The following is a 50870-nucleotide window of genomic DNA, read 5'->3' as shown; positions in this document are numbered from 1 at the left end:
TGCCTCACCAAGCTGTGCTTGTTCTTTTTATTTAAGCTGGAAAATTAGAATAATTGAGGCTGGAAAAATGTTCACACCTCAAGTGCAGCTGAGCCTCCAGGGTGTCCTAACAAACCCAAGGCTCAGCAGAATTTACAAAGGTTGTCCCAGTGATTCTTGATTCTGCTGGAGAGTCCAAAAATTGGCAACATTTAGGAAATAAATCACAATGAAATGCTGCAAAGAACTGACCACATACACTGTGGATGTCACATAAAATTAAAAGCTTTTTAGTGTTTAAAATAGCATTTACACATAAGCAGCTATATATTAACTATACAGACACTTGGGTTTTAATACAATATCTACAAAAAAGAATTCAATTATGCAACAGACATTTAACAGGAACAGTGCAGTCCATGCTAATAAGAGGTCACTCTTGGAGTAGAACCAGTTCTAGGATAGGTGATAGTCTGGGTTTTCATTATTTAAAATCATGTAACTTTGTTTCTCTACTGTACATAAAATTCTTTACATGTATTTCTAATCACTGATTAGAATTAATAATTTTCAGTCAATCTTATTACAATCCAGTTAAATGCAAAACAAAAACAAAAAATTAAAACAAAAACAAAAACAAAAACAATTACATCAACCCATGAGCTGTCAAGTCTCAGGAGGGGAGAGAACAAAAATCAGAGAGAAAACAAGAATCGTAGCAAAATTCAACATCTGTGCATCATTGCTTGCCATCCAATAAAACCTTTGGATAAAGTTTCCAGGGCACTGATTCCTTGGAAAAGCAGATTCATTAATAGGAGGTAAAAGACACCAGCATACTTTTAAGACTATTTGCCAAAATTTTACTCTTCAAGGCTTAAATACTGGGTGGGGACACTTCCTGTGCAGATGCTGCCTCCTGGGGGGGAGAAAACACCCCAAAGTTTTTCCTGCCCCTTTTCCAGGAGTCCCCAAATATCCCTGCTGCAGGGAGGGGTGAGCACTGAGCTCAGCTGCAGAATAAAAATACATTATTTGAAAAAATAATTGAAGAATTGCTTTAATCCAATTCTTTCGGGCTCCTGCTGAGGGTGCTCCCATGCCCTGCACAGCAAAGCTCTCCCTGGAGCCAAAATCCACCAAAATTCAGCAAAATTCACCTGCAGGCCCTGGTGGATAAGAAATGCTGGAGCCAAAATCCACCAACATTCAGCAAAATTCACCTTCAGGCCCTGGTGGGTAAGAAATGCTGGAGCCCAAATCCATCCAAATTCACCAAAATTCACTTGCAGGCCCTGGTGGGTAAGAAATTTTGGCTCTGCAGCACTCCACCCTCCAAATTTTCTCTTCCCTGGCACAATTCCCACTGTGGGCAGCTCCCCTGGCATGGCTGGCACAGGATCCTGCAGGGAATGCAGCAGGACAGGAAAGACACAAAGGATGGGACTTGGGAAATCTCATTTTTGTTCCCTTGAGGAAACAGATCTGGCAAAGATTCAGACCTGACTTTCAGCCCAGGATGGGGGGAAAAAAAAGATGCAGATTTTTGTGTCACTGTTCAGTATTGCACTGTTCAAGAGGATCCACCTCCTCCAGCCTGAATTTCCTCAGCAAAAAAAATTCCCACATCTGCTGGGGACTCCCAGCCTCGTCCCAGGGTGACCCACGAGCACACACATTTTTTAAAAAAGCCATTTTTTCAACATAGCAGCAAAGACCAGCAAGACACAGAACAGTTTCTGCCAACAGCAAAACCACGAGACAAAAGCCAACCCCCAGCAGGTGTGGAAACTGCAACTCTTGGAAATAAAATATGTCAATTAAATATGGGTGAAAAGCTCAGCCCCGAGCTTTAATCTCTTTTTTTGGAAATATTAAAAGGAGATTTTTTTTTTCCCTCCAGCCCTTTGAGTTTTGCCTTAAAACAGGGCCAGAGAAATAATAACTTATAAAATGCCAGAAAAAAAATCACAACTTATTTAGAAGTAGAACCACTAGTGATTGTCAGTAAAATCACAGACTGCTCAGCAGTGTCTCCTGGAGACAGAGCAGAATTCCATCACTCTTTTACCCTGATTTAAGTGTCAATCTTTCAGAATAATTTACCAAGTCAGGTTTGCATGTGGGAGGAGGAGGGAAGGGACAGAAAAGTCCTGTTGTACAGTCAAGCTTTAGGCAGGGCCTCTTTTGGAGGAGCCACCCATGGGTGGTGATGAAAGCTCTGCTTTCAGAAGCCTTGAGCAGCTTTTTTTGGGGAGGTTTTTGCAAAGGAAATTAATTTAGAAGCCCAGAACTGGGCTGAGTGAGAGTTTCTCGAATTCCTGGCTCCCTGTGGAAAGGGAAATTGAGTCTCCCATTCCCACAAACATCTGGAGTCTCTGACAAAGGGAGGTGGGAAAAGGAAATAAGTGAAAAATCAGAATTAAAAGGACATTTTGAAGCACGACTTTTCAGAATTAAAAGGACATTTTGAAAAGGAAATAAGTGAAAAATCAGAATTAAAAGGACATTTTGAAGAGTCAGTTTTCAGGGTGAAAATTTTGAACATTTTGAAGGGTCAGGTTTTCATTTTCACAAATGAACTGTGTGTACAAAGAGAAAAAGATTGTTTTAAGATGTTCTCTCCTCACATCCACCTTGGATATTTACCCAAAAAGCACAGAACAGACCAAAAAGCAGCTTCTTACCAGTGGAGAAAATGCTTATTTACAGTAAAAACTGATTTTAAAGCACCTGCCCTAAATTCTGCCAGCAGCAGAATCTCACAAAAGAGAATTTAACTGAGGAATGGCCTCATGGTCAAATGCCAGAGTGGCTGCATTAAATGAGCCATATGACAGCATGGCTGTGCTCACCATGCCTCAAAAGAGCTTTTTAAACATCCCTGAAGCTGCCTGAATTTAATTTCTACAGCCTCAGAGCAGAAATAGCCAGAAAATAAATCTTGGGGATATTCAACAGCAGAGCTGCTCAGCAGGAGGAGGAGTCAGGGGGTTCTTTTTGAGAATTTGAAAAAGATTTCTGTGTGGGGAGCTGCAGAGTGAGTTTAACTCAGGGTCAGGGGTACAGATTTATTTTTGAGGAGCTCCAGGGTTAGTCTAACTTGCTGTCAGGGGTAAGGATTTATTTTTGGGGAGCTCCAAGTTGGGCCTAACTTGCTGTCAAGGCTGAAGGATTTCTTTTTGGGGAGCCCCAGGGTAGGTCTCAGTTTCAGGGTAAGGATTTATTTTTGTACCATTTCTGATCTGTTCTCAGATACCCTCACACCTCTCTGCCCACTGTGCTTAGAAATGTTGCCAGGGGGATCAGACATCTCCAGATCTCTGTTTTAACAAAAAAGAGAAAGCTTGTGCTCAGAAAGGAAGGAGGGATCACAAAGAAGATGTCCCATGTCCCAGTGGGAGCCAGGATTTCCCTGCTGGAATGGGATAAACAGCCCCTTCAAAAGGGCAAAGCTGACAGAACTGCAGCAATGTTCCTATTTCTGTGGGAGTAACTCTTCCAATCTGCAAGCAGGTGCACATCCAGAGGGAACAGCCACACCTGGCAGCAGGGATGTGACTGAAATGCCCAGGAACCCAGTGGAGCTGGAAAATCCCTCTTGGGAAATAAGGAAATAACTGAAGGAAATAACTTTTTAAGTTCTGCACAAAGAACACATACAGTAGCAAGACTCCAGCACTCCCTTGATAGAATATCTTTAAAAAAAAACCCTCAAAGAACCCAAGAAAGATTGATTTATACTGCCTAGTCAGCAGAAAGTAGCCACAAGTTTGTTTTCCTCTAGAAATTGGTTGGATCCTGCTCCTTTCCAAGCACTTGTAGGTGCCATGTCTGCTTAGAGCTATGGATGCATCCAAGAACCAGCATTCCAAGGCAGTATCCCAGATACCAGCCAGCAGTCCTTTTATGTTTTGTCCTTGCAAGAGAAAAAGCAGGGTAAAAAAAATAAAAATCAAAGTGCTCCTATGCATTATCAGGAATTTAGAAGTTATGTGAAATAGCAGTCCTCCAATCAGCCCAGAAAGAGACACTAATTCCACTGAAGTAGGTGCCACAATGACCAAAGCTCATTAAGATGTGAACATACACCAGGCGATTCACAATCCAAAATGAGATGGGCAGGGGAGAAAAAACAAACAGAACAAAAAGATGCAGACGGATTTAACAATCCCAGGAGATTTTGTTGCTCATTTTTTGTAGCTTGAGGGGGTGTTTGTATTGTTTTTCTTTTTTTGTTCAGTTTTGTAGATTTTTTTTCTTTTCTGCGACACACTCGCGAACAGGAAGGTGTGACATGCAAGACAGCCAAGCCTCTTCCAACCAAGCATCCCAGAACCACCCCCCCCCCCCAAAAAAAAACCCCAAAACGCAGAGTCTTTTGAAGGCACTTCCTCTCACATGATGTCCACGAAGAACTCGCAAGGGTTGCCCATGGCCTTCTGGAAGGACTGGCGGCTGGCGGTGAGCTCGGGCGGCACGGCGCTCAGCTCACGCACCGGGGGTGCTCCGGGGGGCCCGCTGCTGCCCAGCCCCTTGGAGCCCAGCTTGGGCAGGCTGTACAGGGGGGGCAGCCCTGGGGGACCATAGGAGTGGTGGCTCTGGTGGCTCCTGTCGCTGGCAGAGCGCTGGCTGAGCTGGCTGAGCGGGCGCTCGCGGCGCGTGCCCGGCTCCGACTCGCTGCCGCTGCCCCCGGACTTGCTGCGCTCCTTCTCCCTGCCCGCTGCTCTCCTGCTGGTCTCGCTGGTGCTCCGGTTGGAGCCGCTGCTTTTGCTCCCTAACAGCCCAAAAACAGGAGAGAAAAAGAGCCAGGATGAGCTGGGCTCTGCTGTGAGGCCCACGTGCTGGTGGTGGCTCAGCGATGGGTAGTGCCATGCATGGGGACACACGGACACAGCTGCGAGCTTGCACAGGGAAAGCAGCAGCTGAATTCCAGCTCAAATCCAGTCCAGGAAAGGGAGGGAGCAGAAAAAAGCAAGAATTTGGGGTCTGACTCAAGCAAATGAGGTTTAATTCTAATTGCCTCTGCTTTATTTTGTACCTTTTCCAAAAGAAACCCCTCTGCCTACTCTGTCACCTTTCAATCACTCAGGCTTTAAATCACTCCATCCTTTTAAAATTCTTTTTAAAACTACCTTTTTTGAAAGAAATCCCTTTGCCTACTCTGTTACCCTTCAACCCTTGAGGTTTTGTTGGCTTCAGTGGGGAAGTCCTTTTAAAATTACCTTTTCCGAAAGAAACCCTTTTGCCCTCTCAGTCACCCTTCAATCCCCAAGGTTTTTGACTTCAGTGGGGAGGTCCTTTTAAAATTAATTTTAAAATTACCTTTTCTGAAAGAAACCCCTTTGCCTTCTCTGTCACCCTTAAATCCATGAAGTTTTGTTGGCTTCACTGGGGAGGTCCTTTTAAAATTCCTCACTAAAGCCTTGTGCTGGAGAATTGGAGAATCTCCTGCTTGGAGAATTCCCTAGGAAACAGTTCCTGAGCTGCTCTACCCCAAATCAGTAACACCAGGATATTGTTCCTAAGAGAGGCCACTAAATCACCTTGGAAAACCAAAGGATTGCCACTGAGTATCAGCTGAGTTGATAGTAAAAACAAGCTTTACTAAACTTCCAAAACTGTTTTTTTATAGAAGCTGAAGGTCTTGCTCTGTTCCCATGACAGACAGATTAGGAGACAGTCCCAAGCTAATTATTTTTTTAAAAATCCAGCTAATCAATCAAAGGAATATCCCATTGAATTCCTGCACCTTACTGCGGGATGGACTTCCCAAAAAGGATCCCCAGTCAGCAGAACAAGGGACCAGCTTTTGAGTTTAAATAAGTCACAGAAATGGGAAAAAGAGAATTATTTTAGGCTGCTCCTTCTTGAATTACAGATCACTTTCTGCCCATCACTTTCTGCTGCTCCAGCTGATTGGAGAAATGGGAAACCACACTGGATTTTGGGGGGAAAGGCTGCATTTTCTGCAGAGTGCCAGAGAGATGGAAAACAGACCACAAAACCATTGGATTTTAAGTGAATATTCCAAGCCTGGGTCTCTGCAGTGGTATTTGCTGATTGTTATGATTTAATAGTGCAGATAAATGAGAGAGGGCACAAAACCCCAAATTTAGCACTATTTTAAGAGTGAGCAGGGCAGCCTTGTGCTCCAGCATTCCCAACCCCTGCCTGAGCCACCTGGCCACCAGGATTTTTATTTAAAGATTAAAGGCCACCAATTAATGGGCAGTGCAAGGACACTGGCAGAGAAATCCAGCCCAGAGAGGTGACACCATAATAAATTTGGATTATTTACTTTCTTAAGAGCCTGGGGATGGGGTTTTCCCAGCTGATTCTCTCCCCTCTGAGCTGCTGCAGCACAGTCCCACAGGTTGATATGCCAATGTCACACCACTGTGCACTGAGACAGGTCGAGTGTCCAAAACAATTCAAAATAAAAATAGAATTTCAAATTAGGAAAAAAACCAAACCAAAATACAGTTTAACATTTGGGGTCACGAGAATCTAAAAATGATCATGCTGTGAATTCATCACGGAGGGATTTGAGGCTTACCAATCCCCTAGAGTCAGCCATTCCTCTAGGAATCCTTCAGTCTAATGCTTGCTCAGGACAAAACAAGGGAATAACAGTTACAAAGCAAGAAAACAGCACAGAAATTGGTTTCCACCAGGAAAAGCGTGGAAACCTTTCAGAGCTGAACACCCTGGCACTTTTTGGGAGTGCCACCTTTCCTTTCCTAATCCAGCACCAGGGAGAGAATTCCTACTGCTCACAGAAGCAGCTGCCAAAAAACCACCCCCACTTTCCGTCCAGGGCAGTTTCTAGTTCTAAAGCCTCTGGGAGATTCCTCATGGATATTTCTTATTTTGGTATAAGGTGACATGCAGCTGGTCTAAAATCCCCTGTTATGAAACCCTTTTGTGCCATTTTGTAAAATCTGACTGGCTGTGGTGAATAGGCAGAAGTGACATCCAATTTATTGGATGTTCACTGGAAAAACACAAGGAATCCTCACCCCTTCTTTACTGGCAGCAAAAATTTCCAAAAGCAAAACTCACTCTGGGAGTGGTTTAAAATAAAATAAAAATTAAAAAATAGCATCTCTACAGCAAGAAAAAGACGTGATTTAATTTACTAAGGCTAAAATGAATTTAGGGCAGAAAAGAAGGAGGGCAGGTCTTTAATCCATGCAGAATTCTCTTCCTGTCCCTGTCACACATGCCAGCAGAGACTCTCCTCCCTGGGAGTAGTGTTTTAGCCCTGGAAAGCCATGGCTGGCCATCTCCCACTTACAAAAAATGTGATTTTCCTTTTGTGCTGAGCACTGACCTGCAAGCCAAGAGCACCTTGGTTCTAACCCCTGTCCCAGCAACACAGAAATCGCCTCAATTCCAGCAACACCAACCCCACTGCTGGCAATCCCTGCCTGGGTTAAACCTGGCACTTCCCACAGAGAGCTGAAAGCCAAACCCCCTCCTCCAGAACCACAAACACCTTTAATTCATTGCACAAAATCCATGCAGGGAGCAAAAAAAACCACAAGACAAGCACGGAGAGCACTGAGGACCTCAAGCAGATGGTGGGGAACAATGAGAGCTGTGGGATAAAACACTTTTAGCCCAGCTTACCTTCACTTTGCTGGCTGCCTGCACTGCCACTGCCATAGCTAAAACCAGGATCTTGGTAGGCTGGGGGGAAACAAGGAGGGGGCAGAGGGTACTGGTAGGGATATCCTTGGCCCAAGGGCCAGGGAGCAGCAGGGTGTGGGAGAGGAGCCAGGGTGTCCTGGTCAGAGGCTCCACTGGAACCGTTGTTGAGGTTCAGTGCAGCCAGATCTGGGAAAGAAAAAAGGGGAAAAATTCTTACTCAGCAGGTAAAATGATCACTGTGACTTTATTTATGGAGGTTTTTGAAGTTTAGCAATGCCTTGGAATCAGCCTTCTCACACAGCAGGGAGAGGGGAGGGAAGGGTGAGGACACGGTGGGGACATCCCCCTCTTCCAGTGGGACTGACAGCAGGGAATGTGTGAAAGCTGCCCTAGAACAGGGACTAGACAGAGCTAAAGAATAAAGCAGGGATTTATTAAAAGTTTCTCCTCAATGGATCCACCTTGGGCAGCACAAGAGCCCAGCCAGGGCTGCACCCAAGATGGTCCCAAAATGAACCCAAGATGAACCAAAATGGTCCCAAAATACATGGCCGGGCACGGGGTCTCTCACTTTGATCAGTTCTGCTCCATTTGCATCTTGAAGTGATTTGTCCAATTCCTGCTTTAGCCCATGCAGTCCCACCCTTGTTTTTCTCTCTCCAGCCCACGGTGTTTGTGCTCCTGGGCTGAGATTTGGATCATTTGTCCTTGGTGCCCAGCTGGAGCAGGAATTGTTTTGTCTCCCTGCTCCGTGCACAGAGCTCACCATCCCATAATATGAAGCCCAGACCCACCCACTAAAGCAGCACAGAATGTGAAAAGTAGAAAAGCCAAAACCTGAGGCATCAGCACAGAATCCAGAAAATAAAAAAGCTAAAACCTATGACATCAGTGTGGCACCACCAGAAATAAATCCTGCTGTCCTCAGCGCTTTGCTTGATGAGTTCATCCTCCTCCGGGAGCTCTCCTTGCTACCAGGGAGCACCAGCCACTTGTCACACAATTTCAGGGTAATGTCCCCTGTTCTGGGCCACCCCTGGAGAGGCAGGGATGGAAGGGACCTCTGGAGATCCCCCTGTCCAATTCTGGAGCATGTGACACAGGAATGTCCTGCAGGTGACACAGGAATATGTCCTGCTGGGTTTGGAATATCTCCAGAGAGACTCCGCCTCCTCTGGGCTGTGGAAGTTTCCAGGCAGCCCTGACATGGGAAGAGATGAGAACCTTGACTCCAGGTTTCAGAAGGCTGATTTACCTATTTTATTATATATATTTATGATATATATTATATTAAAAGAAAATGATATATTAAAACTATACTAAAATAATAGAAGAAAGGATTTCATCAGAATGCTTAAAAGGAATAGAAAGGAATGATAATAAAATCCTGTGACTGACCAGACAGTCCAAGACAGCTGGATTGTGATTGGCCATTAATTAAAAACAATCACATGAGACCAATCACAGATGCACCTGTTGCATGCCACAGCAGCAGATAACCATTGTTTACATTTTGTTCCTGAGGCCTCACAGCTTCTCAGGAGAAAAAAATCCTAATAAAAGAATTTTTCAGAAAATATCACGGCTACACTGAACAGCTCCAGAGCTCTGCCACCCTCATGGAAATCCCTCTCTGTGAGGACATACAAGGGGACAATGGACACCCTCAAGGCACAGAAATGACATGGGGCCAGCTCTGTCCTTCCCAGCTGGGGACTTACTGCCACAGAGGTCTCCGAAGACATAGTAGCACTGCTCTGAGAAGGTGATTTTGTTCACAGTGTGCCTGAGGTAGCCATGTTTCAGCATGGAGCTGGCGTATTTCCGTGCCTCCCGGCGGTCCTTGAAGCCCTCCACATGCGTGTAAAGCCAGTCCACCACGTCTGCTCCTGAAATGGGGACAGTAAGGGGAGACACGGGGTCATCTCAGCTACATTGTGCCAGGTGAACCTGAAATGAAATTATCCGAGCCAGCTGGACTCCTACAGTGGGATAACCTCAGCCAAATTGTGCCAGTTGAACACCTAAAATTGGAATTATCTGAGCCAAACTGTGCCAGCTGAACACCTACAGTGAAATCATCTGAACCAAACTGTGCCAGCTGAACCTAAAATCAGATTATCTGACCCAAACTGGGCCAGCTGAACATCTAAAGTGGGATTATCTGAGCCAAATTGTGCCAGCTGAGCCTTAAATGGGGTAATCTGAGCCAAACTGTGCCATTTGAACACCTATATGGCCACGAGTTATTTCCTGCCCATAAACGGAATATAAGAGGTCAAAGACATGAAAAAAAAGCTCATTAAAAGGTAGTTTTTAAATTAAATCAATGGGTTTTTTCCCTCTCAGCATTTCTGGGGTCTGCTTACCTATCACTGCATTGGAGATGGTGATTTTTAACCACATCCTGTCCCGAATTTCAAGGCCTGAGTCTGGCAGCTGCATGACCTTGACAATAGTAGCCATGTCACTCTTCACAGTTAAGGGAGAGTCTTCTAATTCTGAAAGGAAGAGAGGCCACAGGCTGCTGTGAAATGAACTCAGCCTGAAGGAACTTCTCAGCTCCAAGTTTGGATGAAATAAAAATACAGTTTTACCAACAGATGCAAAAAAATAAATAAAATAAAATTGAAAAATAAAATTTAATAAAATAAATACAATACAATAAAATAAAAAATTAATAAAAATTAAAATAAAAATAAAATAAAAGCAAAATAAAAATAAAATAAAATACAAAAACTAAAATAAATAAAAATAATAAAAGAAAAATTAAAATAAATTAAAAGGAAATTAAATAAATAAAAATAATAAAAATTAAAATACATTATAAAATAAAATAAATAAAATAAAAATTAAAATAGAGTTTAAAAAAGAAAATGAAATAAATACAATAAAAATGAAATAAATAAAAGTAATAAAAAAATTAAAAATTTTAAAATAAAATGAAATAAAATAAATACAATAAAATACAGTACAATAAAATAAAAATAAAAATAAAATTAAAATAAAAATATTAAAATGTAATTTTAAAAATAAAATGAAATAAATATAAAAAATAAAAGTAATAAAATCAAAATAAAATAAAATTTTAAAAAGTAAAATAAAGTAAAGTAACGTAAGTAAAATAAAATAAAGACATAAAGATTCCCAAATGCACCCTCATCCACAGAGTGAATTACAGCATTTGCAGCAATTTTGGGCTCAAGGCCACCAGTTTAGATTTTGGGCTCAAAGCCATCAGTTTAGTGACAGAAATTCTGAGTCCCCACATCCTGGCTTCCCAAAGCAGCTGCAGGATCCTCTCTGCATCCAGACAGGCAGGAAAGGAAACCCAAGGGTTTTTGTGATCCATCATTTTCCACTTCAATTTCCCAGGAACTCTGGGGGACAAGTTTTTGGGGTTTGCTCTTTTGGGATTCCCTGTCAGGGGCAGCTCCCATCTCCATGCAGAAAGGGTGACCATGGTCAATCCATGTCCAGTTTTTTATTTAAAGATCTGGAAATTCATGAGGAAAATTAAATTATAAAAGAAATCTTCCCTTCTCAGAAGAAATCAGGTATTTTCTTACAAAAACCCTTCCCAGGGTCCCCTCACAATCCACTCCTCCCAGGATTGCTTTGCCCTCAATTTTTCTTGTGGAACACTTTAAAAAAACTCCCAAATGCCTCCCCAGCCATTCCCAGTTCACATCATTACAGGCAGAACTGGATCCCCAGAGCTTTCACACTTTCCTCATCATTTTTTACAATAAAATAAGAAAAAGGTTGAATTTGTCAAATTCTCTGTCTTGTCCCATTTTCCAGCCCTAGAAAATTCATTTTTATCTCTGTTTGTAGGCCAGACCCTTCTCCAGCAGGAATTCCAGAACCCTCCTCCCCTCCCAGTTCCCCACATCACCCACCTTTCAAAAGCACTTTTGTCCTTTTCCAGCCACCCAAAATTTTGGATAAAAAAGGTACAGCAAACGTGAAACAATGAAAACTGAAAATGTTTCTTTCCATACATGCACTGCCAATATGCATGAAAACATCCCAGACCAGCTCTGCATGCAGCTTCAATACTTACAAACCTCAAATAAACACTAAAACTTTGCTTTTGCTTTAAGTTAGTTTGGTTAGTGGCAAAAAGCAACATGTCTTGGGAAAAAAACTACATTAACAAACTAATATTGGGGAGCAATAAATTCTATTTTCTTGGACACCTGAGATCTGCATATGAACAGAAAATTGGTATTTTTAAAGTTCTGGCTGCTGTACAAATATGGCAAATTCTGAGATGCATCTGAAATGCTCCCATTTTGGGCATAAAAGAAGGCCATATGAATATCAGGGAAGGATTTCCCATAAGAAAGCACTGACATTATTGTTGAAATTTATTAAAAACCAAGTAAATGCAAGAAGACAGCTCTCCCATTCACCTGAGTGGATAAACCTGAACCTATCTTTAAAATCTAACCTCTTGGTTTCATGGATATGGCTGTTTCAGACTGCCAAACCAGGAAACAGGTTGAAATCTAATCATAATTTTACGTAGGATGTTAAATTTACTTTTAGCTTGCTCAATAAATTCTAGGAATATAAAGAAGAACAAAAAAACAATTTAAAAATATAAAAGAAGGCCATGTGAATATCAGGGAAGGATTTCCCAAGGCCAGTAACTGACGTTACTGTTGAAATTTATTAAAAACCAACTAAATGAAAGAAGGGAGTCTCCCATCTACATGAGTAGATGTACTCATGTAGATGGGAGACTTATCAAAAGTATAAAAGAAGGCCATGTGAATATCAGAGAAGGATTTCCCAAGTGAAACGTGAACATTATTGTTGAAATTTATTAAAAACCAACCAAATGTGCACCTGAGTGGAAAAACCTGAACCTACCACTAAAATCCACCAGCAACCACTTTTCCTTGAGACAAAACCCTGACCAAACACCTCCACATCAACCTCCAACCTTCACCAAAAGTTCTCCTGCTTTCCCCAAGTGTGAGAAACCACTCAAGGCCTGGCTGGCGCTGCCACTGTCACCGTGCCCGTGGCCGGGCCCTGGTGGCCCCGAGCAGCCCCCTGCCCTGGGCTGGCCAGGGGGTGACTTACTTTCCGACTCGGGAATTGAGCTTGTTAGTGAGGAGCTGGTAGATGTGGTGATGCTCATGGAGGGGCTCATACCGTAACGGGGGTACGCTCCCGTCATGGCCGTGGTATGAGAGATCCACGCCGCGGGGTCGATTGGCCGCACCGGCTCAGCTGCGAGCAAAAGGGACAGGAAACAGGGTCAAGATTTGCGGGAAACACCAAGATTTTGAGAGATCTGAGGGGTTTTACTGTGTTTTCTTGTGGTTTCTCTGGTTTTCTGAAGGTTCCACATGAGTGAGACCCCACAGATGGTACCACCAAAAAGGGACAGCAAACAGGGTCAGAAGTGCAGCAAACATCAAGATTTTGAAAGATCTGAGGGGTATTATTATGTTTTCTTGTTGTTTCTTTGGCTTTCTGAGGGGTTCGCATGAGTGAGGTACCATAGTTGGCACGACCACAAAGGGACAGAAAATGGGGTCAAGATTTATAGGAAACGCTGAGGTTTTGAGAGATATGAGGGGTTTTATCGTGTTTTCTTGTTGTTCCTTTGGTTTTCTGAGGGGTTTGTGTGAGTGAGGTGCCGTAGTCAGCACCAATCCAAAGGACCAGAAAATGGGGTGAAAACTTTCAGCAAACACCAAGGTTTTGCAAGACCTGAGGGGTTTTATCATGTTTTCTTGCAGTTTCTCTGGTTTCCTTGTTGTTTCCCTCGTTTTCTGAGGGTTTTGTGTGAGTGAGGTGCCATAGTTGGCATGACCACAAGGGTACAGAAAACAGGCTCAAGATTTGCAGGAGCCACCAAAGTTTTGAGAGATCTAAGGGGTTTTCTTTCGGTTACACTAGTTTTCTGAGGGTTTCATATGAGTGAGGTGCCACAGTTGGCACCTCACTCAAGGGTACAGGAAACAGGCTCAAGATTTTCAGGAAACACCAAGATTTTGAAAGATCTGAGGGGTTTTATAATTTTTTCTTGTTGTTTCTCTAGTTTTCTGAGGGGTTCACATGAGTGAGATCCCATAGATTGTACCACAACAAAGGGACAGAAAACGGGGTCAAAACTTGCAGCAAACACCAAGATTTTGAGAGATCTGAGAGGTTTTCTCTTGTTCTCTTGTTGTTTCTCTGGTTTTCCTAAGGGTTTCAAGAGGACTCCCACAGTGTGCACTGGTTTTTGTTGCATTTTTTCCACCCCATCTTCACTGCCACTGTCATCTTCTGTGGACTGGGAACAAACTGATTCCACAGCACCACCAGCACAGCCCTCACCAGCAGGAGGCAGCTGTGTTTGTCACATGAGCACAGATCTTCTACTGCTAATGAAAATAAGATAATTTTCATTTTTTTAATGTCTATTACTGCTGCTTCCCTCACATCTTCAAAATACTCAGTTCTCTCTAAAGATTCACTGTGAGAAAATGAAGATTTTTAACACTTGGCATAATTATTTCCAAACCTTTTATGAATTGTTAGGTTAAGATCACTTCCCAGAAGTTTAGGAGATGGATCCAAAGATGTGAACCAAGAGAAAAACTCCCAGAAACTCAATGGGCAGTGGAACCCCAGGCTCCCAATACAAAAGCAAACGATTAAAGGACTGAATGGGTAGAATCTGTTAGGTGCCAAAATAGGTAAAAATATTCCAGATCTTGGGAGCTTCCCAGGAACCCGACAAAGAGTTTAAATGTGTACTCACCCCTGGGGATGGTGAAATAACTCCTGGGAGTAGGGTCCCAGCATTTGGCTACTGTTAGGCTGATAGGTCTAGGAAGAAAGAAAACTGGTTAAGGATGATTCTTGAATTTCCTACAGAGCTGGAAATGCTACAAGAACTATTTGAAACAAATTTATTTTTATTCAACAGTTGTCAAGTACATTCTGAGAATGGTTTTGAGAAGATTTATAATACTTTAAGTATGAATGGGTTTGAGAAGCTTCATAATATTTTAAGTATGAATAGTTTTGACAAACTTTCTAATATTTTCAGTATGAAGCACATCAGGAGGTTCCTGGTTTTGCACAGATGATGAGCACTGGTGGTGAAATCTGTTGGATGATCAGCTCCTGAGATATTAAAATTCTCATCACATAAACAAACAGCCCTGCTGAAATCAGGCAACTCCTCAATTCATGTTGGTTTTTTTGCCAGAACCAACCTCACCTATTCATCATTTACACTGAGAAGTTCACAGCTGAGATCAGTCATGCTGATGGATATCAGAATGTTGATTTCTCTGAGGTTTCCCAGCTCCAACAACTGCACAAGGAGGATAAACAGGAAGGCTTTTTGTGATGTTCTCACCCTGGTTTGGAGACGATTTCCCGCAGAACCCGAACGGCATCGTCATTGCTCATGTTCTCAAAATTGACATCATTCACCTGAAACAGAGAGCAGAGGTCAGCCTTGCAGCATGAAAGTTAAAAGTTGTTTTAATTACTTCATTACTGCCTGGTCACCACTTCCATCCCACCATTTAACAGTCACCACTTCCATTCCTTTGAGATGTCGTTTCTCAGAGTGTCTCACAAAGAATCACCAATTTCAGCCCATCTTTGGGCCACATTTCTCTGAGGATGAATAAATTCTGTTCCCTGCTGACTACAGCTCGTGGGGCTGGTGGGATGGCAGGGCAGAGCAGCAGGATTTGGGGACAGGGACCCACCTGCAGCAGCATGTCCCCTGGCTCGATGCGCCCGTCTGCTGCCACCGCCCCTCCCTTCATGATGGAGCCGATGTAGATGCCACCATCACCCCGGTCATTGCTCTGCCCCACAATGCTGATCCCCAGGAAGTTGTACTTTTCTAGATGGACACAAAGTAAAGGGTGGGGAAAGGGGAAAAAAAAGCAGATAAAGTGATTGGAATGATAGCAAAGAGTGAGGTTGTTTCAGCTTTGAAACATCTCAGCACATCAGCAGGGCAAGGTTTGACTTGCAATGATCTCAGGCTGCTGTAATGATGAATATTTGCCTGGCACCTTCAGGGAAAGGATGCTAAAGACAGGATTTTTTCATCCAAGACAGTGTTACTTTAAAAAAAAAAAAAAAAAACAACAGCAAGAGGAAGAGCACTGAAAAGACTTGTCCACACTTGGAAATTAGCACTGAACACATTAGGCAATATTTGTTCCACATGTCAGAGAGGCAGGAAGGGTTTGGTGCTGCTGAAAGGTGCTGAATTTGCTGGCAGCCCTGCACACTTCTGCCTGGCTGACAAATGAAACACAGGAGCAGCAGAAATGCAAATCCCCAGTGCCTTTCTACCCCAATCCCTCACCATTAACTCCACATGCTGCAGTTCCAGCTCCTTCCCTGGAAGGAACATTGATCTGCTGGTGAAAATGGCCCAGTTCCAGATTAGGAATCCAGAGAAATACCAAATACATCTCTACCACTCAAAATTCATAATAAAAAACGTGGTTTGTCCTCTTACCCATGTTGAGCGTGACAGTGATGATGTTTAGGGACATGGTGGAGTCAGTGATGCTGCTGAACGAGGACGACTGCAAAACACAACAGAAAAAGTCTCAAGGTTTTAAATGGCTCAGAGTAAGAACTGCTGAGGATTAACTCATCAGGAATTAAGAGGATTCCAACTGAAAGGCAGACAGAAATTATTGAGGTTTCCTCAAAATTATGCTTCATTTAGAGACTTTAGGGAAAGAAATCTGAGCAGAGTCTGCACTTTCTCCAAAGGTCTGATCACAAAACACACAGAGCACTTTCCTATACTGAGGTTTCTCAGCTGAACTTCCCCTGGAATTATTTCTGCTTCCTGGCTGTGACTGTCAGGCAAACATTTGCATCCTAAAGAGCCCAGCAGAGTGTGAATTATTGCACCCACAGCTCCTCCCTAAAGGGAGGAGTGAACAGCACATGATCCAGCAGGAGGGGAGAGGAGAGAAACTGCCCTGCCTCCAAAATGAAATACAAAGGTGCTTAGCAAAGACCTTCTGAAACACTATCCTGTGATAAAATGTGTGTGAGGTCACTCTTTCATGTGTGGAGACTGAGATTTATGGGAGAATAAAACAGGTATTTCAGGGTCTGTCTGTGGGGGTCACCCTCATCCTGCTGCCCAGGACTAGCACAGGGAAGGGCAGAAAGAAAGATTTGGGATTTCCAGTGAACTTGGATTTCTCCTCCCAGCAGGTCTCAGGGTATCTCACACCCCTTCCCACACCATAATGGAGCTTCTCCTGCAGAGATTTATCTTGGAAAAGACCAGAAATGGGATCACTGCACAGTGAAAGGAGAAAGGGAGAGGTGAAAGCTTCACTCTGGAGCCGCAGAACATCAAATGCAGAGATTAAGCCCAGCCTGGAGCCACAGGGAACCTTCCCAGTGAATTCAACAGGCACAGACCTGTCCTGGATCTCTTCTGGAGCCAAGAGCTCCACTCAGAACTCCCAGTTCAGCTCCCTGGGTGCTGCTGGCGCCAGCCTTACCCTGTCAATCTGCCTCATCCTCTGTTTCCTCCTCCGGCGCTTGTGCTTGCGGATGAGGCGGGACGAGGTGCTCTGCTCCGTGGAGCTGCTCAACCTGAGGGCAAGGACAGCAAATGTTACCCCTGAGAGGCTCTGCCACCCGCAGGAGCTGATTCCTGCAGCAGCAGGACAGGGGAAATCGCACACACAGCTCAGCAGGAGATTCCAGCTCAAGGACAGCAGGGACCAGATGAATAATTTGATTATTGTTTAATTTAGCACTTGTTTTCTCCTGGCAGCAGGTCTGAGTGCAACCCATAATGCTCATTTCTGTGAGTCCTGGCATGGTGCTGAATTTTCTTCCACTGTTACCAGGAATTCAAGGCTTGAATTTAAAGAAATCAAATAGAACTTGGTAACAGGGGGACAGTGAATATGATTTATCTTCACATATTCTGTTAACTTTTAATTTGCTGTTTCTCCAGGCTCTCAAAACTTGCAGAACCTAAATGTGCCACATTTTACATATAAATCTTTAAGGTCTTTAATAAGAGTTTGGAGCATTAACCATCCTCTCTTTACAGAGAACAGAATGAGACAGAAATGGATTTGCCCAAATTAATTTCAGGAGCCTGGAACAAAGCCCAGACTATTAAAATATCGCTATAACACCAGAGAGACATCTCTCCTCTATTTAATATGTAAGAGTGGGAAAAACAAAAAAAGACAACAACAACAACACCCCAAACAAACAAACAAAAAACCAAAGCAATGCTCCATCATTAACCAAGATTAAAAATTCCAACATTATACACAAAACAAACATTGCCAGGCTTTTCCCCCCAATTTCCACATCCCCGAATTCCATGTTCCAGCCACATGCAGGAATGTGACAATACCTCAAAAACTTGATGCCAGCAATTCCAAAAAGGAATTGGCCACAGGAAATCCCTCTGGCCTGAAATATTTTTATCAAGTATCAGCCCTGGAGCTGCTGCTCAGAGGGTGTGAATCTCCTGACATTCCCTTGAGCTCACACAAATATTTCAGGCATGTTAGCCTCACACACTCCTCCTTCCCCTCCCAGCAAGGGGAACTGAAGAGCCAAGAGGTGGGATTTTATTAAAAAATATCCAAAATGTGATGATTTCTGGTTGGTAAAACAGCTCACACAGCATCTGAGGTTGGGAGGTTTTGTCTTCCAACAGGAAAAATATGGAGGTGTCAAACCTAGGGTTTCCAAAACCGGGTTTGTTCAATATTCATCAAAGATTGACAAAAAAACCCGCATCTTTTATTTTGCTGTCAATATTCTGCCCCTTCCTACTTCCTCTCCCATTTCCTTCTCCTCCTCTTCCCTCAGCTAAAATTTCCCACTTTAGGAGAATCTGAGGAAATCCAAGGCACTCACTCCACAGCTGCCTGCTCCCTAAAAGTGCATTTTTCTCTCAAATTAAACCAGCAAACCCAGACTTCCTTGGCAAATCCGTGAGCTCCTGTTAGCAGGTGATAACATCTGAGAAGTGAAGTTTTTCCTGTTGTATTTTTGCCATTCTTCTCAGTATTAGGAAGGAAGGATGAGAATCAGCCCCTGAGAAAAGCTCAGGTTTAGTTCAAGGGGGACACAAAATATTTCAGGGAAAAATTAAAAGTTAATTTTAAAAAAGTTAATACCAGCTGCACAAAATTGCTGATCAGAAGGCTCTGCAGGAACATTTTTGTACCTATTTTCATCATCTCTCCTTGTGATTTCTGCTCAATCCACAGCCTTAATGCATCCTTGTTGAATCCTTAATATTCTGGGAGCATCTGGACGCTAAAAAGCAGCTCATACCTCCTCTAATGAGGAATATTTTGCTCTCTGAAGCATCTCCAGAAATACTGGGTAGAAGTTGTTATTATTACAATCTGATGAGCAAGACAAGATGGTAAATTTGAGCTTTTGAGACAAATAAAGTGCAAAGATGAAAAATAAATCTGGAATTATCACTGCCAATTAATTTTCTGCACCAGCTACTGCTCAAAAACCCTGACTGCACTTCTAGTACAAATGTCAATAAATACCACAGAAGAGACTTTTAAAAATACTGTAATAATAATAATAATAATAATAGCAATAATTTTTTCTCCATTCTACAATTCTCAAAGGATGGGAAAAAAGGCAACATTTGTTAAAGAAAGCTTATCCACATGGCTTAAAAAGAAATTATGGTAATTTCTTAAATGAGAAATAAACAATTTTTTTGCAGTGAACTCGTTTAGCTGCATTGAACTGAGAGCAGCAATTGCTGACAATAATCCCACAGCTACAGATGTCAGATTTGTTAAACCTTTACTTTAGAGAAGACAGAAGAAACCTTTTACTGTTAAGTTCCCTACATCAATCTGTGCTCAAAATCCTACCTGCTAACAACAGAAACGTTTAATTTGTAAAAAAAATTGTTAAAAATTTGTCAAACACTTGGAAAAAAAAGGAAATAAATTATTGTGCTCCCACTGTCACTCTGCACTGTCCTGGAATGTTTGTGAACAGGTTAATTCACCAAAACATGACTTTACTCTTTAACTGAATGCAACAGAGCTTTCTTGGGCTGGGAATTACCCAGCTCTGTTCCACTGCTCTGAGTTCAAATAAAACCAAATTGAGGCAGAAAAGCATCCTCAGCTCACAAACTCTTCCCTTCCAGGACTGCAACATCCCCTTCCCTCTGTTTTCCTGCCTCAGAGCCTCCTCTCTGACAGCCTCCCCACAAAGCACCAGAACCCACCAGAGTCCAGGAGCCAAACTGACCCCTCAGACCCCAGGGGATGTGTTCACCAGGGACCAAACTGACCCCTCTGTGTCCATCAGGAACCAAACTGACTCCTCTGTCCCCAAGGGATGTGTCCACCAGGGACCAAACTGACCCCTCAGACCCCTCTGTCCCCAAGCTGGAGTGTCCCTCAGGAACCAAAGTGAGCCCTCAGACCCCTCAATCCGTAGGAGATGTGTCCACCAGGGACCAAACTCCAAACTGTCCCCTCAGACCCCTCTGTCCCCAGGGGATGTGTCCATCAGGAACCAAATTCCAAACTGTCCCCTCAGACCCTCTGTCCCCGCATTGGTGTGTCCATCAGGGACCAAACTCACCCCTCAGACCCCAGAGGATGTGTCCATCAGCTGTTAGAAACCAAACTGACCCTTCAGACCCCTCTGTCCCCAGGGGATGTGTTCCTCAGGAGCCAAACTCACCCCTCGGATCCCTCCTCTGTCCCCAGGCTGGTGCCTCCAGCAGCTCTGGAACCCTCTCCATTTGCTCTTTGCCTGATTTGCCTCTACAGAAAACTTCTCCCTGCCAGCACCAAGTCTCCTGTGCCTGAGAACATCATCATCACCCCTGGAACACAGCAGCATACCTTGGAGCATTCCTGCAGTGGTTCTTCCTGACTAGCTGGCCTGGCAGCTCCTCCTGTGCCAAAAACTCCTGCCCAGCCTCCAGAGGGAAAGGCAGGAGCAGCAGCTTCCAAGAATCTCTTTCTTCTCAGGTCAGACTCAGGAAGTTTTATTATTATTTTATTCATACCGTGAGATTTCGCTGGGTCTGCTCTAATGTGGCCACCCTGAGCTAATCCTGCCCCACTGCATTGCTGGCTGCCACGGAAATTATTCATTTATTTACAAGAAACACAAATCACCTGCAGGGTTTTGTTGTTGTGGGCTCCAGGTTTTGGGGGAGGGCTCAAAGCCCTGAAAGCTTTGGGTGCATTCAGGGTTAAGGACCATCCCTCCATGCAGGGAAATATCCAGAAAAGTGCTTTTTTGTATCTCATCATTGAATGGTTTGGGTTGGAAGGGGCCTTAAACTCATCTTATTCCAACACCTGCCATGTGCAGGGACACCCTGCACTTCACTGGGAGTGCAAAATAAATTCTTGAAACTAATTCAGGACTAAATCTCTAATGTGGATTTTAGTTATCCTTTCAGCCCTTTGGGAACTCTCAGCCTTTAATCAGAATTGTGAGGTCTTTAAACCCTGACCAGCTGCAAGACCCAACAGATCCACCAAGACCCAAAAGCTGATCATGTTTGTAAGCACATCAAGGGGTTCAGGATCTCCAGGAGTAGTTGCTTTTTGCTGTTTTTATTAAAAATCTCATGGTTTCATCAAAATTACCACATCCTGCCTTATTTGTTTTAGCTGCAGATCACTGTGACCCACCAGAGATCTGTCACCCTGTTGTCCTCTGACCAATCCACGCTGGATTTTCAGAGTCCACTGGGATGAACAACAGCTCTAGAGCCAGTGGCCAGGAAAATGAAGAATATTCCAGATAATGTGGCCAGGAAAAGGAAAGAAAATACTTTAGATTTGTTTTACATCCAAGAAAAGAAATATTTTAAATCCATGAAATGTATTGGCTTAAAGACTTCTTAAAGAAAAACAAAAATCTATATCTTTAGATATAACAAAGATGTCTTGAAATGAGAGGTATTTTTCAAGTAGGGAATAATTCACACACTCTGCCTACACAAAAAGAAAGAAATAATGAAGAAGCCACAAATCCATGGCAGCCTTTGCAACAGCATTAACTTTGATGAATTCCTGAACTGCTCATAGGTCTCAGAGTAGAGTATGCAATTACCCAGGTATTCCTCTATAACTGAGCTCCAGTAAAGTGCACACTTATTAGGAACCTCTGCTGACAGTATTTTGTTTTAATATTCATACCACTGCTTTATAAATAGGTAGGCAGAGTGCTTTGATCTGGAAATGTGGCCATTGTTGCTATGAAAAGGAGAGAAGCAGAGCTTTTCTTTCAACTGGAGCAGTGGTTTGGAGCCAATAACAGAGGTAAAGACTTCTTAAAGAAAAACAAAAATATCTTTAGATGTAACTTATAGGTATAATTCATAGAATTATATATTTGGCCCAGACCCTCGACCCAAAAACTGAGCAGTGATTCCACACAGAGATGGCACTGATGAACAACGTGTGCTCCAAGTGATGCCTCAGGTTTTGGCATTTCTGTTTTTCAGATTCTGTACTGATGCCTCAGGTTTTGGATTTTCTATTTTTCACATTCTGTGCTGCTTTAGTGGGTGGGTCTGGGCTTCATACTGTGGGATGGTGAGCTCTGTGCACAGAGCAAGGAGACAAAACAATTCCTGCTCCAGCTGGGCACCAAGGACAAATCTCAGCCCAGGAGCACAAACACCATGGGCTGGAGAGAGAAAAACAAGGATGGGACTGCATGGGCTAAAGCTGGAATTGGACCATTCACTCCAAGATGCAAATGGAGCAGAACTGATCAAAGTGAGAGACCCCGTGCCTGGCCATGTATTTTGGGACCATTTTGGTTCATCCTGGGTACAGCCCTGGCTGAGCTCTTGTGCTGCCCAAGGTGGATCCATTGAGGAGAAACTTTTCCTAAATCCCTACTTTATTCTTTATCTAGTCTCTGTTCCTTCTCAAGGTATCAAAATCACTAAAGAAATGAAAGGAAAAAAAAACAAAAAAAACAAAAAACAAAAAAAAAAAAAAAAAAACCAACCCAAAAAAACCATACCCCCCCCACCAGAAAAAAAAAAAAAAAAAGAAAGAGACGAGGAGCCCAAGAGGTGCCCAGCGCTGTGTCCCTGCCAGGGCTGTACCTGCTGGTGTTGTCATCATCCTCAGAGTCGATGAAGCTGCTGGACTCCAGTTCACTGCTCAGCATGGTGGAGGAGCTGTCGTAGCCAGGGGGATGCTCCCGGTGCCTGTCCAGCTTGGGGTGCCCATTGATCCTGGGGACTGCAGGGCACAGGAAAGGAGTATTACAGACCAGGGGGGTATTGCAGATATTTTTGCCCCTGATGAAGTAGAGGAAATGATGAGGAGGATTCCACTGATATCAGAAGGTTAATTAATTACTTTTTTTTACTATATTATACTACAGTATGTTTATATGATATTACATATTATATGACATTATATGATATTATATCATATTATATTTACTACAATAGAGTGTTACAGCCCAGGGGAATATCATAGATATTTTTGCCTCTGATGAAGTAGAGGAAATGATGAGGAGGATTCCATTGATATCAGAAGGTTAATTAATTACTTTATTATACTATATTATTCCATATTATATTACTGTAGTATACATTATATTATAGTATATTATATATACTATACTATTTATTTATTATGAGCATATATATGAATATATATATATATACTATATTATTCTATATTATATTACACTATATTCCATTACATCTAAACTGAATTTTCCAAGCATTCAAGCATTCAACTGCACTCATCTGGTGACTATCACCCAACAGTCCCCACACATGCAACTGGCCCTGACAGGCCAATGAAACAAAACTCCATCCCCCTGGGTAAACAATCTCCATCTTGCATTCTAATTTTGCACAAACACAGGCGCAGCAAATGAGATAAGAACTATTTTTCCTTGCTCTGAGGTTTAGAGAATATGAATCCCAGAAATACTCTTGGGAAGTTGTGCCTTGCTTTTCTCTGTGAAGAGAAATGTGGCTACAGTGGGGTTGTGGCACCACAGCAGGAGATATAGGAGAGGTTTTACAGTGAATTCTTTGAGCCAGAGAGAAGTTTGAGAAGAGGATCCACGTTTATCCCCTGAAAGAATTTCCTACCAAGGTTGACATAGAAACCAAGAAAGAAAAAGGATAATTGATTGTCACTGAAGGGGTATTGAGGAAAGACAAAGTGATATCAGAAGGTCTGAAAAGCACTTTATTATTAGTCATCCTACCTTATGGGCGCATTCCTGTGCCCTGACTTGCCTTGGGACTGAAGTTCTTTGGATCCTCACACAGCCCCAGTCCCTCCACCCCAGTCAGGCCCAACATGCCCACCCCAGCTGTTTTGCAGTCCCAGCCCTCCTGCAGTCATAAATCACAGTTAAAACTCCACATATTGCAGCAGCCAGGGGAAATCTGCAGCTGCTCCTCTTCCCAAATATTTGGGGATCTGTGAGCCTGCCCACATGAAGGGTTCTCCAGCATTTCTCACTGGCTGCTCAAGAGTTAAACTGACCCCACAGCAAAGTGGGTGTTGAAACCTCAGCATCGACATTGACATCTGCAGACTTGTCAGGAACCCAGCAGCAGCTATAAAACATTCCTCAACATCCAAAAAAACCATCTTGTCCCTTAATTACCTCCCTAATTAGAGCTCCCGCAGTCCCCTTTCCCACTCCTGCTCACCAAACTGACATGGCAGCTTTGTTCTTCCCAGCCGGGGGTCCCCAGCACATGTGCCAGGCAGACCTCCCACCACCCCAATTAAGATCCTAGATCTACTTTCACTTAGTAAGAACTTTGTCAACCTCCCAAAGCAATGAGGACATTTGTTGGTAGCTCTGACATCTTGATGTTTTTTTTTCCAGATTGGTTTTCCTCGAGGTTTTCTTGATGTTTGTATCTGCAGTGTCACACAGCTCCAAAAAAGCAGTTTTATTCCATTCCTCAAGGCACCATCTTTGTGGGGATTATTTTAAAATCAGAGAATATAAAAGCACAGATGGAGATTAATTGTCTGTGCACTTAAAACAGGAATGCAATTTATGGAAAAGGGGTGGAAGAACTTAGGGATACCCCAAATCCTTTTGCATTTTCAATGGGAAGAGGTGTGAAAACACTGTCAGATCACCCAGGTGTGTCCCACACCCTCCAGCTGCAATCAATATTTATCACTCTGTGTGTGGAATTCAGCAAAATCAGCTTTTTTGGGGTGAGTAACCCTGCAGAAATGAAGGGAAATATTCAGGCAGCTGTGCTGAACAACCCACCTGTGGTACCACACTGCTTATTATCCCTGGAGAATCTGGAGAATTCTCATCACCCCAACTCCAAACCAAACCTCTGCAAGGATCTTGCTGCACTTCAAAGCTGGCAATGTTTTCCAGTAAAATTAGGAAGCAATTTTTGTAAATTAAAATGGAGAGAAGCACAAAAAAATGTTTAGTGTTGGGGTTTTCCCAACCTTCATTCTGTGGAACCTCTCAATTCCAGTGCTCTGAGCTCAGCCTGACCTGTTCAGGTTCCAGCTCAGTGTTTCTGTTCCCAAATGGCACCTTCACACCTTTTCTCACTTCACCTGTTTGAAATGAAGGCTGCAACACCCTGGTCCTGCTTTCTTGTGGAACAAGAACTGCCTTCCCTTGAGGGAACCCAGGGAAATCCTCTTTGCCAGGGTGGGTGATTCTTTGTACCAAACACTTCCAAATTGTCCAGCTGGGGTGAGCTGTTCCTGTGCCTCTGGAATAAATCCTCTGGCACAAAGCTGTGAGTAACACAGAGCTGCAGGAGATCCCTCTGCCAAGCACCAGGGCTGTCATTTGGGCATTTCAAACGAGTCCCTGCAGGAGCACATCAAACACTCTCACTGCATTTCAGGGAGGATTTTCCCAGCACACAGCAGCTGGATCCAGGTGTCACAGCCCTTTCCCCATCCTTGTCCCCCTTCTCCAAAGGCTGTTGCCCCATTTTACATCCATACAAGACTTGCAGGTGCAAGAAAAGAGTGACCCCGTGATCATTCTTATGAAAAGGGCTTAAAATCCTTCCCAGGTTTTGGGTATTTGACTTCTTACAGTGCAATTCAGGACACAGAGCTGAACTGTGCATTTTAGATTTGCTTTCCACTGAAAACAACACACTCCTGGTGTTGTTATTGTACTGGATGTTGTTGTTGCTAAATTTAATACTGTTATGACAACAGAAACACCATGGACATTGAATAATGTCTTAAAGTAGCTCTCCTTGCTCTATGCACACTAACAGAACTCACCTGCTGCAGGCAGAAGGCCTAAATTCAGAGAAAAGTAATGTTTGTGACTGTAGTAAGGTTCTTGTATGGGCTTTGGTAAAAGGAGGGAAACTAATCCCATTTCCTTCTCAAGGGAAATGCACGAATGGGTTTCTGACCACTACAATGCTCACACAATTCCATCCACCAACACCAGCTCTTATGCCAAAAATATCCAGAGCAAAACGTGCCCTGGCACTGATTTCATGCTTAAAACAACTCCCCTTTTCACATTCTTCCTGCAACAAGTTTTTAATCAACACTGTGAGAGGATTCTGCCTCTTTCTGTCAGTTCCCAAAGGAATACGCAGTCAGGATCATGCACAGACAGCTCTGCTCCTCCCACTGAGGGATTTCCATTCACTCCTCATCAGTGACCCTCTGGAAGGGTTAAACGAACAGAATCCCTCAGTAGAAATCTGATTTCTAACTGGAGGCAAATGCTTTGGTGGGTGGAGCTGTGAATAAAGCTGTGATGGCATTTCTTGGGCCCAAGTACTCCAAATTCTGCACCATTTTAAACACAATGGGTGGCACCTATTAATTCTTAATTAAGCCTGGAAATTCTTGTCTGGCAATGAATGAAAAACCCAAGCTTCCTTTGATGTACAGACCAGAGGCAAGAGATGGAGTTCTGCATTTTATGCTTGCACTTTGGGCGCATTTAGGTGTAAAAAAAGATCTTCAGAGCCTCTGTTATACCAGCAGAAAACACCACAGCTGATCCAAACCTTGAGAAATCAACAGCCAAGCCATTCATCTTCTCATGCTACACAAAGTTCTGCACATTGTCAAAAACAATCTCTCTGCCACTTCACTGTGGAGTGTTTCTGGCAAAAACGATGAGCTTCAAAGAGTTTCAGAGCAATTATCAAATTATTGCATTAAAATAATAATGAAGACTCCCTGAAAGCTGGCAGGAATGCAGCCAGGAGTCTCTTGGGGAGGAGGAGGAGTGTCACTGTGATATTTTCTGAAAAATCCCTTCACCAGGATTTCTTCTCCTGGGAAGCTGAGAAGCCTCAGAGAAAAAAGTAAATAATAATTATCTGATTGCTTCTCCTGTGTTTCCTGCTTTGGGATGTGGCTGGAGATCCTTTACCAACAGGTGCATGTTTTATTGGTTTCATTGAATTGTTTTTAATTAATGACCAATCACCATCACCTGTGTCAGACTTTGAGGAGTCAGCAATGAGTTTTTATTATTCATTCTTGCTAAACCTTCTGTCTGTATCCTTTCTGTATTCTTTAGTATAGTTTTAGTATAGTATAATGTAGTATAGCATAATATAATATAACATAACATCATTAATATAAGAGAATATGTAATATAAAATAAAATATTATATAATATAAAATAAATTAGTATATAAGCTAATAGAATAGAATATAGAATAGAGAATAGACTATATCATATCATATGTTATTTAACATCATATCATATCATAATAAATCAGCCTTCTGAGAACACAAAGTCAGATTCTCTTCTCTCACCTCATCCTGGGGACCCTCACAAACCCCACAGAGGAGCTGCTGCTCTGGGAGCCATGAGGAAGATGAGGGAGGGGAGGATGAGGAGGCACTCACCGTCCTCGTGGCTCTCGCGGTTCCTGCGCCGGTGCCGCTCACGCCGATGGCTGAGCACGGACTCGGTTCCTGTCTCGTTGTCCAGGCCATCCCTGCTGCTGGCAGCGTTGGGGCTGGCACAGAGCACAGGGGGACAATCACTGCCTTATTCTGCTGGTCCCCTTCCCACCCAGGCAGCTCCAGCCGGGAGCAGCTTGGGGCAGAGGGGACAGAACTGCTGAGGGTGAGCGCTGCACGCTGGCCCAGGCTGATGGGACACCCCAAAAACACCTCAGGGGGGAAAGAGAACCTAAAAACACCTCAAGGGGGAAAAGAGAACCCAAAAAACACCTGAGGGTGAAAAGACAACCCAAAACCACCTGAGAGGTGAAAAGATAATAAAAAAACACCTGAGGGGTGAAAAGAGAACCCCAAAGCACCTGAGGGTGAAGCTATTTCCCCATTTCAGAACTCCTGCCCACCCCACTCCCTGAGCACAGATGTGATGGGTGACGTGCCCACCACAGCCATGAGGACATCAAGGCTGTCCTTCAGGAAAACATCTGGGGGCACATTTTAATACCTACCAAGGGGACATATTTTACTCCCTACCAAAATGCCAGGGGGATTTCAGTGCTGCCAACAGATTTTTTAACATTTCTTGTTGAGTGCAGCACAGCTGGCAAAGGGAAGAGGTGACACACATGTGGCTCAGGTCACTCTTGTCCATCCCAGCAGCTCCATCTGCTGACTCCTGCTCAGGATCCTCACTCAAACCAGCCTCTAAAATGGGATTTACACCATTGAAAAGGGTGCAAAAATAAAAAAAAAACAGCTGCCTTTTCCCCCAGTGCTGAGCCAAATAATTTAGTAAATAAATTAATTTCTTTAATAATTATTAAATTATATTATATAACAAATATTATACATTACATTATATGTAATGTATTATACATTACATTGTATAATACATAACATGTAATATAATATATAAAATATATATAAATATAATATATATTTTATAATATATAAATGTTATATCTAATTAATTATAATATTTATATATATATTGATTTCATTCAATGGTGAAGCAAAAATTGAAGGGGAAAAAACCAAAAAAACAAAGCAGGAGGACCAGCAGGGCATTAGACCCACAAACCTCGTGCCTAATTATCAGCTAATTATCTTTTTAAACAAAGCTGGTGCTTGCAGCTGTGCCAGGCAGGTTTAGGCCAGGAAAGACAAAAGCCTGGTTTTATTTTCTGGCCAGATCAGAACACAGGAGGGCAGCACAGCCCTAGCAAGGCACTGCCAGGATTTCCCAGCATTTCTTGTCCGCTAAAAGGTTTATTTTAAAAAGAATCATAACATAGAGAGCTCTTCCAGGCAACATCCATCCCAAAAAAAAAAATTGAAAAAAAGGCAAATCCAGGCCATATTTCCTTCTCCAAACACAGCCTAAGAGCACAACGCCCTGCTTTAAATTCCCCTGGTGGAAAGAGGAATTTTTTCCTGGTGGAAATTCCCTGGAAAATGAAGATATCTAAGGATCAGGAAGAGGAAATAAGAATATCAAAGCAGATATTCCCAGCCACAGCTGAGGCTGGCAGCCTCTGGATGGCCATGGAATTGTAATTATTATTCCTGGTGGAAATTCTCCCTGCTGCCAGCAGCCTTCAGCTGCCTCTGCAGCCTCCCTAATCACACAGAACACACTAATCACTGCAAAAAGCATTTTGGGCTCCCTCCCTACTTAACTCATCCACAACAGGCTGGAAAATGAGATATTTTGGATAAATATTTCACTCTCAACAATGACAGAGGGTTTTCGGTCCCATCTCCCTTTTAACTCCTCAATATTTGATTTTTATGATCACAACAACAAACAGCTGGATTGCAGCAGGAAGGGAAATGAGGGTGAGAAATAGATGGGAATAAATCAATAATAAATCAATGGGAATTTGGGCTTACTGGAATGATGGGGGCCAGGAAAACAAGATAGTTTGGATAAATATATTGGATAAATATTCACTCTATCAATGACAGGGGTTTTTCAGTCCCATCCCCCTTTTAATTTCTCAATATTTGATTTTTATAATCACAACAACAGTTGGATTGCAGCAGGAAGGGAAATGAGGGTGAGAAATAGATGGGAAAGATAATTTGATAAATCAGTGGGAATTACTGGAATGATGGGGGCTGAGAAAATGAGATATTTTGGATAAATATTTCATATTAAATAAATATTCACTGTAACAATGACAGGGGGCTTTCAGTCCCATCCCCCTTTTAATTCCTCAATATTTAATTTTTATTACCACAACAACAAACAGCTGGCTTGCAGCAGGAAGGGAAATGAGGGTGAGAGATAGGAATGAGAATTTCACAAACAAATGTAAATTACTGGAATGATGGGGGCTGGAAAAATGAGATATTTTGGATAAATATTTACTCTATCAATGACAGGGGTTTTTCAGTCCCATCCCCCTTTAAATTCCTCAATATTTAATTTTTATAAAAATCAAACAGTTGCCTTGCAGCAGGAAGGGAAATGAGGGTGAGAAATAGATGGAATAAATCAATAATAAATCAATGAGAATTTGGGTTTACTGGAATGATGTGGGCCAGGAAAATGAGATATTTTGGACAAATATCTCATATTGGATAAATATTTTAGATAAATATTTCACTCTAAGAATGAAAGGGTTTTTTCAGGCCCCCTTTTTATTCCTCGATATTTGATTTTTATAACCACAAAAACAAACAGCTGGCTTGGAGCAGGAAGGGAAATGAGGGTGAGAAATAGATGGGAATGAGAATTTGATAAATCAATTTGCTAAATGAGAATCTGATTAATAAATTGGGGCTTACTGGAAGGAGGGGGGCCTGGAGTCTCCGATGCCTCCTGTCCTCTCCAGGGCTGGGGGCAGCTCCACGTGGCTCTCGGTGCATTGGGAGCCTGTGTCAGAGTGGGAGCTCTCAGCCAGGACCAGCTGCCAACAGAAAAAAAAACCAGAATTACACAAAATTACATGCTCAAAATCCCACCAGCTTCTCCAAGTGTACAGCCAAACTTCCAGGATCTGAGGGGAAGTGCAGGGATTCCTGCCAAACCTGCAGAAAAACAGGTTAAATTCAGCTTAAATTCAGGTTCCACGTGAAAACATCAGCCTGGATGGGCACAGAATTCCTGCAAGCACCAGGAATTCTTCTGTGGAGTACTTGGGAATTATCCTAAATCCCATATCTCAAATCTCATCTGGCGAAATATTGATTAATTTGTCAGCAGCAAGAGTACAATATTCAAACTCCCACTGAGGAACAGCGGCAGCTCTTGGTGTTTCTCTGAGCTCAGGGAGAGCCTCGTGAGGGATTGATCCCAGGTGATGCCTCAGGTTTTGGCTTTTCTATTTTTCACATTCTGTGCTGCTTTAGTGGGTGGGTCTGGGCTTCATACTGTGGGATGGTGAGCTCTGTGCACAGAGCAAGGAGACAAAACAATTCCTGCTCCAGCTGGGCACCAAGGACAAATCTCAGCCCAGGAGCACAAACACCGTGGGCTGGAGAGAGAAAAACAAGGATGGGACTGCATGGGCTAAAGCTGGAATTGGACAATTCACTCCAAGATGCCAGTGGACTAAAGCATTTTTTTGTGACTGATCATCCATTTTTTGGGACCATTTTGGTTCATCCTGGGTTCATTTTGGGGACCATTTTGGTTCATCTCGGGTGCAGCCCTGGCTGGGCTCTTGTGCTGCCCAAGGTGGATCCACTGAGGAGAAACTTGTCATAAATCCCTGCTTTATTCTTTAACTCTGCTCTAGCTCAGCCTTCCCAAGGCATCCCAGTGACTAAAGAAATAGCCAAAAGAGCCATTTATATTTTTGACAGCAACTTCCCAACAGCCACATTCATTTCTGAGCTGGAAATAATTATTTCCCATCAAGTCAGAGGCAGCTCAAATCCTAAGCCAAAGCTTCCGAGCTGTGCCCCATTATCCACACAAGGCTGCTCCCAAAGGAGCAATTGCAGAACTGGAATTGCAAAAGAATTCCTGTGCTCCACCAGGAATTCCCTCAAAGGCACCAGGACTCCCCAGCTCTGCTAAAACCTCATCAGCAAAAGGATTTTATTTGAGCAAGGAGAAATTGTCTGTGCTGAGATGAGGCTTGGGATGAATGAGGGTTTATATAAAGTGCGAAGAGACTGGCCCTGAAATCAGCTCATTTCATCCAAGATTCTGCTCCAGGGGATTTTTATTCCCTGCTTCAGCACTGAGCATTTTTATTTTTTCATTTCCCTGCCCTGAAGCTCCTGTGCTGCCCTTGTCAAATGGTTCTGCCCCACCATGGAGTTCATTATAATTGCAAATAGAGGCTAGAAAAAGTTGATGTACAAACAGGACAGGAATTATCTGCTGGCACCCAGATAATGGGGAGGAAAAAGCAGGGAAAACCTCCCAGAAAGCAGTGACATCACTGCCAGCCAATGGGGAACTGCACATTCCCAGCAGCCAGGCAAGGAATTGTTCCCAGATGTTGCAAATCCTTCCTAAAAAACAGGGATAACAGAGCTGGCAGCAGTCACAAACCAATTCCTGCCACACTCCCAGCTTCCACCATTCCACTTTTCCCCAAGAGAACAGAAAAACAATTTATTGTAAAAAAATATTTTCTTCCACTTTTTTTTTTTTTTTTCAAATTGCCCAGTTTAGGCCCAAAAATAAAAAGGCAAAAAGCAAAAATGGCATTAATAATTCCATTCAGGTAAGAAGTCCCAGAAAACTCCAAACAAATCATTCTCAGAGAAAAATCATATTTTGTGTTGTATGTTAGAAAAACAGGACAAATATCAGCTATTTCTGGCAGAAGATGTGTTTGTGTAAATGCATTTACTGTAAATAAGAATTCTGACACGCAATTAATGATAGCCTCTGTATTGTCAAAAAACTAAAGATCACCCAGTTTAAAAGGAAAAAAAAAGGATTTTTAAAGGATTTAAAAGAATTCCTTGCAAACGAATCTAGGAAAGGGCAGCTCTGTCCCAAATTATTTCATGCTTAAAAAACACCACCACAACAACAACAAAACCAGCAAAAAAACCCCCAAAACCACACAAGAAAAAACAAAAATGGAAAAAACAAACCCAGGCTGAAATCAAAGGAAGGAGATCTGAGCTGTGGAGGAGGAAAACAAGCAGGACATAAGAGGACTGGGGAGGAAGTTGAAATAGCTAATTAGCAGCAGGGATTTTAATTCACCACTAATCCAGACCTGCAGATCCTCCCTGGAATATTTTCCCCTATGGAAATCAGTCCTGCAGATGACACCCAGATCAAAGTTCCCACCTCTGACAAACAGAAGGATTCAAATGGGATTAAAAAAGATGAAAATCTCACATTTCCCCACGTCAGTCCTGGTGGAAACTTCAAAGTAGCCACGGGCTCAGTCAGGAGGGAGAGGTGGGGGGAAGAAAAGGATCAGCTGTGCTGGGTACACTGAATTTTCCCATTTCTACATTTAGTGCTGGGGCTGTGAAACTCACTGCAGTCACTTCCAGGAGCACAGCAATCTGATTTTTCCCATTTTTACACGTGTGATGGGGCTGTGAAACATGCTGCAGTGATTTCCAGGACCACAAAATCCTTACAGATGGGTTTGTGCAAGAATCCCAACTGTCTCCCAGCAGCTGACACACATTTTATAGCACTGGGGACAAAGAAAGCTCAGACCCATTAAAAAAAAAAACAAAACCAAAAAACAACAGATAAGTAAATAACCCTGACTGAAACACAAAAAAAAAAAAAAAAAAGAGTGCGTGTACAAATATAATTATATATCCATATATAATATTTAAAAATTATATATATAAAATTTTATCTATAATTATATATACATATAAATATATACTAATTTTATTTATATATAATTATAATTAATATAATATATTCTATATTAAATTATTTGTATTATTGTATTTTCTATATAATGATATATATTAAAATATATAAAATAATATATTGAAAGTTTATATGTTTTATATATATTTTTATATATGATATATATAATATATATCATATATAATATTATACCTCTAACTATATATTTATAGGTTATATGTTTAATATATAATTATATTTATATATAAAATTATATAGATATTTATTTTTTATCTTTATGATATATTTTATATTTTCTATATTATATATTGTATTATTTTCTATATATTTATATATCATATATAAAAATATGTATATATATAATTTCTATATATATTATATGTTTCTAAAAGGTAAAGACCCAACTTTGCTATCCCTGGAAGATTTGTGTGCAATTATCTGTTAAGTCCCAGTGAATGGGATATTAAAGATTTCAAAAGGGAACAATTAACTTCCAGTGAGATTTACATAAAACTCCTGCAGTAATTAGCAGCAAATAGAGGCAGATAAGCCCTGCAATTTTATGGGTGTTAGTGTGGAAAAAGCAATTTGCAATTCATCAGGCAGGTCAGACCCAGATGTTTGAGCTGATTGCTAAACAGAAACCCTTGTCAACATCATCTGCAAAAGGAGCTCCTAAAATGCACTAAACCAGGAGAAATTTGGGAGGGAAGGCTGATGGGTGGGAAGGCCGGAAAACAAAACAAGTTTTGAAGGAATAAATCCAACCCAACTTTCTCCAATCTTGCTGCCTCTGCAGGACTGGGTGGGCTTGTAATTCATCCTGAAATATGGATGGGTTTATAACTCATCCTGAGCAGCATGAAAAAATTCAGTGTGGCACACAAAAAATGCTCAATTAAGGAAAATAATAGTATTACATATATATATATATATTCTTATATATATATATTCTTATATATATTTATATATATACATAAATATAATATATGCAATATATTTATAAAATCTATATTTATATTTAACTATATTATATATTTTATATAGTTATAATTTATAAAATATAAATATATATATATTATAGACATTTATATATTTTAGATATTTTATTATTATTGTCATTATTATTATAAAAATCCCTATTTTATTCTTTAAGTCTGTCCAGCCCCTGTTCCAGGGCAGCTTTCACAAGGGATTCTGGTGACCAGCAAGGGACACAAGGCACCAGTGCTGCTCCCAGGCCATGGCAGCACAAATCCCAGCTCCATTTCCTGCTCTGCTTCATCTGCAGCTTTTGGGACTCTCTTTTCTGCTCGTTAATCACACATGAAATCCCTTTTTGTCCCATCCCTTGCCACCCTGGCAGAGCCCCACGCTCTGTGATCCTTGCACTGGAGACAAAAGCAGCAGCAGCAGAGCTCAGGGGCATCCTGGAGCACTGATCCCCATCCCAAATCAGTTCCCAGGGCACAACCTCATTAAGAATGGAAGAAAGTTGTGAAATTAATAAATTGGTGCTGCCTGCAGATGGATCCTCAGCTCTCAAACATTTTCTGTTTGTTTAAACATCAGTTTGATTCTCTAATGCCAATGGTTTTATTCATTTGACAACCAATTTTCCCTCATCCAGGGAATCTTCCCTTTTTCCTGGAGGAAAGTGGTACTCGTTCCTTTCTCTGAGCACTGCCCAGCTTTAGATTGGAATTGGATCAGAAATGCAGCTTTAAATCAAAATAATTCTGCCTTCAAGCACTCCTCCATGCCCCAGCCAAGGCATTCTGATGCTGCTGGGAGGAAACGCATGGCTGAGCTCTCGGAAAAGTCCCCTTGGTTATCAGTCACTTATTGCTGCTTGGGCTAAAGGTTGGAGCAAAAAGGTAAAAAAACAGGTAGGGAGGTCTTAAAAAAAGGGGAAAAGTAACTTTTCCTTCTGAACACAATTCCCAGCTACTTTTGGACAGCACAGACTGAAAATCCCAATTTTTAAGACCTCACTCTACTGAGTCCTTAACACATATTTGGGTGTGAGTGGGAGGACCGATTTTAAACTCAGCTTTACAAAGCCACGTGTTTTGCTTGCCTAACACTAAAAACCTGTTGGGACTACCCAGCTGCCAGAATCTGAGTGCCCTAAAATAAAAATCAATCAATAGAGCAGGAACAAGTGGCTGGAGCGGTGTGATCCAGCATTTCCCAGCAGGGCGGATCCACAAGGAATCTTTGCTCAAGAAGCAACTCCCAGTCAAAGCCAGTCTGAAAAAACACACTGCACTTCTCCTTGCATGCAGGAAACAGCAGGCAATCGATTCTGCATTTGATTTTTCGTGTTATTTCCATGTAATCCTGCCTGCAAGAAGCCAGGCTGGGAAAGGTCAAGCTGCTCAGCAGGCAGCAAATGTCTTTATTCTGTACAACTTCAATGTCTGGGCTGCTCAAATATTTTAAGGTATAAAATAGTTAAAATATTCAAATAAATAGTTAAAATACAAAAATAAATTGTTAAAATACAAAAATAAATGGTTAAAATATTTAAATAAATGGTTAAAATAATAAAAATAGTTAAAATATTAAACAATTGTTAAAATTTTTAAAATAGTTAAACCGTTAAAATAATAGTTATGCCATAAAAATAATAATTAAAATATAAAAATAATAGTTTAGTTAAAATATAAAAATAACAGCTAAAGTATTAACATAATAGTTAAAATATAAAAATAATAGATAAATATAAAAATAACAGTTAAAATATAAAAATGGTTAAAATATAAAAAAGTTGTAAGAAGTGTAAGTTGCAAGATCTTCAACTCCTAAAATCAGCACAGAAATGAAAGAGCTGCTGATTCCACCTGATAATTCCACTTTTGTTCCAATTGCTCAGCTGTAAAAAACTCCTATAAACCTACTTTACTATTATTTCCTTGTGTCCCTTCATCCCAGCAAAAACAAGATCTAAAAATCAGCTTCCAGTATCAAACACAGATTTCCACAGACAAAATCCAACATACCCAAGACACCACTCTTCCATTGAAGCAGGGCAGCTTTGCATTGTCATCTGAGATCTCTTCCTTCACCACCCTGGAAAACAAAATAAAACAACAAAAGGAAGAAAATCAGGAATTTGAAATCACATCAGATCAGAACGGACAGCGGTTTTCTCCAATTGTTGAGGAAAAATGCATTTTATTCAATAAAATGTTGGTGCCAGCAGGTGCTCTGTGTTTAAAGAATGAGAGACTGTGAGAATAGAGGAAATAAATCAAAATACAGGGTAGAACAACAACTTTCCAGACAACCACCCCAAACTGGGAGGCACTAAAATAATTTCAACAATTTCCCACTTTGGACTCTCCCCAGAGCCTTGCAATGTCTGATGGGGACTAAAATCCCCCTGTGCTGTATCAGAGATCACACATTTGTAGCAAAACCAGATTCCTGGCCTCAAATTCACTGCAGAACAGGGCCAGATTTGCTTTTGACAATCTGAAGCCTGAAGTCTCATCAAAATCTGTGGATCCACCAGCACATTTTCCTTTATTTATGGTTTTGTCTTGTTGCTGGGTGAAGAAAAACCACAATAACCACAAAGCTACTCACTGGGGTAAAATAGTGGCGTGTTCGGGGTGGGGGAGGGTTAGAAGGAAGAAAAGAGCAAATTGTTTCTTTTTTTAATAGAAATAAATAAGTCCACCACTAATGCCTGTATTCCCACACATTTTAAGGAATAAACACCTTTTTTTTTTTCTCCACATTTATTTGCATTGTTAATAGCTGGCAGGGCAATATTAGGCAATTTCACCTACTTTTTTTTTTTTCTATTATTGGAAAGAAAAACATTGTAAAATACTCGCTTAATTTCTAAACCATCTGTCCTCCCTTCACCTTTTGGCAGCAGGAACCAGATCATATGATCCCATTCTTGCTTTTAGTCATTTATCCTCAGACTCCAAGGAGCAAACTCCACTAAAAAGCAGAAATTCAGGGCTTTAAAAACCTCTGAGAATGCAAAGAAGCTCTCAGACCTGTAATTCTGGAGCTGCAAACCCAGGATTTCAACACCTGGATCTCCATGGACAGACTGGAATTTTGTGAGTCCCACAGGGAACACTCAGCACAGCTCCAGTGCTGGATCAGCAGAGAAAGGTGCTCCAGGAATTTTATCTGCATGTCTGAAAGGGCAGGATCTGCAGGAAATGACACTCAAGGCATCCCAGAAATCCCAGGTGAGAATTTCTGCACTCAGGAAAAGTCATACACAGAATTTCTACTCCCAGCAAAAAATATAAACAGAATTTCTGCACCCAACAAAAATCATACAAAGAATTTCTGCTCCCAGTAAAAATACACAGAATTTCTGCACCCAGCAAAAATCACACCCAGGATATCTACATCCAGTAAAAATCACACACACAATTTCTGCACCCAGCAAAAATCACACACAGAATTTCTGCACCCAGCAAAAATTACACACAGAATTTCTGCACCCATAAAAACCATATACAAAATGTCTCCCCTATACACATATAATTTCTTTTAATATAATATATATAATAAATATAATACATATCATAAATATAGATAATAAAATAATAAATCAGCCTTCTGGAACATGGAGTCAAAATTCTCATCTCTTCCCAAAACAGTATGGCAAGGAAAAAAAAGTGATTTTTCTCAGCGACCTCATCCTGAAGTAAAGAATATTCCAAGCCAAAACAACATAACAAGGAAAAAAAGGTGATTTCTCCCAGAGACTTCTTCCTGAGGTGAAAAATATTCCAGTCCAAAACAGCATGGCAAGGAAAAAAAAGTGGTTTCTCCCAAAAATCTCTTCCCAGGGTGAAATATGTTACAACTCAAGCCAGTAAAAGAAGAAAAAAAGGTGATTTCTCCCAGAGACCTTTTCCTGAAGTGAAGAATATTCCAATCCAAACCAGTGTAAGAAGAAATAAAAGATGATTTCTCACAGAAAGCTCTTCCTGAGGTCAAGAATATTCCAGCCCAAAACAGCATGGCAAGGAAAAAAAAGTGTTTTTTTCACAGAGACCTCATCCTGAGGTGAAAAATATTGGCATTGTATGTGGTCCACCCTGGAGATAAATCCCCAGAGCCCTCAACCTGATTGTTAATTGACTCCGTGTTTGAAAATAAGACCAAAGAGCATCTGATAGCAAGGCCCAGAGAAGGAGATGTTTATCCCCTGTCAGAAAAAGGGGTTTATATTTCCCAGGTCACATCCTGCCTGTTGGCAGCCCTGCTCCAGTACACACAACCTCCTGTTTAACTGGGGCTGGGCACAGCAAACAAACACCTGGCCACAAAGTCGGAGCAAAAATGACATTTCCAGGTCACAGCAGCTCTGCCTGCCCTGCTCCCACATCCAGGTTTGCCCCTTGGAAAAGGAGCGCACAGCACACCAAAAATTCAGAGATTTTTCTCCAATATTCACAGGCAATATTCTTCATAGACTTGTAATGTCTCCCTCTTTACCACAGAAAAGTCTCCATGCACAAAGCATCTTTTAATTCATCCCTCAAATGCATCTACCAGGTGGAAGGAAGGTAAAAGAACAGAGGGAGAAGAAAATAAAACACCTGGCCACAAAGTCTGAACAAAGCTCTGCCTGCCCTGTTCTCACCTCCAGGTTTGCCCCTTGGAAAAAGAGAGCACATCACACCAAAATTCAGAGATTTTTCTTCAATATTCAATATTCTTCACAGACTTGTGGCATCTCCCTCTTTGCTGCACTCCATGCACAAAATATCCTTTAATTCATCCGTCAAATGCATCTACCGGGTGAAATGAAGGTAAAATAACACAGCCAAGGTCACATCAGAGACAAATAATGAAAAATACCTCACTCTTCACCCAAACACCAGCAAAGCCCCCACATCCATTAATATCTGCACCAAACCCCCCCCCCCAAAAAAAAAAAACAAAAAAAAAAAAACCAACCAAACAAAAACACCACAAAAAACCAAAAAGGAGGTGAGGAAATGTGGGGCAGGGGAGGAGGGAGCAGCTCCAGCAGCTCACATCCTCTGCTTTATTTGACTTTGAGGAGATTTCAGCACTAATTAGCAAATGAAACAATCGATGCTGGCAGCAGCCCCTCCTTGCTGTGGCTTCCTGGAATTGTGTGTGGATGCTCTGGCTCTCCCTGCACAATTTGGGATTTGTGCCTTTCCCAAACCTCTCACCTCACCTCAGCATCCTAAATTTTTCTTTTTTTCCAGACAGGATTTCAGCCTGAAAATCAAGGATTTCTGAGGCTCAGCCTCCCCCTCATATATAATTTTCTTTTCCTCATATATAATTTTCTTTTTTCTCTTGTATAATTTTCTTTCTGCCAAGAAGAATTCCTGATTGCACACAAACTGGGATGCACCTGATGGCACCTGAACCCGACAAACCTCTAATGGCTCTGATTCATCAGCACTGAGTTAATTGGTAATTAGCAATGAGTTTGATAATGCTGCACTCTGATTTCATTGTGCACGCCTGGCACGGACTGCATTCCTCCACAATTAGCTGGGTGATTTTCCATTGCACTTGGAAAAATGAATATTTTATTTTAATAATAAAATTCTCCTTTCCTCCAGCACCACAGAGATGGGAAATGCAAGGTTGATTTTTCACTCCACTTGCAAAAATGAAGTTAATAATAAAATTCTCCTTTCCACCAAAGACATGGGAAATGCAGGGTTGAGTTTTCATTGCACTTGGAAAAATGAGGTTAAAAAGGAAATTCTCCTTTTCTCCAGCACCACAGAGATAGGAAATATGCATAAACGCAGGGCTGAGACAGATTTATTCCAGGTTAATGTGCACCATGACAAAACCAGAGCATCCCAAAGTCCTTCAGCACCAGATTAATCCCATTTTATCATGGGATCATCATCAAGGCTCTTCTTAATTGTCCTTTACTGGTGGGAAAAGCTTCATTAATGCTTTTCCATTCCACTTGGAAAAATGAAGTTAATAATAAAGTTTTCCTTTCCTCCACCACCACAGAGATGGGAAACGCAGGGTTGAGTTTTCATTCCACTTGGAAAAATTAGGTTAAAAAGGAAATTTCCCTTTCCTCCTGTACCAGAGATAGGAAATGCAAGGTTGATATCTCATTCCATTTGGAAAAATGAGTTTTACAAGGAAATTCTGCTTTCCTCCAACAAGGAAATTCTCCTTTCTTTCAGCACCACAGACATGGGAAGTGCAGGGTTGATGTCTCATTCCACTTGGAAAAATGAGGTTCTGCCTGCAATTACCAGTATTTACATTCATGTATTTATGTATTTAATTCATGAATTTATAGCCCAGTTATCCTCTGCCACATCTGATCTCCAGCACCACACTCGTGCCCACAGGATTGACTCTTCCCTGGTTTTTCCACCCCACCTTTACTCCTGCAGGGATATTTGGCATGCCAGGGATAATTACAAATATTTTTGGCATGCCAGGGATAATTCCAAATCTTATTGACATGCCAGGAATAATTAATTCATCACCTTCCAGGGATGCTGTAGAGGTTTTGGCAACTTGGTCCTGCACCAAAGCTCAATTTAAGCTAAGTTTAAGCATATGAATGATACAAGAATTATTGTGTTCTTTTAGCAGAGGATCAGCCCCAAATTTGCACTGATTTTAAAAATGAAACTTTACTTTTTATGGTTATTTAAGGATCATTCAATTTATTGAGGCTCTGCCCTGCAGCACAGTGCTGTGTCACCTCGAGCTGGGACATTGTGCTGCTGGAAAAGTGCAGAACAGCCCAGCTGTAAAGGTCCTTGGAATTTTTTAAGTTTAAAGACAGAATTTGGAGCAGCAGAAAACCTCCTTACTTGGTGAGGGGAGCCAGAAATTCTGCTCAGGAACACAAATCCAAAAAGAATCCCAAAAAGAGGGAGGGAAGCACAGAGAACCTTTAGCCTCCCTCCCAATGCAGGAGAAAATTCTCATTTCCTCTGAAAAAAAGGTCATGTGCTGAATTTACAGGGATAAACACTGGAATAAAATGGGATTTTCAGCAGAAAACCTCCTTACTTGGTGAGGGGTCTAGGAACACAAATCCAAAAAGAAAGTTGGGAGGGAGGGAAGTACAGAGAGCCTTCAGCCACCTAACCAATGCAGAAAAAGGAATGAAAATAATGCGCTGAATTTACAGGGATAAACACATGAATAAAATGGGTTTTTCTTCCTTGTGTGACTCTGCAAAGGGAATTTCCATGTGCAGCAATCCCATTTTGCCCTCTGCATCACACTGCAAGGTCCTGGCAGCCCTCAGCAGTGCCACAGGGACTCCTTCCAAAAAAATCCACGTGTTTTGAACCAACTGCTGCTTGGGCTGCCAGCCAAGCCCTGCCTCATCCTCCCCTTTCAGCCCCAAGCCAGAAATCCTGCCCCATTCCCTCCAAATTAAGTATAAAATATTTTTATAAACTATTTAAAATTAAATATTTTATAAAAATATTTTCTATTTTATACTTTTTATATTAAAACATTTTCTATTTTATACTTCAAATATTTTATATTTTAGGTATAATTAAATACCTAAAATATTTTATATTCAAAATACTTTATATTTAAAAACATAAATAAATACTTAAATATTTTATATGTTATACTTAATTTACTTATGTAAATTTACTTAATAAATATTACAATATTTCTATAAAATATAAACTATTTATGACTAGCTGTCCAAGAGCAGTGGCATGCAGGGAATCTAATTTGCTTTTCTGCTCCTTAAGGAACAATATTTCAATAGCTGTGCAGTGCTCAAAGTGTGAAAATCCCACTAAAACACAGATTTTTGTGGCATTTAAATTAAGATCTACAGAGTCTGGTTCGATTGTAGCACTGCTAGACACAACTGTGCATGGTGTTATATCTCGCTCCATGACCAGCTAAACTAGGAAAAATATTATTTTTGCAGACAAGCCAAGGAAATGGGTAATTTTTAGAATCCTGAAACATTAAGATTTGTTTTCCTCAATTTCTTCAGAAAAGGTTTGGAATAAAACAAGCAAAGCATTTTAGCCCCACTGAAAATCTCCAGGCTTTTCTCTTAGTTCCCTCTTTCCTCCCTGTATTATTTACTAAATTATTTATGTGCCTGGATTTCAATCTCCCAGGTGTTAATGAATTTATTCCCAAGAGACATACACATCTCTGCCAGAAAAACAAGAAAAATCTCAGTACAAAGGGACAGGTCACAAAAATCCTGACCCAAACACACATTCCCAATAAACAATAAATATTAACAAGCCCCCATAAAATTAAGCAGTTCTTGAGAACAGCCTAGGGGGAAAAAATAAAACTGTAAAAGCTTTAATGCCCATTTCCAACAGCTGCCTGGGGTTTGGCTTTCCCCAGGGTGCAATTATGCTCCAAACTCAGGGCAGAACACTGAAAATAAAATAAAAAAGCTCTCAGGGATGAGCAGGGTGGGAATCCAAAGCTCTGCAGGTCCTGAGAGCTCCAAAAAACCATCCCAGGGCACTTCACTCCTCACACCATGAAAAACTGGGTCCAAAAATAAAAATAAAAAATCCAAAAACCAAAAAAAGAAAAACCTCTTGTCTTCATACAAGGTAATAAATTCCACCCACACTGCAAATTCAAAGTATAACTGGACCTACAAGTTGGTGTGGGTATTAAAAGAGAGATTCCCAGCTTGTCACAAAGTCCCATAAATCAAATCCCATAAATGAAGAAACAGGCAGTTTTGGAATGGGATTGTGGTGTCTGTCTCTTTAAAGATTTGCACCACACTGAGTGAAAAATCTGTGTTTTCACCATGGGAAAGGTTTTCCAGCAGAGAAATTAAACAAGATTTTGGTAATAAATGCAATTCCCCAGCCCCACCTTCACTTTTAGGCACGGATTTGCTATTCCAAGCTGAACGACAACACTTTTTTTTCCTACTATTTCACTTAGAAAAATTGCATTTCTAGCACAGATCGCAGGATTTTGGTGTCCACAGAACCATGGCCAGCCAACCTCCCTCATTTCAGGAGTGGCAAGGGAAAGGCAGAGATGATTTCATTTATTATTGTGCTCCTGAAGAACTGAGAACACAAATCTCATGGACTCACAGGGTACCTGACACAGATTTTTGAGTTCTTTATCATTTGTCCAATTTAGAGGATCCAGAAGGACACAAAAATTCTGTATTCCAGGTAGATCAGAAGCTTTTCCCACTAACTCTTTGTCCCTCATCCAAAAAAACACATTTGCCAACAGCTCTTTGAGTCATTTAAGGGAAATAAAAATTACAGAGCTCTAAAACCACAAATCACTCAGCTAAAACTTTTTAAAACTGCCAAGAAGGCAGCAAGAAATGGTGCTCCTCCAAAAATTCCTCATGGAAACATCATCCAGGAGCTGGAAAAATCCCCAGGGAGCTTCTTCTGGGAGGGGCCCCATGGAATTCATCACCTGCCCAGCTCTGCCTGTTTGTTTTCCCACCTCCCACTTCTGAAAAATCATCTCAGCAATCTGAGAGAAACAGCTCAGATAAAAGGGGCTGGGATTTTGTGCATCACAGGGAGAGAAATGAACCTTTTTCCATATGCAAAGGGAGAGCAAAATGCAAAATTTCATTCCAAAGCTGCACCAGCCCAACTGCATTTGACTTCTAAATGAGAATTTGATGGAATTCCAGAAGGGTTTGGCTTGGGAGGGATTTGAAAATTAAACCCAGAGTGTTCCAACCTAGCCTTGGACATTTCCAGGGATGGGGCAGCCACAGATTCTCTGGAAAATCCATCCCAGGGAAAAAATCCCATCCCAAAAATCCCCTCTAAAACTCCCCTCTGTCCCTCCAGAGTTCTGTCACCTCACATTCTCAAAAATGTTTATAAACCTGTTATTTGTAGCTTTAAATCCACAATCCAATAGAACTTTGGCCTTAAATTTTCCAGGAATTAATCTGAAAGAAAGCAGGGAAAAAATCAGAAAATTCTCTTAGGAGTTAGAAACCAACTCCTAACTCACCCTTGGGGCAAAGGTAAAAACAGAAAAAAGGCAAAAAATGCTTCTCATGTTCCTCTCCTATTCAAAACTACCCCATTCAGCTCCCAATTCCAAACTGGATTCCTACTGCTTTAAACCTCTTTTTCTCACCCGTTTTCAACCAAAAAGCCAATTTTTAGCTGCAGCTCCAAGTGCAGATTGAAAGGGAGCTCTTGGGCTGATACCAGAGGAATGCTGAAAAAGCCACACCTTTGACCTAACGATGAAATTACAGCACAGCAAGAGATCTGGCAGTCAGGATTCCCGGTTTTACCTCCTCTCAGGGGTTGGAAAAACTCAGAAAATCCTTTTAAGAGTTAGAAACCAACTCCTGACTCACGTTAGGGCAAGCGTGAGTGCAGGGGTGCTGCACTGCCTCCAGAAAAAAAGGCACAAAATGTCTCTTTCCTATTAAAAATTACCCCATCAGCTCCCAAACTGGATTCCTACTGCTTTAAATCTCATTTTCTCACTGGTTTTCAACCAAAAAATCAATTTTTAGCTCCAGCTCTAAGTGCAGATTGAAAGGGAGCTCTTGGGCTGATACCAAAGGAATGCTGAAAAAGCCACTCCTTGGAGGAGTCCCTGCAGAGGAATAATCAGAGGAGCATTAGTGCACACAATGGAAAGAATGAGGATTTGAACCTCACCCAAAGGGTGCCAGAACAGACACAACTCTGCTCTTCCTCCTGCTCCACTCACAGGAACCACAACAAACAGGAATTTTTATCCAATTCTGGACAGAAAAGGTCTTTAGGAGGGTTCAGTTCTTCACTGAAACTCTGCTGTCCACACTGGAACAGCAAAACCTCAAACCAGAAAATTAAATAAATACATTTACAGAAAATGAAATATGTTTAATTAAATAAATAAATGTACAGAAAATGAAATCTGTTTAATTAAATAAATCAACTTACAGAAAACTAAATATAAAATTAAATATGTTTAATTAAATAAATTTACAGAAAATTTACCATCTTTAATTGCTTGGATCCTCCACATTGATCCTTTTGTGCTCCTGCTGATTTTGTTTTACAAGCAAAGCTCTGGAAATATCAAATATTTCAAAGCAGAAAGGAATTCCTGTTGCAGGATCAGTCAGAGATTCCTGATGAATCATTTGGATCCCACACAGCTGTCACTGGTCCACCACCAGAGCCCAAGCTGCATCACAAGCTGCAGCTTTATTTTCAGATGTGTTCATTAGCTGTCATTTTTTAATCATCAAAGAATTAACAGAATTCTGTGGGGCTGTAACCTGAGAATCAGCAGTGCCACTGATGGGAAATGACCTCTGAGCTTTGCCCTGAGGAAAGAATCAGTGGCTGGAATTAATTAAATCAGCTGATGACACAGCCCCTAGTCTAGAAAAACATTCCTCAAACATCACTTCTCCTAAATTTCACTGCTGGTGGATGCTGTCACAGCAGTGAGGCTGTTACAGAACATCCCTGCTTGGTTTTTCAGCAACCAGAATAAAAACAGAAGCTACAAAAGCACTTCGTCGGACATCCTGCACCTTAAAATCAGCATTATGGTACAGATGGAGGCAGGAGAAAAGCAGAGAAAAGACAGGGCCATCCCTGTGTGGGTCAGAACTGGCACAGGGGAAAGTGGCAGGGCAACAAATTTTAAAAATTATATTAAACTTGAAATTTAATAATTAAATTATTTAATTTATAATATAAAGATATATTTATATAATATATAAATACATAATACATATAATATATACAATATACAGTATAATTGTTATTATTTGAATTAAATTTTAAATTAAAATAGTTTATAATGTAATTTAATTAATATAATTTTATATATATATTTATAACAAATTAACAATTTAATTTATAAATTAAACTGTAAGCAAACTCAGAAGGGACTGTCACCCTCCCACACCTCCCAAGGAGCAAAGAACACAGGGCTTGAATTCCATTGAATTCCACGCTCCATGCAGGATCCAGCTCCATCCCATCCCAGCTGGAAAGCATTCAGCACATGCAGGGTTTGTGAGCGCAGGATTTATTCCATTATTTCAGCATCCAGGAAAGGCTGGGCCTTAATTACAACAGCATGTGCAGAATTGCAAGGAGTCAGCTCCCTCCAATCCTGCAGGAAAACATTTGTTTTCCTAACACAACCACTGCTTTTCACATTTCAGTGAAAAAATTCAGGGATTTATGGACCAAACCAAATCCCAGCTTGGTGCCATTGGGGAGGACACCACAGGGACACCCAAAACATCCCTGCAGCTCCACTTCCAGGCAAGAGCTGCTCTGAAGGAGATTTTCAGGCACAGAAGGGAGAAATTCGAGAGCCACAGCTCTGTTATGGTTTGTGGCAACAGCAGCTGGAATTGCCTGTTTGTAACAATTAAAAGGATGGAGCTGTGCCAAGGGAGTTGGGAGGGATTTTGGTTCTTCCCCCAAAGGGCTCTGGGCACTGCCCAGGAGCTCCCAGGTACGGGATTTTGGGATCTCTGGGCTGGATAATCCCTCCCAGCTTAGGATATTCCATGTTTCTACGAAAAGTCAGTTTCCAATCCTGCAGGAAAGCATTTGCTTTTCTAACACAACCACTGCTTTTCACATTTCAGTGAAAAAAATTCGGGACTTTAGGGACTGCCCTAAAGGGACAAAGCCAAATCCCAGCTTGGCGCCATTGGGGAGGACACCCAAAAGGTCCCTACAGCTCCCCTTCCAGGCAAGAGCTGCTCTGGAGGAGATTTTCAGGCACAGAAGGGAGAAATTAGAGAGCCACAGCTCTGTTATGGTTTGTGGCAGCAGCAGCTGGAATTGCCTGTTTGCAACAATTACAAGGATGGAGCTGGGCCAAGGGAGTCAGGAGGGATTTTGGTTTTTCCCCCAGCGGGTTCTGGGCACAGCCCCAAGGGATGGTCCCAGCCCCAGGAGCTCCCACGATGGGATTTTGGGGTGTCTGGGGCTGGACAACCCCTCCCAGCTCAGGATATTCCATGATTCTACGAAAAGTCAGTTTGCAGATAAGATGATGAAAACAAAGCCCATATTTACTACTAACACTCACTAAGACAGCCAAAATTCAGCTCAATTTTCTTCTGATGTCAGAATTTTGTTCTCATTTTCCCAAATATTTTGGGTTCAGAGAGGCACAAACACAAAAGGAACAAGACATAGAAAATAAATGCAAACAAAGCTCAGGAGTCCCACATCAGAGTCACTCTGAGCCATCTCGAGGCCATGGATTGTCACCAAATGCTGCTGATTAAATAATAGAGACTGAATTTCCAGGTCTTGATCCTTGCAGCCCTTCATCTTCCATCATGTCAATTTCTAAGAATAACAGACAAGTTTCACCTTAATTTTCAGACTAATGAGAAAATCCACTCTAGGGTTTGTTACAAACTTTGTTTCCTGGTCAAAAACCAAAACATCCCCCTGTGTTCGAGATGCCTCAGCACAGTTTATATTTCCTACTTGCAAATTTCTGTGGCACTGGGAACGATGCAGCAGCTGCCTGAACAACCCCAACCTCCTTTAGTGAAATCAAACCACAAACAGTGAATTTCTATGACAACAACGTGTCCCTGTCAGTCGGGGAGGTGAAGGAGGGAAATTTACCAATAATCACATTTATTTTGAAAACAAACATTTTGTGGGGTTGTTTCTCCCCCTCAAAAAAAAAATGTTTGCACAAGTCAGAAAAACAAGAAGTCAATCCACGAACCCTCCTGTGGTTACAAGCCAACACTAACAACTCACCACATCAGAAATCTGTGTCAACAAACAATATCCACATTCCATCAAGGAGAAAAACACAATCAGCATGAAAGGCTTGGGTCTCAGGGATAAAAAAGAAGCTGCACAACACATCCAAGGATGCTTGGGCTGATCTATCTCACCAAACACCAACCCTGTACCTCAGCCACGGCGTTGTTTTGGAGTCAGGTCCACACGAGTTTCCCACAAACCTGCTCCATTTTTAATTTTTTTTATTCCTGGCAAGGCATTTAACTGTGCAAAATTGCCTTGCCAGCGACAGATGCGAGTACAAAGAGAAGTGATTTGCTACAAAAGGATTAATACGTTTTGAAAGTTACTGTCTGGCAAACTGTCAAAGGGACTTGCATCGGTTTATTTTATTCTGGCTGTCGCCAAGCCCGGTGGCACAGGACGATGTCAAACCCCTGGCTCGAGCACTCACCTGCCTCTGGCCACCACAGAGGTCATCTCAAAGTCCAGCCCTGCTCTCGTCCAGCTCAGCTTGCGCCCTTGGAAGACGGCATTGACCATCTGTCACCTCTTTGGCTACTGACCATCTTCAGCCGTGTGACCACAGAGGGTTTCACAGCCCCTGGAGCTGTCTGACCACCAGGTGATTGTCACCTGTTCAAACAGGGACTCTGTGACACCTGTGTGGCCAGGTGTCTGGCCAACATCTGTTCGGCCCCAGTGGATTTGACAGTCACGGTCTGAGCACAGCCCCTGAACCTGTCTGACCACTGACCAGTTCATTCCCATTTGACCACTGACCAGTTCATACTCATTTGACCAGGGACCGTCCTACACCTGTCTGACCTCGAGGATTTGACAGCTGTGGTCTGAGCACAGCCCCTGGCACCTTTTGACCCCTGACCACTTGTTAGCCATTTGGCCACTCAGCACTTCATTTGACCACTGACCCCTTGTCCTCCGTTTTTTTGACCACTGACCATTTCACACCCATCTGATCACCAACCAGTCATCGCTCATCTGACCATTCCACACCTCTTCGACCACTGACCCCTTCTCCCCCATTTGACATTCATTTGACCACTGACCATTCCACACCCTTTTAACCACTGACCCCTTGTCCCCTATTTGACATTCATTTGACCACTAACCATTTCACGCCGGTTTGACCACTGACCACTCGTCCCCCATTTACCCACCGACCATTTCACACCCGTTCAACCGGGGCCGCCTGTCACCTGTACAACCCCGAGGATGTGACACCCGTCAGATCTGTGACAGCGGCGGTGGCAGCGCTGCCCGCGGTTCCCCCGCTCTTCCCCGGGACCCCTGGGCGCTCACCCCGGGCCCGCCCGCTCTGCCCGGGTGCTGCGCGGCCTCTCCGGGCGCGGTGACAACTGCAGCCGCCCGTCCCTGCCGCCCCGGCTCGGGCCCGGGGGCACCGCGGCGGCTCCGGGCGGGCCCGGGGCGCTCCTGAGTGGGCACGGAGGGGTCCCGGGGCACGGCGGGACGCGATCGCGGCAGCCCCGAGCTCGCGGCCCGGCGCGCCCGCCATGTTCGCGGCGCCGGCGGTGCCGGGCCGGGCCGAGCCCGGCAGGTGCCCCGGGGATGCTGCGAGTCCAGCCCGGCCCGCGGCTCGCAGAGCGCAGCGAGGACGGGGGCGCGCCCGGAGCGCGGCCGCTCACCCGAAATCCTGGTCCATGGACTTGAAGAAGAACTTGTAGCTGTGCACGGGCCGGTTGCTGAGGACATTTTTGAAATCGGCCAGCGTGACTTTCTCCGGCGGCACGGGCAGCTTCACCAGGTACGGCGTTTCCTCCTCGTCGATGTGATAAATGATCTTGGTCTCCGCCATGGGCGAGCGCAGCGGGGGCGGCCGGGCCGGGCCTCGGCCGGCGCTCGGCTGCGCTGTCGGCCTTGCCCACAGGAAGGGAGCGCCGGGCTCGGGCTCCCTGCACTGCTCTCTAGCTGCCCGACCCGGGAACGGCAGCGCGCCCGCCCCGCCCGCATCCTCCGGCCGCCCCGCCGGCCTCGCTGCGCCGCCGCTGCCGCGGCGCCGCCCGAGCCGGGGGCGGCGGGCCCGGTGTGAGGGGGAGCGGGGCGGTCCCGGGTAGCGCCCTCCGCCCGCTCCGCGGCCCCCGCTCCGCGCCCGCGGGGCCCGCACACCGCCCCTGCCGGCCCGGCGGCAGCACGGCCCGGGCCAGCGGGAGGGTGGGGATGGGATGGAGGGGTGGGGAGGGAAGGGGATGGGAATAGGGAGGGGGTGGGATGGGGAGAGGAGAAAGGAAAGGGAGTAGGAAAAGAGGATGGGACGGGAAAAGGGATGGGAATAGGGATGGGGGTGAGATGGGGAGAGGAAAGGGGAAAGGGAAAAGGATGGGATGGGAATAAGAACGGGGATGAGGAGAGGGGAGAGGATGGGATGGGGATAGGACGGGATGGGGAAGGAGGATTGGAATGGGGAAAGGGGAGGGGAATAAGGATGGAGAGAGGAGGGAATGTTAGAGGAAAGGGAATGGGGATAGGGGAAAGGATGGGATGGGGAAGGGAAGGAGATGGGTTGGGAAAGGGGTTGGGGAAAAGAGAGGAGTTAAGGGTGACACACAGGAGCTGAGGGCTGGGGGGCAGAGGGACCGGTTGAAGGGTAAAGGGCTGGACAGTCCAGTGGAGATGAGAGGTACAGGGTACAGCTGTACCGCCCCTCACCCCAGCCTTAACCTCAGCCTA

The 50870-nt window shown here is 42.6% G+C and overlaps 1 protein-coding gene across 2 annotated transcripts; it reads right to left on the bottom strand.

The window, feature by feature from the left end:
* Positions 1-248: 248 nt before the first annotated feature.
* Positions 249-50068, bottom strand: DVL1 (dishevelled segment polarity protein 1). 2 transcript variants are annotated; one of them, XM_059487358.1, is made up of 15 exons: positions 49829-50068; positions 36429-36498; positions 30396-30517; positions 27546-27658; positions 22772-22910; positions 17160-17253; positions 16145-16214; positions 15375-15514; positions 15014-15090; positions 14408-14475; positions 12733-12882; positions 10005-10136; positions 9357-9524; positions 7615-7821; positions 249-4756 (listed from the first exon to the last, which is right to left on the bottom strand). In XM_059487358.1, the coding sequence occupies exons 1-15, from the start codon at positions 49996-49998 to the stop codon at positions 4377-4379; spliced, it is 2100 nt and encodes a 699-aa protein (XP_059343341.1). In that variant the 5' UTR covers positions 49999-50068; the 3' UTR covers positions 249-4376. The 2 variants fall into 2 exon arrangements, with proteins under 2 accessions (XP_059343341.1, XP_059343342.1); XM_059487359.1 differs by having other exon boundaries at positions 12805-12882.
* Positions 50069-50870: the final 802 nt, after the last annotated feature.

The sequence above is a fragment of the Ammospiza nelsoni genome, chromosome 22, assembly GCF_027579445.1.
Source record: "Ammospiza nelsoni isolate bAmmNel1 chromosome 22, bAmmNel1.pri, whole genome shotgun sequence".
Taxonomy (NCBI): domain Eukaryota; kingdom Metazoa; phylum Chordata; class Aves; order Passeriformes; family Passerellidae; genus Ammospiza; species Ammospiza nelsoni.
The sequence above is the reverse complement of the archived record's forward strand: the minus strand, read 5'-3'. Positions and strand labels throughout refer to the sequence as shown.

What these genes read in the sequence shown, in the direction of transcription:
- DVL1 (XM_059487358.1), bottom strand. Translation starts at nt 49,998, where the DNA reads ATGGCGGAGACCAAGATCATTTATCACATCGACGAGGAGGAAACGCCG. An exon ending in GAAATCGTCTCCAAACCAGG is followed by an intron (nt 14,476 to 15,013) that starts GTGAGAACATCA and finishes CTTTCTTCCTAG; the next exon opens with ACCTATCAGCCTAACAGTAG. An exon ending in CTTCGGAGACCTCTGTGGCA is followed by an intron (nt 7,822 to 9,356) that starts GTAAGTCCCCAG and finishes TTTCTTTCCCAG; the next exon opens with ATCTGGCTGCACTGAACCTC.